Source organism: Zingiber officinale, chromosome 6B (assembly GCF_018446385.1).
Source record: "Zingiber officinale cultivar Zhangliang chromosome 6B, Zo_v1.1, whole genome shotgun sequence".
NCBI classification, from domain to species: domain Eukaryota; kingdom Viridiplantae; phylum Streptophyta; class Magnoliopsida; order Zingiberales; family Zingiberaceae; genus Zingiber; species Zingiber officinale.
The window spans coordinates 16,441,811-16,513,899 of NC_055996.1; the positions used below are offsets into that span (position 1 = coordinate 16,441,811).

General features: G+C 38.0%; 4 protein-coding genes and 1 long non-coding RNA gene across 8 annotated transcripts in view; 1 reads left to right on the plus strand and 4 right to left on the minus strand.

The window, feature by feature from the left end:
* Positions 1–1,394, minus strand: part of LOC121989963 — a 1,718-nt gene extending 324 nt beyond the window's left edge. For 2 of the 4 annotated variants that reach the window (XR_006114379.1, XR_006114378.1), the window contains exons 1-3: positions 1,011–1,290; positions 848–927; positions 630–717 (exon numbers count right to left, since the gene is read on the minus strand). This is a non-coding gene — a long non-coding RNA (uncharacterized LOC121989963). Of the gene's footprint in view, positions 1–629; positions 928–1,010; positions 1,291–1,343 lie in introns of those variants that run through there. The other 2 variants (XR_006114377.1, XR_006114376.1) reach the window with 2 other exon arrangements.
* Positions 1,395–26,866: 25,472 nt separating this feature from the next.
* LOC121992129 (ADP-ribosylation factor-like protein 5) lies at positions 26,867–32,674 on the minus strand. The gene is made up of 3 exons (XM_042546292.1): positions 32,514–32,674; positions 32,126–32,351; positions 26,867–27,327 (listed from the first exon to the last, which is right to left on the minus strand). The coding sequence occupies exons 2-3, from the start codon at positions 32,315–32,317 to the stop codon at positions 26,971–26,973; spliced, it is 549 nt and encodes a 182-aa protein (XP_042402226.1). The 5' UTR covers positions 32,318–32,351; positions 32,514–32,674; the 3' UTR covers positions 26,867–26,970.
* Positions 32,675–33,358: 684 nt separating this feature from the next.
* LOC121992131 (protein transport protein sec31-like) lies at positions 33,359–37,982 on the plus strand. Its single transcript, XM_042546294.1, has 3 exons — positions 33,359–33,801; positions 35,476–35,754; positions 36,664–37,982. The coding sequence occupies exons 1-3, from the start codon at positions 33,511–33,513 to the stop codon at positions 37,744–37,746; spliced, it is 1,653 nt and encodes a 550-aa protein (XP_042402228.1). The 5' UTR covers positions 33,359–33,510; the 3' UTR covers positions 37,747–37,982.
* Positions 37,983–38,055: 73 nt separating this feature from the next.
* On the minus strand, positions 38,056–47,325 carry LOC121992130 (granule-bound starch synthase 2, chloroplastic/amyloplastic-like). Its single transcript, XM_042546293.1, has 9 exons — positions 47,094–47,325; positions 46,237–46,470; positions 42,079–44,062; positions 41,808–41,872; positions 41,520–41,597; positions 41,336–41,446; positions 41,136–41,180; positions 39,947–40,120; positions 38,056–39,328 (listed from the first exon to the last, which is right to left on the minus strand). The coding sequence occupies exons 1-9, from the start codon at positions 47,208–47,210 to the stop codon at positions 38,372–38,374; spliced, it is 3,765 nt and encodes a 1,254-aa protein (XP_042402227.1). The 5' UTR covers positions 47,211–47,325; the 3' UTR covers positions 38,056–38,371.
* A 518-nt stretch (positions 47,326–47,843) lies between these two features.
* On the minus strand, positions 47,844–56,251 carry LOC121992133. The gene is made up of 7 exons (XM_042546295.1): positions 55,760–56,251; positions 54,856–54,957; positions 54,601–54,765; positions 49,446–49,607; positions 48,756–48,872; positions 48,576–48,683; positions 47,844–48,478 (listed from the first exon to the last, which is right to left on the minus strand). Exons 1-7 carry the CDS (start codon positions 56,144–56,146, stop codon positions 48,167–48,169), a joined length of 1,353 nt encoding a protein of 450 aa, XP_042402229.1. The 5' UTR covers positions 56,147–56,251; the 3' UTR covers positions 47,844–48,166.
* Between the last annotated feature and the right edge of the window lie 15,838 nt (positions 56,252–72,089).

Sequence of the window (72,089 nt, forward strand, 5' to 3'; positions counted from 1 at the left end):
GAATAACATTATAGCAAGATAAAGATGTTAAAAAGAGCAGTAGATTGAAACTAAAAAAACCACCAAAGAGTCTTTAATATGTACAAAACACCTTTTAGCTTCATATTGAATACAAAGTGAACATAATCGAATGAATCGAGATGCAAATATTGCAAATGTAAGTTAGAAAAAAAACTAAGAAATGATAAAGTAACTGTAATTTAATCTAACTTACGATTTAATTCTAGATTTAGAGAAGTAAGAAGTGTAAGCTTTTCTAGATCACCATGTACAGAAATTGAAATATTAATAGGGTCATTACTTGTCAACACATGATGTTCCTAAGAGGAAGAAATGGACTTTAGAAATAAGACCAAAGAACAAATACATTAACTGCAAGCATAGAATATGCGTGGGTGATTACATCAAAGGTAGACTATAAACATTTTTAATTAAGAAAATGAGGAAGGAAATGAATGAGATTTTCTACTTAGATGTCGATGAAGAGGCAGCACTACAGATATTGCAATACAACAAAAAGTAAATTCTTTTTTCTAAAACTAGTAAAGGAAAATAAAAGGACTAATGATCTATAAGTGTGAAGGTCTAATATGAGATTTAATGTTCACATATTGCAACAATAACTTCACCTTGCTTGGTAGCTGAGGAGGGAAAGGAGTATATGGTTTCTTCTCCTTAGCCTTTACTTTCCTTTGAACATTCTTCCTTGATAGTGATCTTCAAAATTATATTAATTGTCAAGATGCATGCTATAAAACTGTTCAAACAATCACTTAGATAAAGTATACTGATATAATTTCAAGCATTCTCCTTTTCCTCATTCATTAGATCCTTTGACATCTCTTACCATTGATTGAAATTCTTTCCAGGTAAGGATGATGCGGTGAACGAGATAAATGATGTTTAGGAAATGCCAATGACCTTCAACTGTGCATATACCAAGTGAAAACAAAAGGTCAGCACAATCTATAGCAATGGAAGGGTTTAATGGTTGGGTTTTATTTACTTACTATATTGTTCTCAGGCTCCCTCAAGTAGAATCCTTGGGCAAATAAAGGGAAGATGTTGCAACCTAATAGAATGTAGACCATCAATGCATGCATCCCTAGCCATTCCATGACCAAGGTTGGCTTCCTGTAGCCATAGATGTCAACCAGCACATAAACCCCAGTGAACATGACCCCAGCAGTCCCAGCAGTGATGCAGGTATAACTTGGTGTGTATAAAGCCTTGTTCATATGCATGCCTACACCAAGGATTACCAACTCCAATTGGTTGGGAATATCTGAGCAACAAAAAAAATCAAATCGACACAATAGGAAGAAAGACAATGTCGTGGGTACCGTAGAAGTCTAATGAAAAAGCTAATGCTAATAGACAAAAGGAAGCAATCATTCACTGCACAATCCTCTCCTTGTGATCCTGTAGTTTCCTCAACAGTGTGACGTATGCAAACAACACTAGTGGCAAATTAAAGATCCAAGTTCCTGTACTTTACCTTAAAGTGTATGATGACGTGCCTGAATTGCAATCCAATCAAGCAGGTAACAATTGCCATCATAGAACTGCAACGCCAACTAGTTTACATTTAGCTTCACACACATGGTAAATATCACAGAGATACATATGTAACTTGTTAATTTTTGGATGTATTTTAGAGATTTGGGGATATTAATCTAACAATATGTATTTACTGTTTGGTTGTTTGGTAGTTCCCACTTGCTCATAGACTTGACTCATTTCATGAATGGTTATGTTATTTGTGGCATTGTTATTTTGTTATTGCCATTAAGATGTTAAATAGGTCAAGTATAATATATACTTGTTTAAAGGAGACAATAAATTTTATAGTGTAGTTTGGGGATTTTAATTGATTAGAGTAAAAGTAATTCATTGCGGTTGAAGATAAAAGAAAACTTCAGTCATTAATTTGGAAATTACTTGGCTTAGAGGGCAATAGAGGGATAAGGGTCATATGATCAACTCCAAATAGTTGAGATGGTCATCACTATGCTGATGGAAATCATTGAAAATCAACGATAATATAAACAAAGGAGTTGAAAAAACTAGCAATAATAAGAACAGATTGATCAATGCAACAGTTGTAAATGTAAAAATTAGGGCTGGTTGCTTACCTTCGAACCCCTAAGGCAACCTCACGTCGACGATCGGATGGCTCTAGCTTGATCCCACGGCACCAGAACAAAAATTAGGGCACGGCTATACCTCAGACGTCGGCGACGATCCAGGGGAAATCGGAGCTCAGGGAACCTACACACTCCCTCGATCAACGGCGTTGTCGATCTGTCCTCAAGCCAAGGCGATGACGGCTTTGCGAAGGAAGGGAGAGCTCGGCAGTGTCGGCGTCGCGCGAGAGAGGAGAGGGAGGACTCAGCGACGGAAAAACCTAGGGCTCGGGTGGAAAGAGTTGAGAAGAAGAAGAGATCAGGATGATCCGGGCTTCGATCTCTAGCAAGCTCCGGCGACATGCTACCAGTCGACGTCGACGATCATCGTAGGTAGAACTCTGTTGCCCGTCGCCTTAGTGTTGCCCGCGAGAAAGAACAGAAAGAACAGAGGAAGAAGGGAAGAAAGGAAAAGGCTCGGGAGAGGTGAGGAACTCAGGTCGGGATCAGCGTTAGGGAGAAATAATAAGAAAAGGAATATAAATAATTAAACATTTCCGTATTTAAATGGGTATCCCAAACAGGCCTTATCCGTACCTGTAATTTTGTCCCCTCAAAACACGTCGCATGAGCTCCGAAAAATTCCCAGAAAATTTCTAAAAATTTTGAAAAAAATTCTATAAGGCTATTAATTAAATAATCCTATTTAATTAATTTTCCGATATCTCACAGATGAGCTCGACGTCGGCAAGATCGGGAGAGGGGAAACTAGGGCACGGGAGAGGGGAAAGGGCGGCGGTGCGACTGCAATAGGAAACTAGGGCACGGGGAGAGGGGAAAGGGTGGCGGTGATTGAGAGTAATCGGCAGCACCCTCGACGGCTGGCGATGGCTGTGTCTTCGGGAATGTGAGGGCAGCGCCGGCTGCGTCGGAGGTCAGCAATGAAGAGGAGATCGCGGTGACGGTGAGATCGGCAGGAGAAGAGGAGGAATGGGGAAAAAATGAGATTGTTTAGATTTATATATGTAGGTTATTAAATAAATAAACTCCCACTTTATTGGTACTCGAAATAGGCTTTCTCTAAGTTTAATCAATTTACCCTATTAAATGTGTCATACCGACTCCGTTTATATTCTAAAAAATTTCTAAAAATTTTCAAAAAATTCTACCTCCCAAGGAAGCGCTGAAAAGTCGATGCGTTAACACTTTAAAGGCAAAGCAGCGAGAGCGACGAGGAGCGTCTTTCGCGGAGGAGTCGCGAAGGAGGAGTCGGAGATAGGTTTTTGTTCGTTGAAGAGTCACATAGAAGTGGGTTTTAGGTTTTTTTTCATGAAGTTAAAAAAATTATTATGTTTTTAGAATTTAACAACATTCAATAGACAACAGTTTAATAAAACTGTTGTATATTATCACATAAGCAACACTAAAAGACAATAGTTTTTTAAAACTGTTGTCTTTGACACACATTAGACAACAGTTTTTTGAAAAACTGTTGTTATTTAAAAAATATTATGGTGAACAACAATATTTTTCAATAAAACTGTTATTAAATGGAAAAAAGACAACAATTTCTTGAAAAACTGTTGTCTATTAGGTGTGGTTAAATCCAAAATTTCTTGTAGTGCATGGTTATTTCATTGTCAGTCGTCTTGTGCATCCGCTTGTGATTAATCAATTAAGAGAATCATCCATTTGAGTGGAATATTGTAAAGAGAGAGAGAATCAGATAAGAAATGTTTGGGTTTAGAAGTATAAAATAACTTAAACAGTGTAAAAAAACCCTCAAAGAGTCCTTGTGACGAGTTAAAATGATATCAACTGGTTCTAACAGTTATACTGATCCATAAAATTGGTATAGTTAGCACAATTTGGTTTATGCCAATGTTAGTTCAGATCTTATTATAGGTTTGTAAAGGTTATATGAAAATGATCCACATGGTATAGGCCATCAACTGGCTGGTAAAATCAGTCTTGTTCAAAGTTTTGGACCATGGTCACTCTGGCTTGTTATGCCCAAAGAGAGTAGCACAAACAACACCACTAAATTAGAAGTTGAAGCTTAACTGAATATACCAAACTTGATTTCCTCTTGTTAGAGTCAAGTTTATTATGTTCTAGTGTACAATTTTGTTCATACCACTGTGGCTTTAGTTTTGCTGATAGTTTCATGCTATGTGATGACCTTATTTCAGTCACAATTGAATGAGGCTATTTTAAGAGAGGATTATGGAGAAGCTGCAAAGCTGAAGTTGGCCATAACTAGTGCTACAAAAAAGGATATTGTTGGAGCAGCATTGACTATTATGAATGTATGAAACTCGTCTTATGCACTTATTGTATTTAATTTATATTCTAAGCACTTTTGTTGCCACATAGAGCTATAGAGGAAGAGCGATACAGCGATGCAGCTTTCATTCGTGATCATGTTGGGGCAGGACTGGTCAGTTTATTGGAATTAACTTGTTGCCAATTCTTACATCATCTTCATTAAGCTATGCTTGTCCCAATTTTTTGGTTTCAGCTACATGAAGCTATTCACTCCATTGAGCTTTATTCATTTTGCTATATGCAAGGCTATAACAATGGCTGCCAATTCTTATATACTGATTGAAAAAGAATCAGCAAGTGAGAAAAAAGAGTTCAATGAAATCCTACAAGTTGAAGATTGTGATGAGACTTGTTCATTAGTTGGCTATTGTCCATTAGTTATAAATGGAACTTATTTGTTTATTTGTATTGAGATAAATTTTATTTAAACATGAGACATGTTTCTTCTTTTGTAATTGTAATTCTTATATAAGTAACATTCTGAATGACATTGATGTGGGGAATATTCTTTCTCTTGTAATTATAATTCTTTATTATATATTTATATTGAAATATAATATATTGGTATTAAAAGATAATAATTTAAAAGACAACGGTTTAAAATCGTTGTTGTTGTCTATCACCTTCAAAGACAACGGTTAAAAACCGTTGTCGTAGCCCCAAAAATGATTGTAACGAGCAATGTTATTAAAAGAATACTCTAAACAACAACAGTTTTAAACCGTTGTCTTTTCATTCAAAGACAACGGTTTTAAACCGTTGCAAAACTGTTATCTTTTCAGTCAAAGACAACGGTTTAAAACTATTGTCGTAGCCCCCCCCCCCCCCCCCCCACTTTTAACAACACTGCCAATTACAACGGTTTTAAAGGGCCTACGACAACGGTTTTTAACCGTTGTCTTTTAATGTTTTTGTTGTAGTGCGAGGAAACGCGTTTAGAGTGTACCTGATCAAATCGCGATTCTCCATTTGGTGGTCTATCGCGTGAAGTCCATTGAGGATGTCTTTGATCCTCATGTGGAGCTGACTTGCTGTTTCTCCTTCCTATATTTTAATATTAAATAATCTATTTAGAAAAAGATCACGTTTAGTTACATTGGCGTCGCTCATTCCTTCGTGGAGTTCGACGAGCTTGTCCCATAGTTCCTTCGCATTTTGGTGTGGGCCCACACAGTTCAGCTCTTCCTTTGTCAATCCACATTACACAGGCTGAGTGATTTGAAATTCGGGTGAGCTTTCTTCTTCATGTCCGGATTCCACGGTTCCGAGTCCAGTGGATTTCTGGAGTTGTCGACCGACGCCTTGTATCCTCTGGTGACGCTAAACCACTGGCCGAAGTCAGTCTTCAGATAGACCTCCATTCACTTCTTCCAGTAGGGGAAATCGTCACCGTTGAATAGAGGGGGCGGACTGTGCTGAAACCTTCGATTTGAGACATTTTATCTTGCACACAAAAAAAAACAAGAAAAAAGAAATCCCAAGACTTGGTCTTGGATTAGCAATGTGGGAGAAAGAAATAAATTTTAAGACTGAATTGGTGTTGCACCAATTCAGTTTAACTTGCTACGAAAAAAATATCCAAAAAGGCAACAATACTAGTTTGGATTGTTTTGAAAAACTTAAAGCCGAAAAAAAACTTAAAAAGAAATTCATCTCTTTTGTCTTATTGGTGGTTGCACCAAATCAGAGCGGTACCAGCTCTGATACCACTTGTTAGATCATAGAGCTCGCTAGAGGGGGGGTGAATAGCGATCGAAAAAATATCGTAGCGAAATTAAGTCGAGTACGCGGCGGAAAAATAAAAGACACAATGCTAACAACACCAATTTTACTTGGTTCGGAGCCTTCGTTGACTCCTACTCCAAGGCCTGCACTCGTCGAGTGTTTTCGTTGGGCAATCACTAATAATTCGTAATAAATATAAAAAATTGTAAAAAGAGATTACCGATAATAATAAAATAAAGACTTAAATCGTTGGTTGTCGAAGAAGCTTCGCAGCATAGCAAGAGCGTCTTGGAAGCAGTGCGTACGAGAGTAGTTGTAACAGAAGTTCTTGTTCTCAGCTCTGTGGAGGCCTTCTTTTATAGAAGTGCTCCGGGCACCTGGATCCCTTCTGGGCGCTTGGGCCATGACATAGGCCCGGCCAATCAGCACGCTCCTCGTTGCGACAGGATAGAGTTTTGCCTTCCTGGCGCTCGGACTTATTCCGATCGCTCGGACCAACTCCGAGAGCCCGGATCCCTTCCAGGCGCCCGGATCACCATCTTCCAAAAAGTCCTTCTCCTGCAAGAAAATATTAGTCCGAGGCAAAATAAAAGTTATACTACCCTGCAAGATAGAAGTTAGCATAATTATAATAAAAGAGTAGTAATTAGATTCCATCTCACCGAGATCGGAATCTAGTCACGATCTCAACTTAGATTCCTGAAATGGTTCTAAGTTGGATCGACGTCTATTGTTCCCTCAAACGGGGAACGCATCCTCACCAAGTCACTCTCCTCCAGTGACTTACCTTAACTTACCTCCCAGACGTCTGGTCAGCCCGTCGACCCGTCTGGACTTCGTGTCAGTTATCAGGTTAGCCCATCGACCTAGCTGGACTTCATGCTAGCTATCAAGTCAGCCCGTCGACCTAGTTGAACTTCGTGCCAGCTATCAGGTCAGTCCGTCGACCTAGCTGATCTTCGTGCTAGCTATTAGGTCAGCTCATCGACCTAGTTGGACTTCGAGCCAACTATCAGGTCAGCCCGTCGACTTAGCTGGACTTCTCCTGCACACTTATTCAAAGTATTAGATCACAACGAGACTAATTTAACCTACTTTATCCTTCATCAAAACCTGAGTTAGACCGTTAGTGCTAACCATACCAACATTTTCTAGTATTTTTTGTGATGATGATGTAGTTGTACAGATTTCTGATTCTACTGGTATTATTACTATAGATGTTGTGAATGATACAAGAACTGAACATTCAGATATTGATGATTTAAGTGTAGGGGATTGCTTACTGGAAGCAATACCTCAAGAATCATCTGAACCAGAGTTTGAACTATTACTTGATGATGATGAGGTCACAAACACCATTTTAGAACCCACAGGTACCTTTTAATATTACAAGGTTAGTGTTTCTTGTGATTTTTCAGAAAATTTCTTTAAGGTACTGGTTTTTAAATTTATAGAATGTGATGCTCATTTTGATACATTTAGTTTAAAGATTAATTGTGTTTCACTATTCTCTTATCATGAAAGTGCTCAGAAAGGGGTTGTTTTTATTTGCTTTTGTAGGACACAGCAGATGTTTAAAATGGTTACTTAATCTGAACTGCCTCCGACCTCCTGAAAGAATTTTTAAGGTAAAAATGATAGATGAAAATGATTTGATTGTAACCACAATTACTCCACTACCGGGGTGACTTCTTCTTCTAAATCTTCTTCAACCATCGAGAATAAAGGGGAGTTGGTTCCAATTTGATTTTTTTTTTTTTGCATTTTAATTCATGCTTTTTGTTTAGTCTTTTCTTTAATAAATTCCTTGTGTGCAAATGCTGATTTTGGTTTTGAGAAATTAATTCTTTGCTATAGATAGATTTCTTTTTGCATTTAGTTTTGATTTTGAATAAGAAAATGGTACCCTTAAACATTTTCCTATAATATGTTAGAAGTAGAGAATGTGAGCTAGATTTGAGTATCTTATTTTGGGCTTAATGTCATAAATGGACTTTTAATTTTTTCAAGGTTCCTACTTAATGATGGACACTTGATTAGTAAATTGAATTGATACATTTATGCCTAGTGAGGATGAGCCTTAATTGAGTGATGCACTTATGTTATTGTTACTCTAGAACTTGCTTTGACTCTTTCAAACCACAATTCAATGGATTGAATCATGTTTGTGAGGTTAAATCAATTTGCTTAATTCTCTTCCACACAATATCTTCCTATACTTTTTGTTAATCATCATATCTTTTATCATATCTTAATTCTTATTCTTTTGATCTTATACACATTTTGGATGTGGATACATTAAGTGTTATGTGATGAATGTTCTAGCGGGGACATACAAAAGTTAAAGTGTGGGGGAAGAATGGAAAATGCTTTGAGTTTAGTTTGTATCTATGAGATTGATTTCAATTTTTGATATTGGCAAACTTCTTTGAATGTGATTTGTTGAATCAATTATATAGTGTTGATTGGAGAATTGAAGAGGTTTGGAAATTTGTACAAGACTCTTTGTGAGATACGATAATTGAATAAAATAAAAGTTAATTAAGATATTATCTTAGAAAATTTTTGGGGATTTTAAGAAATATTTTGGTTTTTTGTTATGAATTATTTTACACTATTGGGGATAAAAGGGTAAAGAAAAGCCTGTTTTGTGAACCTATATAAAGGAGGAAATGTTAATTTTCTAAAAACATTTTCCTTTCTTTTGCCTAAACCTAAACCCTGTTGCCCCTATTTCTCTCGTGTGATTCCTTCTCGTGGCCTCACCGCGCTGCTCGACCGGCCGATATAACTATTGGATCACTGGCTAGCTTGGCGACACTATCACTGTCGGATCACCTGAGGGCGTTGTCTCCTCTTCATCAGTTGTCATCTAGTCATCGTGGCACCCATTGTCGTGCCTATCCAGCAACGTTGTCGTCCCCCTCCCATCTTTGGATCGTCGTGAACACCGACACCGTTGCCCCTTCGTCAGCGCCATGTGCAGCCAGTCATCGCTACCTCTCCTCTACCTGGCCCACCATCGTAGCAATCACCGCGAGGCCTCTCCAGCAGCCATCATCACAGCTGCCCTCAACAATGGCCAAGAGCCCATCGCCGTCGTCTGTAGCAAAGTCCGACCACCATCGTCGCCACTATGAACTGTCGTCGGGAGCTCACCACTAGATCAAATCTACAAATTAGGGGTAACGGTGATTAAACCATTGCCTTGATTAAAAATCTATTATTAGGTATTAATGATTAGATTTATGGATTAATTGATGAAAGAATGATTAATTAAGAGGATTAAGGTTCCATCAAGTTAACTAAAATTGAAATAGGATTGCTCAATGAATTGATTTAAAATATAGGGTATGTTAAATTGATTAGGGGATGATGCATTATTGGGATTGGTTAATCGAAGGAGTTAGTAATAGATTGACTAATCATTTATTATCTCTTACCCCCTTGATAAAAGAATTAATAGGATAAGTAACTAATGGACAAGTTAAGACAAGTATGAATTATAATTGGAGAGTGGCAGAGGGAGGTACCCCAGTCTGCGAGATTGATTTCTGTTCACTGCCGCATTCCATATTAAGGGAGGTTCCTGATCTGCAATTTTCGCCATACAACGGAGCTTGAAGGGAGGTACCCCAGGAGTTTCCGATCTTCAGTCCGCAGTGATACTAGACCGATTTGATCAATCGATCTGGTTAAGTGATTCACATAATTCATCCTCTGTTCTTCAAATGATGAGATTGCCAGCTAATTGTGAGCTTGAAGGGAGGTACCCAAGAGCTGTGAACATCGTCTAATAATAGTTGGGAGCTTGGATATTCTTCGTTGGATGCTTTAAGGGAGGTACTCAGGAGCATTTTTGTGTCACGACATATTGAATGGAATTTAATCTCAGGTTTGGGATGTGGAATTGTTTTGTTTTTATTTACCTTTAATTTCTAATACCCTTGCTCAGATCTGATGATCTGATAGCATAGTTTATAATTTACTTTCTATTTTGAACTTTCCCTTTTCATTTACTGCAAAATTGCTTAGTTTCGGTTATTGAGTTAGCAAACCACTGTTCTATTCAATTGAGCTTTTGTGACTATGAATGAGCTTAAATGTTGAATGTTACTTGAGCTGTTAATTGTTTACTTTTGTTATATGTTGTTGATTGTGATTTGATGATATGTTAATTGTTTTACTTGATTTAATGATGTATTAAAATCTGAACTTTATTATTACTAATCTGATGAGATGATAGTGAATCATGAGAGCTATTGCTCAAGTTTTGTGGATAGAGAGATAGGGTTCCGGATTTATTCTGTTTGATTTGTAAGATTAATTCAAAGTTGATAAGAAAACCCAAAAATAGATTTGAATCTAGAATTCACACACATGTAATAGTTATTCCTGGAAAAAAATATGACTTTGGACTCCTTACTACAACTCTTCTTTTGAGTTTAATGAGTTTTCAATCTTTATTAATTTTGAAGTACCACGTGACATGCAATATGGATAACATCACACGCCTTCAAGGTTTTTCAAATAGTCCTATCCATTGAACTGAATAACAAAACTTTAGTCTAACCAGCTAGGATTGGTAGGGGGTAGTTTCAGTTAGTTCCACTAAGTCAAATGCACCAAGTCAAAGTCATATCTTCCTAGACATGCATAGATATAGTTTCCCTAACCTACTATCATCCAAAACTTCTCTAGTGCTCCCTGTTTAACCTAATCATAATTATCCAACCAGATAAACTATTATATTGGAGTTGTCAACTAATTTGGAGCCTCCCCTGAATTATTGAACTTTTAGTTTTATATGGATTTAATTTGGTTCTACTGGCCTGGTTAGACATGCTTTAAAAACCCTTTCTTTAATTTGTTAAGTTCAATTAAATTTTAGTTAAAGTTTAATTAATTATAGTTTAGGTTGAATTTACATTTTTTATTTTAAATTAATTAAATTAGTTAAATTGTCATTATTTAAAAGAGTGTACTTAATATTTAAATTTTCTTTCAATTTTAGTTTTATTAAGTCAATTGAATTATCTCTCTTTAAGAGATTATTTTTAATGCTTAAGTTTTTATTAATTTTTAATTTTGAATTGGTTAAATTGTTTGAATTATATTTCTTTAAAGGTTTATCTTTAATGTTTAATTTTTTTATTAATTGTTAATTTTGAATTTGCTAGATTATCTTTGTTAAAGATGTTATCTTTAATATTTAATTTTGAATTTGTTAAATTTGGTTTTGATTTTATCAAAGTGTTTGATTTTATCTATATATTTTCTTTATTACTTAAGTTTATATTATTAGTTGAATTTGTTAGATTAGTTTTATCTATGTACTTATCTTTAAAATTTAAATTTTTGTTAATTAAATTATTTTAATTTTGGATAGAATTTTCTAAATTGATATTATCTAAATTATTAAATAATTTATTAAGATATTTATTGATTTTATCTAAATCTATTTTCTCATTTTTTAAGTTTTGAATTTACCTTAATATTTGAATCAATTATTTCTAAATTTTTATTTAATTTTAAGTTTTTTGAATTAATTAATTTACTTAAATTCATTTGGTCAATGTTCTATTTGATCAAGTCAATATTAATGTCGATTTGATCAAAATCTTTATTAACTTGATTAGAATCTAGATTATTTTATAGTTCTAAATTTGAATCATGTAAATCTAGATTATCATGGACCATATCTGGGATAATTTTATATTTATCTAACTTATCATGCACATTATTTAAACTACTATTGATATGGGTATTTTGGTAAATTATACTAACCTTAAGTTCATCCCCTAATTCAGTAAGTTTCTCTGTTGGATTTGACTCAAGTCTGGATTCACTTTTGACTTGATCCTCTAGCTCTATCAGCTTCTCGTGAAGCTTGGTCAGCCGAGTCCAGAACTCATAGACATTTTGGTGTTCTCCAATTATGCATGTAATTTCATTATGTAATAATTTTATAATTAAATTTATTATCTTTCTATTAGCTTCTATGTTTTGAGTTAATTGCCTCAGTGTCATGCCACCATTGAAGTCGTTCATAAGGATGAAGCATTCCATCTGTATCCTCCATAGATTGAATTCGTGCCTCTTATACATCTCCTATGGTGGTAGTTCATGGATGCTCCATCCTTCTTGATGAGACATTGGTATACTTGTAAAAAATATAAACGAGAAGCAATTTCCAAGACTTTGTCTTGGGGTAAGTAGTGTGGGAGATAAACAAATAAGGTCGTTTCACAAATTTCAAAAATAATTATAATAAAAAAAATATATATTATGACAAATTTTGTTAAACGAGTTATTTCACCAATTCTAACTAATATTGAAAAAATAAAAGTGAATTTAAAAAAATAGAGGGAAAAAATGATATATAATTTTTTTCTTTTAAAAGGAACCCCTTTGCCTGATTGGTGATTGCACCAATTCAGAGCGGTACCTACTTTGATACCACTTGTTGGATCAGAAATTCATTAGAAGGGGGGTGAGTAGCGATCGTCGAAAAACTCGATTTAAACTTTAAGTTATGCAGCGGAAAATGGAATCAAAAGAAAGCAATGCTAATACAAGTTGGTTTTACTTGATACGGAGCCTTCGACGACTCCTACTCCAAGGTCTGCACTCGTCGAGTGCTTTCATTAGGCAATCCACTAATAGTTCGAAAGGTTACAAATTAAGTACAGGAACTATATATAAAAATCACTGACAATAAGAAACTAAGTAAAGCTGAAGTCCGGTGTCGGTGGGGCGTAGCAGCGTTACAAGAGCCTTTTTGGAGCACTGAGCAAGAAGGAAACTTGTAGTAGTTGTTGTTCTGAAGCTCTGAGTTAAAGGCCTTTAAATAGATCCATTCCGGGCTCCTAGAACCCCTCCAGACGCTTGGACCACGTGGCTGGGTCAATCGACGCACTCTATGTCAGCTTGTGGATGATTTTTCAAGTTCGGGCGCTTGGAGAGAGTCCGGGCGCCCAGACCGCTTGGGCGTCCACGGTCCCGTCTGGGCAACCTTAGTTTGGGCGCCCGAACCCCTTTTCTTCAGCTTCTCCTCCTACAAGAAGAGATTAGTCCAAGCAATCGAAAAAAATATTTTATCCTGTAAAACAGAGTTAGCACAACATAATAAAATATGAGTATTAATTAGATCTTGTCTTCACAAGACCAGGACCTAGTCAAGATCTCAACTTACGTTTCCCAAATGGACCTAAGTTGGATCGACACTAATAGTTCCCTCAAAGGGGAACATGTTCTCACTGAATTTCTCCTCTAGTTGCTTACCTTCACTTACCACTTGTAGTCACTTGACTTGCCTCTTACCCACTAGATTTTTTCGCCAGTTGTCAGGTCCGCAGACCCAACTAGACTTCGATTGGTTGTTAGGTCTCATGGACTCAACCAAACTTCCCGCCAGATATCAGGCCCTACGGACCTATCTGAACTTCCCACGCGCTATCGGTCCTCGCGGACCTAGCTATATTTCAGTCTGGTGTCAAGTTCCTCACACCAGTCAACTCCTGCACACTTAGTAAAGTAGTTAAACAAACAACACATCTAACTTTAACCTATTTATCATACATCAAAACTAGATTCTTAGTACAACCTGCACAAACAGGATGGGCATCTACGAGCACTTATCGATTTATCCTAGTGACCGGTGGAAAACTTCAGTCGGGTCAAATTGGTCGCCTCTAGGATTAGTCATTTCGAAGAGCTGAATACCTGGATTACTAAAAAAAGAAGAAGATAAAGCTAATTTGTATCCCTTGGGGATGTTGGATTGAGACACATGTGAGAGGGCGGAGGTGAATCACATGGTTTTGGAAAACTTATCTTTTCTTTTTAAAACTAAGATCAAAGTACGTAGTGGAAAACTAAGTTAGACAGCGAAGCAGAAAAGACACAAAAGGAAGTACGCAAACACAGTTGATTTACTTGGTTCCAAGCCTACAATGACTCCTATTCCAAGACTCAGGTCCTGTGAATCTATCGATGGGTAATCCACTAAACACCTCTTTTGGTAGCCCCCCCCCCCCCTCGGAAGAGGTTATCAAATACAAAATGAAAATAGGACAGTGTAACAACCTATACTTCCTTTTTGCAAGTATGACAGGTAAACAATAAATAAAAAATTTGTTACCAACACTTTAGAAGATATGAATCTGAACAGGCTTGTGTGTTGGTGTTGGTCTACCAACAGCGGTCGGATATCGCGGGATAGTAGTGCAGCAGCGGCAGATTGTAATCTAAGTAGTAGAAGAATTGTAGAAGCTCAGTATCAAGTTCTATTTTTTTCCGTGCCTTCGAAATGTTGGTCGAAACCCTTCCTTTATATAGCCGAGCTAGACATGATCCAGATCTACTTATCTTGGGGTTAGGGTTTGACTCGACGTTGATCGGTCGACCGATCCAGCTGTTCGGTAGACCAATCCTTCCTGATTCGGTCCGTCTTCCCATTCAGATTCTACTTTGGATTAATTTTCGTTAGGTCGACTGATACCTCCGTTCGGTCAACCGATCCCGCTATACTCGCTAGCTTACCTGGTCTGATCCGATCAATCTGGCCTGATCTCGGTCACCGCATATCCACTATTCGATCGACCAATCCCGAGGTTCATTCAACCGATCCCTTGGTTGAGCCTTAGCCACAAGCTGATCTGATCTCTGGGGTTCGATCGACTGATCCGGACGTTTGGTTGACCGATCCTAGTAAAATTCTAACCTGCACAAATGTTAGTTTTCCTATAAAATAGAGTTAGAATAACAAATAATAAAACATGTAAAGAAATTTTTTGACAGCCTTCGGACTATCCAGTGTTGACTTTGAGTTTCGTTGAAATTCTAGATCGGATCGATGCCTACTGTTCCCTCTTCGGGGAACGCGTCCTCACCTAATCACTCTTCTTCAACAACCTACCTTTACTTACCAATTTGTTGTTGGTTGACTAGTCTCTTGACCCACCAGGTCTTCATGCCAATTATCCGATCTCGCGAACCCAATTGGGCTTCTGCCGGTTGTCCAGTCTCACAGACCCAACCAGACTTCCTGCCAGATATCCGGTCGGCCCGTTGACCTATTTGGTTTTCGCACCAGCTATTCGGTCCCTCGAACCTAGCTGGATTTCAACCTGGTGTCCAGTCCTTTGGACTCATCAATTTATGCACACTTGGTAAAGCAATTAGATCACAAAACATCTAACTTAACTCACTTATCATTTATCAAAATCTGAGTTAGACCGTTAGTGTAAACTACACCAACAGGGGCAATGGTGCAATGGCAGAGTGTCTTCTCAGTTTCCCATGTATCTAAGGATCGAGTCTTAGTTTTGATGGATTAACGAATAAATTTTTCTTAATGGATAGTTGACCTAAGAACACTGGGTTAATGGGTCACCCACTTCCCAATTTACCTTGATGGCTGATGAGAAACTTCTATGGGGTTAGGTCGGTCTCCCTCATAATTAGTTAGTGCAAATTGGATGTTGGGTGCAAAATTAAAAAAAACTAGAGACTTGAAAGTGAGAAGTTCGAGTAGGGCCAGATACTTGACGGTTGGTGAAAAGACTTAGCGGGGCTAAGTAATGGAAGTCATAGTTGGGGACTAGGTAGTGGAAGTTTCAGCGGGGATAACCAATGGAAGTCCTAGTTGGGAACCAAGTAGTGTGTTGGATCTATCGCACGTGAGAGGGGGTTAATTACATGGTTTTCAAAACTTTTCTTTTTGGTTTTAAAAAACCAGAGTAAAGTACACAGTGAAAAATTAAAACAAAAAGCCAACACCAGAAAACGCAAGCGGTTTACTTAATTCAGAGCCTTCAATGACTCCTACTCTAAGACTCAAGTCTCGCGGACCTATCGATGACTAATCCACTAAAGACCTCTTCCGGTAGCCCCGGAAGAGGGAATCAGATACAGAGAATAATTCGGATAAGTGTAACAGGCTACACTTTCCATTTGCAGAAAGTAAGTATAATAGTAAAGTTTGTTACCGACACTTAGAGTTTGAATGTGGAAGCGTTCATGTGTCAATGTCGGTCTACCGACCGCGATTGGAAATCCTCGGAATAGTCGTCGGGCACAGTAGCTTTGTAGCAGAGTCATAGCAGAAGCCTAGAGCAATCAGAAGCTTAAATGAATGCGCAGCAGCTCGTATATCGGTTATTGATGAAGCTTTGGGCGAGCAGGTTTATAAAGAGCATGGAAGGTGCCTTCCATAGGTGTTGAAGGTGCCTCCAATGGGATAAAATTTATCTTGTAAATTCCATGTGTTATCTGCTCCGAATGTCAAACATCATCCCTAGGAATGCGCCTTCCATGAACAGTACGAAGGCGCCTTCACTGCTTGAAGGCACCTTCGGACATTGTTCATCCAAAGGCTTTTACTCCTTTTTGCCCTACAAAATGTGTTAGTCTAAAATATCTACCCTACATAACAAAGTTAACACAATAATAATAAGTAGTAATTAGTTTCTGTCCTCCCAGGACTAGAAACTAGTCAAAGTCTCAGATTAGGTATCCAAAATGGAACTAATCTGAACTGATGCCTACTGTCCCCTCAACCGGGACGCGTCCTCACAAGGTCATGTTGGAACCCCAAGGTTGTTTTGGTGTGATCAACAAGTTAAGTTAGGTCCTGTGTGTTTTTAACCTTATGTCTAAGTGTGCAGGAGCTTAGGAGCACAGGTAGTTGAGTGGAAGACGCAGCTAGCGAGAAGGATGGCACGCGGTGCGTTCGAGGGATGAGGCGCTGCGGAAGAGTACACCGGCGGACGAGAAGGAAGCGTGCAGTGGTTCTGAGGGACGAGAAGTCGGAGCGGAAGATTGCTCGAGGAGCAAGAGACGCAGCTAGCGAGAAGGTCGGCACGGAGTGCGACCGAGGGATGAAGACTACGGATGAGTACGCTGGCGGATGAGAAGGAAGCACGCGGCGATTCCGAGGGACGAGAAGCCGAAGCGGAAGCCTGCTCGAGAAGACCGGAAGTTGGGTTCGAGTGAGCCCTATTCCAGATGGCAGAGATCACCCAAGCGAGCGAAAGACTCGGTCTGAGGCGAACGGAGCCGGAGCAGAAGACCCGCGCTGAAAAAGTCAATGGGGTTGACTTTCCCAACCGGGCGCCCGGAACTGTCCAAGGCGTCCGGAACAGTCCGAGGCGCCCGGACCCCTCCGGGGCACCCGGAACCCTTCCGGGTGCCCAGAGTTGACTTTTTGACCAGATCGTGTCAATCGCGATCTGAACGTTGGGGGATAAAGTTTTATCCCCCCAGGGCGTCCCGACCAAGGCTATAAGACCATCTCCAATCCATATCACCAAATTTGGTGCAATTTTCACACCAAAATGGTGCTATTTCAACACCAAACACTATTTCAACTCCAACCCATCATCACCATATCACACCAAAAAGGAATATTCTTTAGAATATTCTATAATTCTTATTAATTTTTTTATATGATAATTAATATATTTAAAATTAATACTTTTTAATATTTAATATTTTAAATTTTTAAAATTCAGTATCCAACTAATATATATATATATATATATATAAATTTTATTTTTATTATTTAATTACTCAGGCATAAATATATTTTAAAAATATTATAAAATCACACACAATTAGGATAACATATTTTACTATTTTATATTTAAAACAAACAAGGATACTTAATTGAAAATACAATATTACAAGACGTTAACTTTCAGAATTACTATATTGTTCCCATAAATGCTCAATTAATGCATTTCGAAGGGTAATATGAGCTTCTTTGTCTTTATTTTAAGTTTATGTGTGATTTATTAGTATCGTTTGTACCATGTACTTGTTTGTTAAGCTTAGTTAATTATGTTTTTAAATTTATATTAGTAATATTTTAATTTAATGTCATTACTATCTTTATTTTGTATGCCAATGTAATGGTAATGTATTGTATATTTATGCATATAAAAAATTTTAATATTTTATTGTATTATGTTTATGAAATTAGTGATAATTTATAAATGTAATTATAATTAAAATATATTAAATAAAATTAAAATAATAATTTTAATAAATTAAATATTTACAAATATACATAATAAAATTTATATATTCTATTAAATGCACTTAATTTAAATATATAATAAATAATAATTACATTTAATTATACTATAAATAAAGATAAATAAAATAATAATTAGTAATTAATTACATTTGATTTTATAATAATATAATAAAAATAAAAATAAAAAATCTCTCCATCACCAAATATGGTGATGTGAATAGTGCAACACCAAATATGGTGTTGCACTATTCACATCACCATATTTGGGATGGGTTTTGGTATATGAGTTGGAGTAATTTGGTGTCAAATTGACACCAAATTTGGTGTTTTGGTGATGGATTGGAGATGCCCTAAATACAGTCTTGGTCCAGAAGCTTTCAATCAATTCAGAAACTGTAATTCCAACACTTGTACACTCAATTTCTAGATTAGCTTCTTTCTTTTTGTGCTCTCATTGTTGTAAGAGACTTCTCTATCTGAATGAGATATTCTAGTGCATTCCATTCCTTGGATTAACAACCTCTCCAGTTGTAACCAAGTAAACATCTGGTGCCTCTTCTTTTTCTGTTTTAATTTATTGCTTTTCGATTTTATGCAAGTGTTAGTTTAAGAAAGTTCGAGAAAGGTTGTGCTTTTTATATTCAGGCTATTCAACCCCCCTTCTAGCCGGCCGCCGCGATCCAACAAGTGGTATCAGAGTCAAGGCACTTCAGAATGACTAACCGCCAAACGAAGCAACGAGATAATGGTCGGACCAAGCATCTACCCGTCGAAATTCGAAGGGGAATTCTCTAGCTGGAAAAAGCGAATGCAGGTATTCTTTAAAACTGATTTTGATTTAATATTAATTAGCGCCGGAAGGTAAGGAGAAATACCACTGGACAAAAAAGGAGCAAACCGACTACATGGCAAACGACAAAGCTGAGTACCATCTACTAACCATTCTTCCGCCACAAGAAGTCAACCGGATCGGCAACTACGACTCCGCGAAGGAACTTTGAGAGAACTTCCTTGAACTGCACGAAGGAATGTCCGAAGCAAAGCTCGCAAAATGGGATTTACTCCGCAACCAGCTCACCAGCCTACGACTTAGGGAAGATGAGACAGTTGCGCATCTGCACTCAAGGACAAAGGAAATCATCACCGGACTATCAAATCTCGGAGAAAAGGTAAGTAACCAAGATTCGCTAAGGTATGCGTTAAATTCTTTTCCGAGAAATTCAAAATGGGTGTCACTAGTAGATGTCTTTTATATTTCAAAAGACTTAGAAAACATTTCATTAGAAGAATTCTTTTCTACATTTGAAGTGCACGAATCAAGATCTGCAGGTACGAAGGAGCCCAAGAACAACGTCGCCCTCAAAGCATCGAGAGACGAACCTGAGTCGGAGTTTTCTCTCGATGACGAGGAAATGGTAATGATGGTAAGACGGTTTAAAAAACTTTGTAAATCTAGAACCTCTAACCATCCGCATGGTAAAAAGAAAAGGACCATCCGCTGCTACCACAGCGACGAAGAAGGGCACGTCAAGGACAATTGTCCCAAGCTAAAGAACAAGAACAAGGATAAAGGTAAGAAGCCTGTCCAAAAGCGCAAGGCCCTAAAGGCGACGTGGGACGATACGTCGTCCGAATCGGAAGTTGAGGCATTCTCTAGGCTTGCATTAATGGCGATTCATCAAGACGACGACTATGATTCAAGCTCTTCCGAAATGAGCATTGAGAGCATCAATGAAGGAGGAGCTACGTCGGAAGAAAGCAACACTTCAAGGGGAGACACGGACAATGAGATCGACAAGGTAAGTCAGGTACGATCTCTTCCTCCCAATAAATTCTTTAAATTCATTAAATTATTAACAAAAGATTGCTGCAAATTAGAAAATGAAAATAAAAATTTAAAAGTAATATTAGCTAAATCTTGCCCTCTAAAAGATTTAGACAAATCAAAATTAGAAAATGAAAAATTGAAATCAGAAAATAATAATTTGAAAATATAAATAGATAGTCTAAAAAATCATGCATATTCAAATAAAACATATTTTAGAAAATACAACAATTTAAATTGGTATTTTCGATATCATAAGGGACAGATTAGAAATATTTCAAAGAAAAATGCCTCTAAGAAATTCCTAGTCAATCTAGTAGGCTGGAACCTATATTGGGTTCCAAAGTCCTGTCTGACTTGAACTTGAACTAATTAGATTTAGAACTTTCAGCGAGAAAATTAGACTTTAAAATTTCTTTATGAGGCTTTGTCTAAGGAAGTGGTTGTTGCTCCAATAACCAAGAAGACCTAGTGTCTCGCCACGACCTGGAAGCTAAAATATTGAAATAAAAATATTTAATTAACTTTCTGATAAAAGCATTAAGGTGGAAATTTAATAATGCTTTAAAAAACTTTTTAAACATTTTTTAAAGTTTTTAAATTTTTTTAGAATTTTCTTTTTGCGTAAAACTAAAAAGTGCCTAAGTTAAAAGGTCATCTGAAATTAGAAATTTATGCTTAAATGTTTACTTAGAAAAATTTTCAAAAATATTTTTGTAAAATTTCTTAAGTCAGAATTTTTTAAAAATTCTCTTACTTAAAGTTTTTTTACTTAGAACATTTTTGCTGAAAATTATTGCAAATTCTCTAACTTAGAATTTATTTAACTTAGGTTATCAAAGGGGGAGAAGGAAAAGTATAAGTCTTGGGGGAGGTAAACTAAAATTTAAATTTTCTATCTTTTTGCACTTTATTGTAAAATTAGTTAGTTTATTTTTTATGTCTATTTACCCTATCTTAACTTAGGTTGCTCACGTCAAAAAGGGGGAGATTGTTGAAACCCCAAGGTTGTTTTGGTGTGATCAACAAGTTAAGTTAGGTCCTGTGTGTTTTTAACCTTGTGTCTAAGTGTGCAGGAACTTAGGAGTTAGGAGCACAGATAGTCGAGCGGAAGACGCAGCTAGCGGGAAGGACGGCACCCGGTGCGTCCGAGGGACGAGGAGTTGCGGAAGAGTACACCGGTGGACGAGAAGGAAGCGTGCGGTGGTTCTGAAGGACGAGAAGCCGGAGCGGAAGACTGCTCAAGGAGCAAGAGACGTAGCTAGCGAGAAGGTCGGCACGGGGTGCGACTGAGGGACGAAGACTGCGGATGAGTACACTGGCGGACGAGAAGGAAGCACGCGATGATTCCGAGGGACGAGAAACTGGAGCGGAAGCCTGCTCGAGGAGACCGGAAGTTTAGTTCGGGTGAGCCCTATTCTGGATGGCAGAGATCACCCAAGCGAGCGGAAGACTCGGTCTGAGGCGAACAGAACCGGAGCAGAAGACCTGGGCTGAAAAAAGTCAATGGAGTTGACTTTCCCAACTGGGGCGCCTGGAACTGTCTGGGGCGCTCGGACCCCTCCGGGGTGCCTGGAACCCTTCCGGGCGCCCGGAGTTGACTTTTTGACCAGATCATGTCAATCGCGATCTAAACGTTGTGGGATAAAGTTTTATCCCCCGGGCGCCCGGAACCCCTTCGGGGCGCCCTGATCAAGGCTATAAATACAGCCTTGGTCCAGAAGCTTTCAATCAATTCAGAAATTGTAATTCCAACACTTGTACGCTCAATTTCTAGATTAGCTTCTTTCTTTTTGCACTCTCATTGTTGTAAGAGGCTTCTCCGCCTGAAGGAGATATTCTAGTGCATTCCATTCCTTGGATTAACAACCTCCCCGGTTGTAACCAAGTAAACATCTGGTGTCTCTTCTTTTTCTGTTTTAATTTATTGCTTTTCGATTTTATGCAAGTGTTAGTTTAAGAAAGTTCGATAAAGGTTGTGCTTTTTATTTTCAGGCTATTCAACCCCCCTTCTAGCCGGCCGTCGCGATCCAATAGGTTACTTTCCTCCAGTGACTTACCTTAACTTACTACTTTGCTAGTTCACAGACCCTGGTCGGCTTGTTGACCTATCTGGACTCCCTCAGACCTGTCAACTCCTGCACACTGGGTTAGTACAATAGATAAAATAGTAAAATAAAATAGTGTCAACATATTTCAGGATTCACGCGGTCGACTGGAAACCAGTCGGTCACACATTACCTAGGGTTACCTCCCTATGGTTGCCTAGCTTCACTCACTAGGACTTCCATTGCCTTATTCCACTCACCAGGACTTCCTTCACCTAGCTTCACTTAATAGGGTCCGACTTCACTCACTAGGACTTCCATTATCTAGCTTCACTCACTAGGGTCCGACTTCACTCACTAGGACTTCCACCGCCTAGCTTCACTCACTAGGGTCCGGCTTCACTTACCAAGACTTCCACCACCTAGCTTCACTTACTAGGGTCCAGCTTCACTCATCAAGACTTCCACTTGCCTAACCTCTAGTTAGAACTTCTCACTTGCCTATCCTTCGGTTAGGACTTATACTTGTTAGTTATCTAATCCTAACTAGACTACTCTCTTCCAAACATTAAATCCTATTTAGATTAACCCTTGATTAAACTGATCAGACTTAGATACATTATCAAACATCAAAATCTTAAAAATCAATTACACTAATTCAGTACAAATCTTAATAGAGTTAATCAGTGTAAGTCCTAATAAAATTAGATAGAAAAAGATCTAATTAGAAATTAGGTAAATTTTATTAGGAAAAGACAGGCTACTCGACAAGTAATCTCATAACTTTCTACTCCTTTTTCTTTTCTTCATCTTTCCCTGGGGATATGATTTGAGTGCCGAAGAGGTTACCTTAGCTCATTCTAACAACTTCCTTAAGTCTTTACATACCTTTACGAAAGATTTCCTCTTTATTCAACAACTCAAGTGTTGGTATTCACTCAGTCAAAAATACTCGATCGTGGTTATTTTACTGAGTGATCATATCCCTTGATCTCGAATTGGGTCATATATTAATAAGTTTTTTAAGTTTTTAGTATACCAATAAAATTTTGTTTTTAGGATTTAGAGGTTAGGATATAGTATTAAATAAAAAAATCAAATTAATTTTTTTTTTTTGAATTTACAGGAGGTACGTGACATAAGGTATATATAATTTCATTGTATAATAAATTATATTGTTTGGAAAATTTATAATTAGATATATTGTATAAATTAAATAGTTTATGATAGTGTAAGAGAGTTAGATTAATAAATTAATGAGTTAAAAATATAATAATCTCATATTAAAATTATACCATTAATATTAATAAAATATTATTAAATAATTTAAAATTAAATTAACTTAAATTAACTTAACTATTAATAAATAGATGATTAGACGGTTGAATCAATATTAGCATGACCTTTAATTGGTCCGTCTAAATTAAGATAGACTGATTATGAGTTAGACCTGGAATCGATCATGGATAACTGATCGTTGATCCGATTTACATTCGAGTCTTGGTCCGGTAGGTCTAGCGTGATGTAGTATAGATACACTTGTTCTTTCAAGTGTGTAATTTCTTTTAAAAAATATCTTGTCAAACTGTTGTAGATTATCACTGAAGGTGTCTTTTTAAAAAATATTTTTGTTGAAATATACTTTTCATTGACTAGTTTATTGTCATTGCAACTCGTTAATGAATTTCCAAGATTTATGAAACAAGTTTTCTCAATTTATATTGATACGGTGGTTAGGTGGATCCCATCAAGATAGTCTAAAGTCTAGGAGACCGATTAATATGGTTAAAGTTAAGAGACAATCAATATTTTGAGTCAAGATTTACCTTCATTCAGACTGGGAGCTTACTCAATCGGACCCTCTGGTCGGTCGGGCCTCGAGCTTTGATCTCCTAAGCATTGATGGGCCTTGAAGTCAAATATTAGCTACCCTAATCGATTGCTCCGGTCGAGCCGATATAGGGTCCGATCGGACATATTTGATGCTTGGTTCACCCGAGTTCTCCATCCAAGTGAAGAGGTCGAGTGATGGCAAAGTCGCCGACTGCATTCATCAAAGCTGACCTGGTGGCTTCTATGAGTGACGGTCTGTCGGACTACATTAGATACTCAGTCTAATGACCAAGGAAGTCTATGGTGGGCCCCATAGCCCAACGGTCCCATACTCCTTTTTGTCATCATATGTCACAGATGATAGAGAATATTCTGTATGTAAGCTATACATTCGAAGCTTCCACCCTGTCAATCGCAGAAATTACGGGTCCATTTTGAAAAAGGTGTCATAGTCTCTTTATAGTTTGTCCTTTTTTAGAAATACTTTGATATTCGTGCATAGATACAACAATAATTCTATAAAAAGATGTCTCCATCTACAGGCGTAGGTACACAACACTATGTAATTTTACATATCCATTGCTACTATTCTTTCCACTATTCCTTTCCAGAAATCGAGTACTTACTTGAACATCAGAAGACCTACGTCGGGGACGTTTTCCTTGACCCGATTGCTAACACTCTTTGTGACATGTAGGATAGTGAGGAGTCTTCGTTTAGTCAACATTTGACACATGTCCCAGCCAGCCATTTTCTCCACTTTTGAATAGGATCATATTTGATGTTGTCTATGAGAACTTTTTCTGCATCTGAAATATGAAGATGGACGAGATTGGAAGACTCGCCACGATAACCTTAACGCAAGAAGAACTAGAACTATTTATAGTCTCCCAAGCGACTAAAATGGTACAACAACAATAGATAGCAACTAAGGGCCGCTTGTCGAACGACCCCGCCGTATCTTCGACCGGCCCCTCGACAGAGCGTGGAACTTGAATGGAAGGCCCGACTGTGTTCCCACCAATCCAACCTCCCCCGATTGCCTTCCCTCAGGCATTCATGCCGCTGGCTAACCTACCGCCTGTGCCCCTTCACCGACTGCATATCACAGGGCGTTGTTCTGAACACCCCCTTGACGACATAGGTCGAGCGGAGAGGCCTCAAGGATCGTCTTATGAAAACGCACTCATCCAAGACCTTCGTAAAGGCAACGCCCCAATGAATAATAGCTCTCCCGAGCATGTGAGTATGTCTTTCTCCTAAGAGATCTTGGAAGATAAACTACCAGTTCATTTCCAACCATTGACGATGGAGAATATGGAGGAGCGAGCGACCTCGAGGATCATTTGCTCAAGTTTGAAAATACGACTATCCTCCACCAATACATGAACAGGGTTAAATGTCGAGTGTTCCTCACCACTCTCTCTGGCTCGGCACAGAGGTGGTTCAACCGACTCCCGACCAAGTCATATGTTGTTTCAAAGATTTTCACCAGACGTTCCTGTTGGAGCAATCCTAATGGTCCGGTGTGACCATATTTTGATGTTTGGGCAAAGAGTTTAAGTTAGGATTACCCTCGTTATTTGATATGTGTATGTGAGTGTGCAGGTTTGCAGGATACACATACGACTCAGCTTGATGGCTTCGGGTCTGATGAAGGATGGAGCATCCGAGGGACCATAGACAAGGCGACAAGGATAAGAGCCGAGGGAAGCGCACTTCGAGGTATACGCGAAGGATGACATTGGGACGAGCCACAGGCTTGGATGCATCCGAGGGACGAAAGCCAAAGGAAGTAGACTTGAAGGCAAGAGGTCAAGGCTGCAAAGAAGAGTCAAGTGAGTCGTGAGGGTACGAATGCATGAGAGATTATATTCAGGGAAAAAACCCAGGGGGCACTGCAGTCAACAGGGACACTGTAGCAGTCAATGATACTGTAGCAGTTATTATAACAGTCGACTGGTGCACTGTAGTAATCGACTGGTGCACTGTAGTAGTCGACTAGTACACTGTAGCAGTTGACTGGTAGAGAGTCATTGAGAGAGTCGTTGGCTAGGCACCAGTCGACTGGTAATGATAAAACAGCAGGGCTATTTTCTTCCAAGCTCTATAAGAAGGAGTTTGGGATGACCGGTCAACGTGACGAAATTAGACTTGGTTAAAACCTAATTAGTAGTCAACAAAGTGCTGAAGGTTCTATTGTGTTTAAGTGTTCTTGGTTGGTGTTGTAGTGAGGTTTCTCTACCAACAAGGAGTTGCTTGAGTAGTCGGAGTTTGCCGAGGGCTAATCCACCGAAGGATCGGAATCGTCCACCACAAGGACAGCCGTGGAGTAGGAACCCTAATCTTCGAACCATGTTACATCAACGTGCATTAATTTGTTTGTTCTTTCTCATTGTCTTTAGCTTTTGTATTCATATTAGTATTTATATTTCCGCATGCGCACTAATGAATACGTAGGAATCGATAATTTAGAATCAACGTCTATTCAACGTCCTTCTAACCGGCTGCAAGATCCCCAACAATTTCTTCATCATTTTGCAAGACAATGCTAAATTTATTTTCACTCAAGCAAAGGCCCAAGGAGCTATTATAGACCTACATCAAAAAATTTAATCAAGTGATCATAAACCTCCCCTCAGTCACCCAACAAATTTTAATAAATCCCTTCTTCTAGGAACTCACTCTCACTGACAGTTAGTACTAAATTAAATATCTAACCAACTAAAAAAATTAAAAGAATAAAAAAAAAAGGCTGATTTGCAATTTTATCTCAAACTGGTATGCAAAAACAAAAAAGAAAAAAAGAAGAAAAAAAGAAGAAAAGGCAACTTCTATTCTTAACGAATTCAAGTGAATTAATTATTCGAACATTTTGGCCAGCTTGCATGGTTTATAAACAATAACTTGGTGTATGTTTGACTAGGAAAGAACGTGATACTACGAATGTAGGGAAAACATATCTTAAAGCGTCAAGCGTCAAACAAACAATGTCTTCTTTCGAAGAGAATACAGAGACGATGCATGTAAAGGATGTTTACTTCAGGTCGCTGGCTTGCCAACTCGCTCAGCTATCCATCCCAACCCATCATACAACCCCTCGCCTGTAAGGGCACAGCAAGCCTGGATATGCCAGTCATGGTTCTTGATGCTATGTAGCGAGAGGGCTTCAGTTACCTCAGCAGGGGACATGGCATCTTTCAGATCCTGCTTGTTGGCAAATACGAGTACCACAGTGTGCTCAAGATCACCATGTTGAAGGAGCCTGAAAAGTTCATCCTTCATGATACTGATCCGAGCTCGGTCAGTACTGTCTATTACAGCAATAACAGCATGAGTTCCACGATAGTATGTCGCCCATGATGTTCTCAGCCTTTCTTGTCCTCCTAGATCCCACACCTGCTCATGATGTAAGAGTAGCTCAGAGTGACATTATTAGCTGTTATGGGATGTAATTTCTCAGATACCAAGAACAAAATCAAATACTATATATTTAAAGCAAAACATGTAAATGAAAAAAGATGTTGTAAGCATCACAGAGTAGAGGAATGTATATATGCTTTCAATTGCACAAATCATAGAGGAGAAAAATAAGTGTTTGTAGTTACTTTCTGATAAATCCAAGCAGAAAACAAAATATGTGGGTAGTATCTATTTCAAAACTTCCATTCATTTGCAGACGTAGCATGAGATTCTTAGTGAGCTCAAGCCAAGCTTCAACGTTCTTGAGCTCAGCTTGGACTGTTAAGAGAAAGAAATGAAAGGCTAGGTAGGCAGATATACATGCAGGCACGGGAGAGAGAGATAGGGTGGGGAGAATAAGTGAGAAGAGAATGCATACATTAAGAGCTCAAAAGAGAAGAAAACTAGAAAGATCAAGAAGAAAAATAATGGCAGAGTGAAACTGACGATAGAGGAAAAGGTCTTCAAATCATTATCATCATTTTTTTTAGCCATCAGGGGAGAGCGATCACCAAAAGATAGTAACTCAATAATCAGAAGGGTTGTGGTACTAAACAAATAGATGTACACGGCAATCAACTCTTTAGATATTCTTCTAGACTAATTCATTCACATTTGAGGTTGTTAGCCATAGTAGTATTTAATGGGAAAACTAATTCATTATTTTAATGCAAGTCGATTAGATAAAGTATTTCTGATGATTCTAAACCATATATTTTGATTATGTCACAAGATTTTAAAATTTGGGTTTTGGGACCTCTTCATAATACTAGTCCACGTAGAGAGTTTCACAATTTTAATTCCAGGAATTATCACAAAGCTAGTAACATTTACAATGTGATTCAAGATAGATCTTAACTAAACTTGTTCACAACAAATAGATATTTTAAAGCAATCAACTCTTTTCATATTCTTCAAGACTAATTCCGTTCAGGTTCGTGGCTATCAGCCATAGTATTTAATGACAAACTTATTCATTGTTTTTAATGCATATTTGCATTAGATAAAATATTTGTTTAAGTGATTCTCAACCAATCATTTTGATTAGGTCACATAATTTTAAGATTTGAATTCATAGGCCTCTTTATGATCCTAGTTCCGTAGAGAGTTTTAAAATTTTAACTGCAAGCATAGAAATTTGGCTACCAATTATTAAGGGTGGCTACCTGTTGTGTTAAAGGATGTTCACATATCTCCACAATGACATGATATTGTCCACTTTGAGCCTAGGCCCTCATGGCTTTGCTCTTGGGTTCTCCCCAAAAGGCCTTATGCCAATGGAGATATCCTACATCCTTTCAAACCCATGATCTTTATCAAATCTTTTCAATGTGGGACTTTGATTGAACCCCAACAATCCTCCTCTCAAACGAAGGACCACGATTACTCTCATGCTTCCCGCGAGCATCCGGTCACCTGACCTGCTCCGGGCTTCCCCGCGAGCATCCGCATCCGGTCACCCTGACCTACTCCGGACCTCCCCATCTAGACCTCCCCATCCGCATCCGGTCACCCTAACCTGCTCTGGACCTCCCCTCAAGCATCCGATCACCCTGACCTGCTTGGTCACTCATAACTTGTTTCGGGTCTCCCCGTGAGCATCCGGTCACCTTGACCTACTCGCCCCCCCCCCTGCATGTATCTGGTCACTCTAACCTGCTCTAAGCCCCACACGAGCATCTGGTCACCTTGACCTGCTCCGGACCTCCCCACGAGCATCCGGTCACTCATGACCAGCTCCGGGCCTACCCTCAACTTTGTTCAAGGCCACCCCACATGACATCTGGTTTGGACCATGGCTCTGATACCATTTGTTGTGAAAAACGATGCCCACATATCTCCACAATGGCATGATATTGTCCATTTTATGCCTAGGCCCTCATGGCTTTGCTCTTGAACTCTCGCAAAAGGCCTCATGCCAATGGAGATATCCTATATCCTTTTAAACCTATGATCTTTACCAAATCTTTTTAATGTGGGACTTTAATTGAACCCCAACACTGCCAATTATTAAGAGAAAATATAAACCTTATAAGCATTGATGGTGTGAATGAAAGAGACAAATGAAGAGGCAATATATTTTCAATTGTCGTGGCTATATGTACCATCAAGAAAGAGAGAGAGAGAAAAACCATAAGCAATTGATGACTCACCACAATGACAAACAAATAAAATATATTAAAGAAAAAAAATATAGTAGTTTCTAGATTCCAAATAGAATAATTAACTTAAAATAGAAAATATATGATTGCATTGCAAATATAGTAAATAGATTGAATTAGGTACCTTAAAGGAGCTCAAAAACATAATCACATATGAACTGTAAAGGGTCACAAGCTGTTTTAGCAATCTAAATTAACGAATTATCAGAGGAAACCAATACTCTCTTTTACCTTATACCATTGATGGGCTTATACTTTTTTGTATTTAATGTGGCAGAATAGTCTAATAAGACCAGATCATTCACCAATTCGCTGCTTTTTTATTCTTATCAGCCGCCAATTCGGATTCTTATCAGAAAAGAGCATTAAACATCAAGCTAAATCACGCTTTGAATTTGTAGATAATCCTTAGCAAGTTGATAAACATTGTTTGCAGCTTGTTCGTGATCAGAGAAGCTTTATCAAGAAGCTCACAAACAAGCACATTAGTGCAGTTAAATATAAACTTTAGCTAGCTGATAAACTACTTTGTCTAAAATCCCTATATAGAAACAAGACAACAGAAAGGCTCAGCTAATCTTAAAAATAAGCAAAAACAAATTGTTGAAGCTTGTTATTTATCATAACAATAAAGTTATTAAAAGTAACTTGTTTATAACATTAGATGCCCTAAGACCAAGCCATCATACATTGGCATACATTTGAGATTATGAGAAACCAAGCACAGATAACTCTGTAAATTAAGGCAATAAGTTGCCTTGTTACCCATTGACAGAATATTATCTATTGCTTCACTAAAATGTTAAATACCCAGCCTAACCTGTTCAAACCCCTCATTTAATTTGTAATCATATTATAACATTGTGACATGAATATACAAAGGTATATCAGACAACATTTGGAAGGAATCCTCAAGTTAGAAGAATATCTCCCTTCCAAGAAGCAACCACAATGTTTTCTCTAAGAAATCCAAACCGTTTATGAAGCAAAATACTTATATTGAATATATAGGCAAAATACTTATATTATGATTGCTTGCTAAACTCAGTAGTGCCAACTGGAATTGTGAGTCGTTTTGTCAACTTGTAAGCTGATTATACTAAAAACATTGATAGAACTCATTTTAAAGGAAAAAAGGGAATGCTTCAAGTTAACCAAGGAAAATATCTAACACACACCCTATGTCAGATGTCATATCAATGTGCAGAATTGTATTCTCATTTGATTTTTCATAACATCTTATTGCACCTACAAATATAATGCCAAAATAAAATTTCTGGCAGTACAGGTATGCACATTGATACCTTATATTATGTAACATTGCACATAAACTTGTACAAATCCTTGATTTTGCCTAATCAACATGACTAGACAAAATATAGTTTGCATTTCCTCCGATTCATGTTTGCCCTCTTAAATCAGGGATTATGTCCAGTTTTTGGTTGATTTAAATAGTGTTCTAAAGAAATTGAACAGAGTGTAAAAAAAAAAAAGAAGGAATATTCAGTTAGGAACCTAGGGGTATAAACACATTAACCACAAAGCCTGCCAACTATAAACCAAGGAGTATCAACATGCTGTAGGAAGTAAAAGGCACTAAAAAACGAATTAATCCTATTATGATATTTGTTTTAATCCCCCTTAAAAGAAAGAGAGATTTGCTCTAAACATCATAGCAACATCAGACTTCCATTATTGTGTTTATTGACTGATGTTAAAAAGGAAAGGCTCCCTGAAAAAGTAAATAAAAAAAATTAAACAATAATACTTCTTATGAGTTAGGACAATATCAAGTATTCATAATCCACATGCTTGTTTGCAATTTTGCCTTTTCTAAATGGAAATTTACAGAAAAACTATACCAGAGGGAAAATAAAAAAATGGAAATGAGACAAAAGACAAGAAATTTTAACAGAGACAATGTCATTGTTGGATCAAGTGAGAAAAATTTTGTAATAAAAGAGGAAAGACTTGAAAAAAGGAGGATGGAAAGTCTAATTGGGTAGAAGAACAGGAGAAAAAAGTATCATGTAAAAACATACAACAGTACTAAAATGAAACTAAGTCTCTCAAGCATAGAGAGATTATCTCCAAGTATATCATCAGATCTGATGTAGATGAAACAGCAAAACAATTAGAATGCTGAAGCCAATTAGAATGATGCCCAAGATTCCAATGATCAACCATGCTGTCACATGCATCTTATCCGAATACTCAGTAGTTATAGTGCAAGTGAATACTATGATAAATATGGACTGATTCTTTCTAAAGGGTCAAAAATGTTTTTTTTAACGATAGGGAAGAAATAGCTGAAATTAGTAGGTTCATAAACTATTGTACCATTTCTCTTACATAAACAAGTTACAAGAAAGTGCACACTCCTATAAAAGTTCCTGATCGTATATACTTGTATGCCAGACGCTGCCAAATGAGATAATCTACCCATGTCGTTCAACGAATTCATCAGGCAGCCTGCTTCTTTGCGTAATCGAGTTTAAAAAAAATTAAGTTTGCATGACTAACAACACAGAAGAAATATACAAAACACCAAAAGAAAAATAATAATCACGAACCTCAAATCGTATGTTCTTATAGACGACCTCCTCCACGTTGCTGCCGACCGTGGGACTGGTGTTCACGACCTCCCCCAGGTGCAGTTTGTACAGCGTCGTAGTCTTTCCGGCATTGTCCAACCCAATGACCACGATCTTGTACTCCTTCGCGGGAAACATCAAGAACCAGAACCTAGAAAAGAACACCCCCATCTCCTCCCCGATCTAACCTAGCCACCAACGAAATCTGGCAAAAAAAAAAAAAATCAGAGCCATTAAACACTCACGTCGAAAACCCTAATCCATGAAATCTCGAGAATTTCACAAATAGGAGCCAGAACGGATCGAGAAACCAAACAGAAATCAAAAGGCAATTAAAAAAAATCCCGAATTGGCAACGAATTTCCACCTATCGATCGCCGGAACTGGGATCTGGACTTCCGATCGGGAGCTTCTCCCTCGCCTGGAAATCGAGAGATCGGAGGAGGAAAGGAAATGGGATGAGATATATTCCCAACTTATGAGGTAAAATTCCTTTTATATTGTTCCACCATTGTTCCACCAAAGGGCAAAGGGCAAAGGGTAAAGGGTAAAGGAAGAGGAGGCGAAACCGACGTCATGCCACGTCTGCCAACACAAGTGGGCCCACCAAACACCGCGACGACCTACAGGCTCGCTCGATCAACTAATTCACTTCTCTTAAAACCAACTCTATGCTCGGGCTTAAATAATTAGCAACTAATTTAATAAACATAATAATTAACAACTAAGTTTACTCTCTATTAGTCTCAAAATCTAATATTAAATTAAAGAGATTTTTCTTCCTTTTATTTTTATTTTAAATAAAAGATCGGTTAAATTGAATTAACATAATCAAAATTAAAAGATCCATTAATTAGAAAATTTATTTTTTAAAAAAATATTAATTATTTCAGTTAAATTAATTTGATTTCTATTTTAAAATTTTAAATTTAATTAAATCAAATCAAATTTAGCTACGTTGAAATCAGAATTGAGAATTTAAAATCTTTAATTACTCCTCTCTCTCGAGCCTAATTTAATTAAAAAATTCTATTTATTAAATTCCGATTTAAATAATTCGGTTATCAGCTATTTATGATCTTTTTCTTCATGCCATTCAAAATAAACCGGTTCGGTCGCACGCATGTCTGTCCCGAGCACGCATGTCTTGGTGAGCCGTATGGTTCGGAACCGACTGTTTGGAATTCTATAAATGTTTATCGTTTCTGGAAACATCTCTTCTCAGTTCTCACGCCAAATCTGAGATCTAGTGCAATCTCTCGCCTCTCGCCTCTCGCCGATCGCCGATCGCCGACCGGAGAAGAGAACCCTAGAATTGTGATCGCCACTTAGCTCATCTCGCTCTGATCCGCAATTTCGATCCCATGAACGCTTCCAAGTTCATGGACAAGCAAATCATGGAGCTCTCAGGATCTTCGCAGCCGCCCGACAAGTTCTTCGACCTCATCAACCCCCAGGAGGAGCATCCTATCAGCACCGCCGCCGGAGGAGACGTGAAAAAAGAGCAACAGCATCAGGAGCCTGAGATCCTTCCGAGCTATGATTTTCATCCCATCGGATCCTTCTCGCCCCCAACCAGCAGCGGCGGTGGAATCGGTGGTGCTTGGCCCACCTGGGGTTCCGTCGACTCTAAACTGGCTTCTTTAAATCTCAAAGTATGCAAGTTTCTTTGGATTTTTATGATGTTTTGTTGATCGGGCTATAATATATTATCATGAATTTTAATTGGATTTTGGTAGATCTGATGTGTTCCTCACTGTGAAACGATCCTAGTTCCTGTTCTCTCGTTGTGAGCTGGTGTAGAAATTCTGATCCTAGCATGAAAATGGACCCCCAAAAAATTGACAATCTGTTCTGCATTTGGGATGGGCCATTTGTAGATTTATTGTTTTGGAACATAACTCCCGAAGCTAGTGGTATGACTTGGTGCTCAGATCTGTACGACTTGCTGTGATAAGAAAAGAGAACGTTTAATAGAGGTAGTAGTGGCTTAGAGCCGTCAAAGTAGCAGAGTGGCCCCTATTAGCTTTGTGTTGATCTAGGAAAAAATAGGATTAGGATTGTAATAAACTGATAGAAGAGCCTTTCCAAGGAAATCAACCAAAATGTATACAAGTATATAAATAAGATGGTTAATAGAGATATATCATAGTCTTTTATTCTACTTTTTTCAGTGGCTGGATTTTGTTTTGCATTTCTATGTCCATTCTTAGGTTGGGAAATTCAACGGTACTCATAAAGGGGGTGCATGTTGCTTATATAAACTAAGGGACCATTTTGGTCATAGTCAAAAATAATTTTACCACCTGATCTCCAATCAGGAGCTAATGATGCCCGATTGCCTCTAGCTGTGTAATCTTTGTGTAGACAGTAACTAACTATTTTTTAATCCTAACATCTCTAGTATGTAATTATCTAGTGTTGGCAGCAACTAGCCCAAATGGTAATTACCTAGTGTGTATGGGCTTTCTCATGCATGGTTAATGCAAATGGTTATTTGAGACTATTGCACAAATTTCATTGAAATTGTTATGATCATTTCATTTGGGGATCACCATACTTTGATACTTTAACCTCATGGAGCTGAATGCATAGTTTTCATAAAACTTATGATAACTCCTAGTATAGGGAGCTGAGGTTGGTCAAGGTGTAAGCAACTTGGTTGAAGTGAACAAAGGTGGGGTTAACTTGGATTTTTGATTATGGGATCTATTATATGGTTTGAAACTTGAGGTTCAATGGGAAATTGAGGTGAGGAAGAGCAGAGGCCAATTATGCTGGAGTGGAGATAACTAGGAAAACAGGAATGTGGTGATGGCGACAAGTTGTCATCTGAAAATCTTTGGAGTCCTTTGCCTTTGTAGTTGACCTGCAAAGACTTCTTTACATATTGCCCTTGATTCACTTTTATAGGTGCCAAGTTAATTCTCATCTAATGGTGGATCTCCTTGTGACCAAAGCATCGACCAAATTGACCAGACACATGCCCTATCCTTATTGGTTTTAACTAGGTCACACAGATTGAGCCTTGTTGACGTTCATCACCATGATGCATGGGATTAGTGAGTAATATTATCCACGACAAAAGTAGGTCATAATCTACTGGGTTTTGAAGGGTGCTTCGTGTTATTAATTTTATTATATTCAATTTAGATAACAATCTATTCAATTCAATTTATCTACAACATGCTTGGCTTATTTTTTTCATGCAATATTTTAGAACATTTTAATTACTGTATCTTGTTATTACCATGAATAAGCTTGTATAATACTTCTTTTTTTTCAACGATGATCTTGAACATGACTTTTTTTTCTTGATGTTTTTGCAGAATGCTGGTACCCCAGAGCCTCATGGATTTGCACAAGTTGGCCATGAGAAAGAAAAGAGTTCATATGATAATGTAATTGGATCTGACATTGATTACATAGTGAAAAAACATACTGATAGGCTGATGGATGCTATGGAAGGTATAAGTTCAAAGCTATTACAACTTGACAACAGGACTCATCACCTTGAAAATTCTTTATCTGAGATTAAAATGACCATCGCAAATAATAATGGAAGTACAGATGGAAGGCTAAGTCAACTCGAGAATATTCTGAGAGAGGTATTTTATTTATTGTTATATTTTACTTATTTGCATGTATATCATGTGAAAGTTCAGTTTATTTCAACTTCCTTTCATTTAATTTATCTCATACTGTTAGCATCCCTTCTTGTTTAATGTAATGGTGCGCATAGGATAACCTAAATTTGACAAAAATAGAGGAATTAACTTAGAGAGTAGTTTGCATGTATCACACAATTGTGAAGAAGTGCAAGTCATGAATCTCATGTGATTAATTCCTTTTATAGTTTTTTTGCCACTGCTTTATATGTTCTTATTGAATTATATGATGCCATCCAATTCTTGCATTGCCTCCTTGTTGAGTTAGTTTTTTCTTGTGATTCCTTGATCAAACCTCTTTCATGTCTCTTAATTGGTTAACTCCTATCTGGATCAACCATTTTGGATCGCTATCAACCTTCTTATCTTTATAGCAAAGAACAATCCCAAAATTCATTTACTGAGTTTCATCTTCACATAATAACCTAAGCTTTGTTGAGCACTTAGTTAGCTGACATTTTTAGGATCCATTCTGGATAAATTAGGCTAAATGGTAGCTAGCGTTTCCATTATTCTACAATTTTTTTTTGCCTCTCAAAGTGCTTACTATATTCTGATCAATACCCTCTGCATATATTTCCTTTTTTTTTGGTAAAATAAAAAAATTGTCTGACATATTTGTTCTTTGAGCTACGCAATAAATTTAACCTGAATGGATGTTCATAGAGGATCTAATTATTCTAATATATCCATATACAGTTGTATAGGTCAACCTTGTTCCCCTGTACTGATAAATGCAACAAATGAACTAAAATTGAATTGGTCAAATGTCCTCCAGTTCAGTTGTATGTTGGCAAGAGAGCCTATTATTCCATGTTTGGTCATTGAGCTTTTAATGTACTCTTGCAGGTACATGCTGGGGTGCAAGTTCTGCAGGATAAGCAAGATGTCGTGGAGGCACAGCTGCATCTTACACAATTGAATGCTCCTAAGGGAGAGCTGCAGTATTCTGAAAGTTCAAAAACTGAGCAGCCTGAATCACAGCAACAGATACCTCCACCACAACAGCTCATCCAGCAATCCTATCAACACACTGTCCCATTAACTCAGCCAATAATGCTTCCTTCTGCGTCTGTACCAAATGCTTCATTACCTGTACAACCCAATTCACCACTCCCGATCCCTCCACTACCTCAATCACAGGTTCCTTCAGTGCCATCTTTTCCACGAGATCCTTACTTTCCTTCGGCAGCTTCACAAGTAGAAGACCCATCAAAACCATTTCAAGTCACAGCTCAGCAGCAGCAGCAAGCAACGGCACCTCCCCCACCTCTGCCACAAACCTACCAGTCCTCTCAGCTTCCACAGTATCTCCAGCCACCACCATCACACCAACTTGTACATCCGTCGCCGCAGTCACTTACCATATCCCCTCACTCTGAAGAATCTGTACATGTGCCTCTGCCTCAGAATTATCCTCCGAGCATCAGGCAACCTGTTCCTTTTCCACAGCATCCCTCCTCTCAACAGTTTTATGGTCCCAATTCCAGCACGTATGAACCACCTACAAGCAAGCAGAGTCCTGGGTTGCCATCATTTTCCTCTAGCTACGGGCCACCTGGTCCTAATTACTCAGATTCATATGTTCATACTGGGTTTGCTTCAAGCCAAAGTAACTCTGCCGGGAAACCCTTGCCCTTTGCTTCCTCTGTGCCACCTGGTGGAAGCAGCAATTATCCACGTCTGCCGGTGGCCCGTGTCCTACCACAAGCTGCAGCAACTGGGTCTGGTTCAAGTGGTTCTCCAGGAGCCAGAGTACCAATTGATGATGTGATAGAGAAAGTTACGACTATGGGGTTCTCAAAGGACCAAGTCAGGGCAACTGTAAGGAAACTGACTGAGAATGGACAATCGGTTGATCTGAATGTGGTTCTTGACAAATTGATGAATGACGGGGAGATCCAACCGCAGAAGGGTTGGTTTGGTCGGTGACGAATGCAGAAATTTTACGAGTGTATAAAACTCCTATTACTGGATTGACTGATTTGAGTTACATCTTGTGGTAGTGTTGTGCCTTCCGAGCACAATGCATGAACGTGTTTGTTTGCTGTTGCCTCGATCAGTGTTTTCCATAAATGCTCCAAATTCATGGCCAGTTTAAGGTTATTCCTTAAATGACAAATGGATGGATAAATATGGTTGTTCAATAGCACTTTACCATTTTGATCCGAGAAAGTCAAATAATGTGAATGCTGTTAAGGATTTACATTAATGTTCTGCAGACTTTAGTAACATGTCAGCTGGACGAGCCTTTCAGGGATTGGGTTACTTGCCACATGCACTTGCTGTAGGAGAGTGAAGGCCCCGGCTTGCCGTAGAGAATTTTCTTATTAGACTAAGTAGTATACATTTGGGATGACATTAGCAAAGAGATCAAACATGTTCCTCACCAAAATGCTAAAAAAATTTCACACAAGTTCTGAGATAGGCAACGGAAATAGCATCTAAATTGCAAGTTACAACCCCGTAAAATACATGGCTGGACAAGTTTTTATATTTATCTTAGAATCATCAAAGTCATCTGCTAGTAAAAAAAAAACTTGTAATGCGAAGGTGATTACCATTGGTACTTAGCAGCAACCAGGACTTGTTCATAAAGCTGAGCAGCATTATCCCAAGTAAAGTCTTGCACCATCCCTCTCATCTGCAGCTCCTTCCAACACTCCTTGTAGTTTCGATATGTGTTCAAACAATGTGCTATCGCATCTATCATCCTGTTTGCCTCCGCCTTCTCAAACGTCCAACCCAGCCCTGTATCACGGAATGGATCGAACTGCTTTACTGTATCTCTAAGACCGCCAACGGCATGCACCACCGGGACAGTTCCATACATCATTGCATAAAGTTGGTTCAGGCCACAAGGCTCAAATTTTGATGGCATCAGCAGCACGTCTGCACCGGCGGTGATTCGGTGTGCCATCTTATCGGAAAACCCAACCCACCCCCTGACTTTGTTGGGGTACTGAGCTTGGAACCTTCGAAGCATATCTTCCAGATCTCTTCTTCCAGTGCCTAGCATGACTAACTGTAAATCCTGACCGACGAGCCATGGCATGGCGTCTTCTATCAGATCGATGCCTTTTTGACCATCTAACCTCCCAATGAAAGCAAAGATAGGAGCATCATCCCGCACTGGAAGACCAAGCTCGCGTTGTAGAGCGGCCTTGCACTGTGGCTTTCCAACTCGAAGAGTTTCCAAATTATAGTTGGTATAACCATCTGATGTTAGGAACACATCAAAGTTAGGATTCCAAGTTTGGGTGTTGATCCCGTTGACAATGCCCCTGAATTTCCAGCCGATCTCGTTAATGATCCCGTGTAAGCCCCATCCACCTTCAGATGTTTTTAGCTCCCAAGAGTAACCATGGCTAACAGTGACCACCTGGTCAGCACATTTCAGACCAGCAGCAAAGATATTAAGATGTTCTCCTCCGACAGGGTCATAGAGTTCGAAGAGGTCCATGTAGTGTCCTGGCAAATCTAGACGGGCGAAGTCGTCTAGTGGACAACGACCCTGCAAGGGGAGAGGAACTTTATTTAATTTAATGAAATCGATGAGAGAAATAAAATTGACCTCATCTATGCTATGTGGATTGATAATTAGGGCACTAGTGCATATAAAAGATTATTATCATGACCATAGTTATCATAATCATAGTATCATACCATCCACAAAGAAACGCCATGTTGTCCATTTCAATAATGAAATAGATAAACATTATGGTCAACTGATAAAGGCGAAAATTATTAACGTACTTTATTGTGACCATGATCAGCGTGTCTCTTTAATGAGGTTATCTTATTAAATATGCCATTTTGCTAATTTTTATCTATTTTAGGATCTAAAAACCATCTTTCTTAAATCTATTACAGTTTTGTTTAACTGAATTCACAATTCCAATACATGATATGCCATATGCCTTTTGTTTAGGATCTATTTAAGGATCTAAAAACCTATCTTTTTAATCTCAAACTACACATGATATGCCTTTTGTTCAGCTCAGGTAAGAGAATGATATCCACTTGCCTACCTTCAATAATCAACCAAATATTGCAATATATTGGAAGAATAGATCTATAACAATTGATTGCATGATGATAACAATGCCGATAAAATTTTTATGATATATACCTGGTGGGCTATGTTGTGAATCACCAAAACACATCTGGTGTATATCATCAATCCGTTGTTACGATAATATGCTTTCAGATAAACAGGAAGCAGGGCTGTATGCCAGTCATTGGCGATGAAAACTAAGTTCCCATCTCCATAGCAGGAGCCACCACATGGAACATACCAGGGAACCTGAAAGGCTAAAACATCTTAGTTTACATTGTTCCATGTAAATGGAAGTATCGATTAAATAAATGTTGAGAACATATCTTTGCTTACTGAAACATAATACAAGTTATTAGGTAGAATACCAATAGATCAAGTTCAATCCCTGAGTACCAAGCATCAAGTAGGATGATAAGCAAATTAAAGAATACTGCCACAAGTGCTTTAGTTATTCTAATTCTATTTTTGGAAGTTTTTAAAAAATAAACAATGATCGCAAGTATTCAATAACAGTTTTCCTATGTCAATCAATTAAAAAAAAAGTATAGACCCGTTAGCCTGTTTAACCAAAACACAGTAACCCATAACCGAGGTTTAAAATGTCAAATTGTGAGAATGATACATTTTCTGTGGCATATCATGTTTTACCAATATAGTTTAATTAACATTTTATTGGAATTGATTGTTTGCTTAATAATTATTAAATTAAATTTGTTCTTCTATTTATGTTTGTTGATTAATTTGACCACATCAATATCTTGTATTATTAAATTATATTTAAATTACAACCAATTAATTATTATTTTTATTTAGTCTCTTGTAAAGAAAAGAAAACGTTGGAATGATCAACAAGAAAAGAAAATGAGCCTCTCTGTAGTCCTTTGTAAATTAGGGCATTCTTGCTTTTGGCAATATTTGAGAAATTTCCAATTTAAAAACCGGAAAAACTTTTATTATTGAGTATAAAAGTTTATTTGAAATGGTTTATTTTTATATGTTTATGTAATTGTATATGAAATTTATTCATGAGCATTTGATAAAAATTTTAAACATTAAATATCACTTTATTTCTTATATATTGTCAGATAAAATCAAAATAAAACACCCATTGCAGTCAAATACTACAAAATTTTATGAGTTGATTTTAATTTGGTTCGTTTCATCCATATAACAATAATAATACTTGGTTTATCCTTGTGGTCATGAATCACACTGTCATATTGATTGATCATGGACAGCACCAAAATGCTCAAGAAAGTACCTCAACTGCCGCCTTGCAGAACAAAATCATCCTTTTCAGTATATCCTACATGAACACCAGAAGAAACATTTTTTGGCATAAGATTTTATTAATATTTATAGTCATAAAACAAAGATGCAAAGTTCAATTTAGAGATCATGGAAACAATAGGTTATACTCATTAAAGTTTAGTTATGAAGACAAGTAAACACAAGGATTACCTGCCAGTGTCCTCCATAAATATCATTTCCAATGTGGCGGAAAACAGGGCTATCAATAAAGACGAAATCAACAAAGTCAATGTAGGCATGATGATAAGTAACTTCCAGATCCTGTAAACAGAATACAAAGACTTCTATAATGTATCTGTTATATTTTATGTGGTCATGTTTAACAGATAAATACCTGTCCGTCAGCCTTATACCTTCTCAGGACACCTAATTCTTTGAGTTCAGAATAATTGCCATACTTTGGAACCACTACCTATTTAATCAACAGATTAACTTGTAAGTGTGAACCATGCAATTTGGCTAATACTTCAATTCTAAGCAAAAATGAGGCCAGCAAAACTCATTGGTTCTGATGAAAGGGGAGATAAATTAGTAGTTATGCCCAATTGCTGTTTACATTCCTATTTTATTTTTTTCACTTTAGGTTGACTAACAGAAAGAGGATAATCATAATACTAATTACCATTACTCGGTGTCCCCTCCTGGCCAATGCCTTAGGTAAATCTCCAACAACATCTCCAAGCCCACCTATACAAAATCATCAAGAAGTGTAAATACTAGGCAACAAATATAATGACATTTTTTGTAACAGTTAAAAGTAGAATAAATTCCTTCACTCAAAAGGAAAAAACGATTTTGGAATTGAAGAATAGGACATAATAAAAAAAAATGTCAGGAATGATGAGGATTTTTATCAGACAGATTAGTTTCAAAGTTAAAGTGGATGTAAATGCCTGTTTTAGACCATGGAGTACATTCTGCTGCAACCACTATGACATTCATGACATTTGGGCCAGCCAAAGGAAGAGAGTCTAAGTTTCCTTCCTCAGGTGGTACATCTTGTTGCTCATCTGAAATCGGGAGATCTGTTTCTCCAGTGAACTCAAGATTGTAATCTACCACAGCATCAGAAATGAATGGATCAGGGAGGGCTGGAAGTATAATTTGAGGCTGGGATTGCTCGACATTGGTTTCTTGAAGTTGTTGAAGATCATGTGATGTGGAATTCTCAATTTCTAAGTGATTTCTGGGTTCATCATCATCACTGACACCAACTTCATTTGACTGAACAAAATTGTCAAAGGAAGAAGAAAAGTCATGTGACCTTTCAAGCTCATAGATATCCGTATCAAGTTTTGACTGAGAATCTTGACTCTCACTGTAAGAAACTGCTGCAGCTTCTTCTGGAATCATATATTGCTCAGGCAGCCCTACGATGTCCATTACACTTGAGCTAGTCAAAGGAGAGGAGCTTATGTTCCCTTCTTCGGATGGAACCTCTTGTTGTCCATCAGAACCATCCATATTGGTTTTTGTGTCAAGGTTATTATCTATCATAAGAACAGAATTATGCATGCCAGGTAGAACTGGAAGCATAATGTGCGGTTGAGATTGCAGATGATCAGTTTGATTTAGCTGTCCATGAGCATCTTCCATGAATTTTCCAATAACGAAGTCATTTGTGAGTTCATCATGATCACCTACACCAGCTTTAGATGACTGAGCAGAACTAGAGTAAGACAAAAGGTCATATGTTGTTTCAGTCTCTTCATTATCCATACCAAGTTTTGTCAAAGAATCTTGACCCTGGTTGTAGGAAACTGGTTCATCTTGTTCTGTGGTAATATGTTGCTCAGGTGGAAATATGACATTTGCGACACTTGTGCCAGCTAAAGGAGGGTGGCTCAAGTTTCCTACCTCAGGTAGCACCTGTTGTTGCTTATCTGAATCATGAATATTGAATTTTGCAGTGATATGAACGTTCTCATCTATTACATCAGAACTAGACATGTCAGAAGGAAATGGAAGTGTAGTTTGATACTGAGATTGCTGATAATCAGCTTGCTTCATTTGAATAAGATCATCATCTATACTAGCTTCAGTAGATTGAGCAAAACTTTCAGAGGAAAACAAAAAATCATGTGGCTTTTCAAGCCCTCCATCAATATCCATATCATGTTTTGGCATAGAATCTTGACTCTGATTGTAAGAAACTGGTTCATTTTTTTCTGAAATAATAAATTGTTCCACGTTTCTTTGTTTTTGTTCTCCAACAACTTCTGCCGTGGACTTTTCAGCTTCTAAGCCTTTCATGAGCTTTTCACCATCATCAACATCAGCATGAGTTGACAGAGCATAGTTGTCAGAGGATGTCCAAGAAGCACTTTTTCTAGATAGTTCTCTAGTGTCGCCCATAACAAGGAACGGAATAAACTTACTCTGATCATGAGAGTCTAGTTCCTCTTCTAAGGTATATGGCTCCAAGCTCTTCTGTTTTAGTTGCGCAAGATGGTCATCTTCTAAGCTATTTGTAAGACCCTTGTCATTGTTGATTGTGACGGTTTCAGTTGACTGACCAAAGCTGTCAGACGAAGTCAAACTATGTGTGCTATCAAGTTGACCATTTTTCCCAGTATCAAAGTTCAAGAGAAAATTCTGACTTTGGTTGTAGGACTCTAGTTCATGTTCTTCTGCAGTTATCCTATAATCCAAGTTGGTTTCTTTTAGTAGTCCAAGAGCATGTTCCTTGGATTGTTCAACTTCCTGTGCATTTTTCAGTTGGTCATCATCAACTACGCCAACTTCAGTTTTTTGAGCAACACTGTTAGCAGTGTCAGGGTTTGAGAGAGATCCAGGATTCTGATTGCCAACAGTGGATTCGTTTTCCTTTGTAATAATATCCTTCATGGATGTCAAGTCCTCTCTCCTCTCAACAATCTTCCAAAAAAAGAAAATATTTAGTATCAGATCCAAATTTAACATGGAAAATTAAAATAAAAATTAAAAAATATATTTATTAACTCAAATCATTATAATCCAAGCTTATAGGTGCCAACCACCTATACTAGCTTGATACTCAATTAGGGAAGTTGGATAGAGCTGAAAAAAGGTAAGAGTAGATCAACTAACGTTTGAACTCAAGTTGTGTTAACTCGGCAGAATTACAGCTCAAAGTTAATTTTATTCAGTTGAGGTGAAATAGTCTAGGTTGGTATTAATATTGGTTCTGGGCATCAAGAATGTATCCTGAAGGGGAAGGGCTGAGAGTTGGTTTGCCAAGCAAGGATGATGTGGAGATAGCAAGTCATTACTAGAAGATCACCTAAAGCTAGTGGTGACAACTGTTGTAGGTAGCCAGAGGCCCCCCTTCACCTTGTATTTGGCTCCTTTTTATTGGCTTCAGAGTGATTGAATTATAGAACTCCATATTGACAAGGATGTCCAGATGAGTCTAATCTGTCCTTATAATGCTCTTCAACTGTTGACCAAGTTAACTAGACAAATGTCCTCACCCCTTTGATTATATCTGGGGCACCTGGATTAAGCTATGTTCTCACTTTGATCATTACAGTGGACACATATCATCGTCTCAAAGATGTAGGGATTAGTTGAAAATTTATCCACATTAGTTACTGCCTTTCATGTCAAGTTTTATGAAGCTTTTTTCTTCCTTGATTTTCATATCATTACCAACCTTAGGTTTTCACCCGCTCATTGCCACTCCTCTTTCATAATAAGTTTCATCTATAAGTAATGGTAGTTGAATTTAAAAGTTTCATCAAGTTATTGTATTCTTTTGGGAGGTAAATTGATTTCTTGAAAGCTCAAGAAGTCAAGTGCGTAGCCAAGTCGAGTATAGAGGTGCAATACATGGCTATGGCTCTATCACATATGAAGTTATTTAGATCAAACAGTCAATGACCGAGTTGAGACATGTTCCTAAAGAACCTGTGAAGTTACATTATGTCAATCAAGCTTCTATGAACATACCCTTCAATTCAGTATTATACGAAAGGATAAAACAAATAGATGGATATACTGGCAACCAAATTAATAAACTTGTCCACTCCAATGATTAATTAACTCATTTTCTAACTGAATTTTCATGAAATCATAGAATTGAATTTGTTTGTAAAAAGTTAGATTTCTAAAATATGTATAAACCAAATTATAGGGTCCTAAATATAAATACCACATACTATAGGGTGTCTAAGTTACAATAATGAATATAGATAGAGGTAAAGAGGACTACCTAGGATAAGGAAAACCTAACAATTTTTCTCATTGCTCCTAACATATCTTAAAGTTACTATTTAATGAAATGTTAATGAAGTTGTTATTAATAGGATAATGATTAAAGAATTGAAATAGAGAGGAACTTATGGAATTGTCTTGTGCCGGTTAGGCTAGAAGAAATAACTTATAAAAATGTGATACAACCATACCTTAAGAAAAGTTTTATAAATTGAGATGCAACCACATACCTTTGGGAACAGTGTTAGGTTGTTAGGGAATTAAAGTTTAAAAAATTTAATAGTGAATCTTTGAACAGTAAGATGGATTTGCAGAGTTAATAAAAAAGATAGATCAAATGTAATAATTGTAGTCTAACAGACACTCTTGAGTTTTCTCCTTGGTGCAATGCCTAGAATATAGCGTGAAGCCTCTGTCAGTGAAGAATGCCCTTGTTGTGGTGGATCTACAAGTCCGTGTTTTGATACGGTGGATTCTAGCAAGGTGTGCTAAAGTAGTCTCCAATCCTAATCCCATTTAGTGTCATTAGACATCCAAACACTAGAGAGTTGTACTGGCAAACTCATTTATTAATGCTAAAATTTTCTTATAAACTTGATCATAAGGAAGCTAATTTTATCTTAATTCTCTTAATGAGCACTTCTAATTATCAGCGTGATATGCACATGTACTGTCAAAGACTTTGTTGTGACTCATCCTTCTCGTGAAGAATAGGGTTGTCACAAAAACAAGGAACTAACAAAAAAGTGCTCACCCAGTAACTATGAAGACATCAAACAAGAAAAGGTATAATATACAATCGAATATGAGGCATATTGTGACACATGATTGAATCTTTTAATGAAATATTATTTTACCAGATCCCTCTCCATTGACAAATTACTATTGCTCCGTTTCATGACAGACACAGGTGGTTCATGAATGGTATCCTCGTAATTGGCATCAATATCCTCTTGCCCCTCAGTACTATTGCTTCTTCCAACTTCTCTGGAAGGTCTTCCATGTGTTCGGCCAATTGGAAGTAGATACACAAACGGTCCATGGTAGACTACATGAAGGAATTTCTTGGTGCAAGCGGTTCCATTTTGGCTCTGAAGGAAATGGAATGTTATTCTTAGAAATTTGAAGATACAAAAAACAAACAGTATGTTGAAAATGGCTAACTCCTTAACCTGAAAAGCTAAGCTATGAGCTTATGAGGAACAAACAAAATTACTCGCGAGGGGAACAAACAGATGAAATAGTCGCTTTTTTCTTCCAGGATCAACATGTAAGAAAGTCCGGTTGGACTGATTAAAGAAGAAACTTAAATTAATATTACACAGACCACGTCTTGTTGATTCCCATCAAGAAATAAAATCAGAAACACACAGAGTACTGAAAATGCTAGTGTATTTTTATAATAGTAACAATAAAAATAAAATAAAAAAACATTGCTCGTAACACAAAATCATCAATACTTCCTCCACAAACATATTTAAATGATGAGGAGCAGATCGTTTTGTGTTCATCAAAAGTTGACGAACGGATCAACGCATCCGTTACCCAAGGAACAATCTGGAAGGCAACTTCCTTTTTTTACTTCTTTTTGAGCTATTCTCCCGAAGAAAAGAATTCAAAACTTTTGTAGCTTCATGTTATGATACGATTGAATGTCGTAGTACTGGACCAAGTAGAATGAGCAAGCACACAGAGAGGGAAGGGGGAAACTCACAGTCGAGAGCGAGGAAGATCGCCGATGCCGGACCCCATTGCGAGAAAGGCCGCTGGCGACGGCCTCGCGCGGTCGCAGAGACGGGATTCGAAGAGAGAAGTCGAGGCAGGAGAGCATTGTTGCCTCAGCGATCGCTCCGACCCGCTTCCGGAAACTACACTTCCCCTCACGATGATCGACTGCGGTAGCGCTGCAAGCTTTTTCGCTCCATTAGGAGAATATTTAATTTAACCCTCCCAATTATAGCAGTACACACTTAGCTGGGAAATACGGCATTACAGACGTTTTAAAAAATGGCCCTTGAAGTTTAATTACTATTAAAATATCGGATAGTGTTTCTATTTTGAGGATGCTTAAGCAAGTGAAGTTTGAGAGTGTATTTGCAGAAAGAGACAAAAATAAATATGTATAAAAAACATAAAAGAATGGCTTGCTGTTGCCGCACCCTTTTACTCTCTTCTTTTTACTCTCTCTCTCTCCTCTTTAAGCTTGCTGGTGGGTGAAACCGTCACTTTAACGGTTCAAAAGCGGTTCAGAAGGATGCTTCTCGCTCTTTGAAACAGAAGAAATCATGAGAGTTCACTCAACACTCAACCTAATGCAGTGGAAACGTGTAATCTGCATTCTCTTTGCAAATTTGATATTATTTTACTTATAGCAGCTTATTAAGCATTGTATTCTTACAAATGCAAGATATTGTTAGGTGCAATTGGATGTAAATAGACGGCCTTTCCCCATAAACAATCGATATTCTACAAACTATAAATATTTTGAAAGAGATACCAGATTTGTGAGAGGTCTACAGCTTCACTCAGGAAGTTTCAAACAAGCTTCAAGTAAGTTTTGGATAATTCACTGGTCTTAACTTTGTGACATTAGAGGAAACAAGGAATTAGGAACATCTTCTGGGTGCATGCGCACATCATTGAATAGCATGTTACAACTGATCGCAGTGCAGCACTGAAGGCGTACATGTGACGTAAACAACGGCCACAACGCCCTCAGGTGTCAAATTGAAAATTGCCGATCTTTTAATGCTGCGAACTCTCGATCATATGTCCTTGAGTTCCAGTTTACAACCATTCCTTCCAACCATGGGAACCCGAAGAATGCCCACCAACGCCTGATAAATAATTTTTCCTTACCCTTTTCACAGTTGTCCTGGGAGATGCATATTTGGTTGCTCCGAATCTCCTTCTAGGAAGATCGCCTGGATCATCGACGATCCAACCGCCCTTTATCTTAGTCTTTGTGGGCGTCCTCCATCTTTCTTCATACACCCAATCCCGTTTAGGCCTTTTGCCAAAGTCGTGTGGTACAGATTTAGAGCCCCTGAACCACCTTTTATCCTTATCTGATGTCCGAGGGGTTGATAACTCGCCCAGCTATTTAGCAGATTGAATAAAAAGTTTTGAAAAAATTACAAACAATGAGGGTTTACACACACACACAACAAAAAAGTAGGTCAAAAGTTTCTTTAACCTTAGTCTTCTTCGTACAGCCCCGAGCGAAATGTCCTTCTTGATTACAAATATAGCATGTAGGTGGTGATGCATCCGTCGTTCCATATCCTCGTGATTTTGCACACCCCTAAATGAATTTCCAAGGAAAATCTTATCACACTCAATTGTTACAACTACATTATTAAATGATTGGGCTTACCAAGCCAGTGTGACCAGTTTGGGCACAGTTGTAACAAAAGACTTCTCTTGGACTAGTATCCATTAAGTTAGCGCAGCAAAGATGACCATACTTTTTGCAAACATAACATTGTATCTCCTGATATATAAAAAAAAAGAGACAATGTAAAAGTCATCATTATCATTATCATTAACCCGTGCTTTTCTTAACTATTTAGAGACTACTGAATTTCATCCCTTCTTGAGTTATATACAAGGTTGTATCACTAGAAATATTTAAATAATCAACCACAACTAGGATTCCCCAAGCAATCACATTCAGGACAGGTTGAGTATTACACCATACTAAAATTTAAATTCATCATTCATGATCCCGATCGATCAATATAAGTCCCAACCTCAGTAGCCAAAATTTACTTAGGGCTAAACAAACTTGAAGACCGAGAAATTTCAGAGCTAAGGAAACTTAATCACTAAGAAATTACAAGCTCAGGCCTTGTTACATATTTAATAACCAAATATTTTTAAAGCCTTCATGATGGGGATTTTTTCCTCTCTTGTAATATTTTCAATATCTTCTTGCATCAAATAATGGCATAAAACAACTAATAAAATAATCTATAGCATGAAAATATTAGCTTCATTCTCTGCCGTGGTATGATGCATGCTGGAAAACAAGAGCAGAATAAGAAAGTGGAGAAGCATTATTGACCTTCAGATCATCAGGTGAATAATCATTTCTACATGATGATATAGTATGTGTGGTCCCTCCACATCGTAAACATATTTCAGATGCCTGAGCAATCTTTTTATTCTTGTCTGGGCAGACTTTAGCAAGATGACCTCTTCTTTTGCAAATATAACAATCTTGACCCTGCATATATCAATCAACAAAATGGCAGTCTTAGAGCAAAAAATGTGCGAGCAGAAAATCAATGGATAAACAGACATTACACATGCTAAAGATAAAAATATGCAAGACCATTAATAACTTCAGTTTAAGGAATACACTTAAATTGCAGAACTTCAATTCACTAAGAGATCCCATATCAAATTATTACCAAAGAAAATCACAACCCATACGTAACCTATAAGCCTAATTTTTAGAATATGGGAATGAGATTAAGATTAATATTCCTATTATTTCTAACAATCCCATCGACTAAAATTATAGATTTATTTTAATAGCCATACTGCTGTGCCAAAATAATCAAAGAAAAAATTATGGTCAAATGATTAACTGTAACATCCTTGCTTGAGTAGACAAAAGGATTGCGGAGGTAGACCATGTTGCAAATGCCAATAAATGAAAAGAGACAATTTGGATGCTCATTAAAAGGAAAAACCGAATGACTCTACAACTATAAAGATTGATTGGAGAAATTTGCAAGTATCCCAATGGCTTTAATTTAAATAGACAGGCAAAATGAATGTTGTGGAGTTGTATCTTACACTAGAATGCTATATGCAAGTAAGTCTTAAGATCCAATAGTTGTTCCTAAGAGGTAAAATACTGAGATTGTTTACACCAATCTTTAAAGTCTCATCCCATGTTGACATTTTGGTGTCCGGCCAAAATGAGACAGGTATTGTTATTTGCAAGGATGCTGAATGTTGATATGAGGTTGTGCGCATTGGCACCAATCAAGAAGAGAAATAAGTAGTAGAAGATGAGAAGGAAAAAGAAGACAGATCAGGATGGCATTAAATCCAACCAACCAAAACAGTATGATATTAAAACCTTGGTTTAGTAAGATGGCATTACCATCTTGGTTTAGTCTGCATAAATCCTCTGCATTAAGGTATAGGTTAAAAGACCTTAAAAGCATTTGACATACAACGCTATAATTGTTTTGCTGATTTTTAACTTCCACAATTCTCAAGCTCATATGTATACATTAAACAAAATTGATCAGATTTACAAACTCAAATGCATGATCATTGCTCAATGAATTCTTAGGTTCAGGATACTTGCAACATAGATTATATTTCTCCGTGAAAGATTTAAAAAGTTCACCAACTAGGTGTGTCTTCACAGAATTCTAGCAGAAAAAGAAAACAGAAACTAATATATGACCTGTAACAAACATAAGAATGTACCTATAACAGCACTACTGTAATATCTTAATCACACAAGGAAGCCAAGACCTTTACAAGTTTGTATTCACATGAAAGCAACACTCAAGTATCTAAATAACCTCAGTAAATTACAACAATAACAATCAAGTCTTATCCCACAAAATGAGGTCGGTTATATGGATCCTTTTATATCATTAAGCTCTATCTCCTAATATATGATCATCTATACTTAAATAAATTTTATTTTGTTTATTGTTGCTAACCAAGTCTTTTTGATATTCCTCTTCCTCACTTGATATGTGTGTTTGTTTTCACATCACCTAACTTGAACATTTATTGGTCGTCTAAGTACATGATTGTACTATCTTAAACGTGTCTATCAGAGTTTTCCATCAATAGATGCAACTTCGACTCTCTCTAATACTCTCATTTCTTATTTTGTCCATCCTTGTATGTCTACACATCCACCTTAACATCCTCATCTCTGCAATTCTCAGCTTATGCTCATGTACTCGAGTCATAACCCAACATTTAGCTTCATATAACATAGCAGGTCTAACTGCGATTTTGTAAAACTTTCCTTTAAATTATAGAGGTATTTTACGATCACATAAAACACCCATCGCTCTCCTTCATTTCAATCATCTTACTTGTATTTTATGTAAGAGCATCCACAATAAGAGAGGATATTTTTCCCAAATATTTGTTGTCCCCACTTCGATTTCACTCTTCAAATATCTCACTCTTCAAATATCCCAAATCTCACAATCAAATATTTCACCAATTAAATATTTATGGGTCCCACCCATTAAATATTCCATTCAAATATCCTCAATTTCACAATCAAATATCTTACTAACTAAATATTTATGGATCCCATAATCATTTTATTAATTTATATCTAATTTTCTATTTAATAAAATTAATTATATTTTTCAATTTTTTAATTTAATATATTTCATCTATTATTTATCTATAAATATTTTTATATTTTATTAAATATGATATAATAATTATTTAATATAATTATTTTAATATTAATATTTTATTAAAAAAGAAGCAATAGAAGACATTGATTGAATTTTTCAAAAAACATTGATTGAATTTTTCAAAAAATAAAATAAAAGCAACGTTTATTTTTTTATTTTTCCAAAACATTGATTGATTGCAAAGTGGTTGAATTTTAAAAAAAAACTTACCTTTACCCACCAAAAGGTGGACCTGATTGCATGCCACAAAAGAGAAAATCACTGACACAAATTTGTACACGGTGATTTCCAATGCCTTTCAAATATCCCCCAGCAATGGGAGATATTTGAGAGGGAGATATTTGGAGAAATATTCTCTCCAAAGTGTTTGAATTTAAAAAAGAAAAAACTTACCTTTGCCCACCAAAAGGTGGGCCCGATTGCATGCCACAAAAGAGAATGATAATTTCTAATACCTTTCAAATATTCCCCAGCAGTGGGGGATATTTGAGAGGGGGGATATTCGGAGAAATATTCTTTCCAAATATCCCCTATTGTGGATACTCCAAGACATCTCTCTCAATCCGTCAATTGTTTTATAAAAATGATCCTAAATATTTGAAACTTTAGGCTTCGGGCAATTCATTATCTGCTATCTTAATAATTGTCTCATTACGTCTAATATTGCTAAACTTAAATTCCATATATTCTGTCTTTATTCAACTAAGTCTAAAACCTTGCCCTTCTAGTGTTTCCCTCCAAAATTCTAATTTAGTATTTACTTCTTATGTGTTTCATCTATCAAAACAATCTGCAAACAACATGCACCACAGTACTATGTCTTGAATGTGTGTAGTGAGTTCATCCATAATTAGAATAAAAAATAAGGACTTAAAGATGATCCTTAATGTAACTCTATCTTTACAGGAAATGCTCAAGTTACCCCGCCTAAGTCTTTACTCTGGTCGTTACATCCTTGTACATATCTTTAATTAATTCAATATATATTATGCTAACACCTCTCTTTTCTAGAATTCTTCATATAATTTCTCTTAGGACTCTATCATAAGTTTTTTTTAGTCAATGAATACCATGTGTAGATCTTTTTTTTTTTGCTCCCGATATTTTTCAATTAGTAGATGTATAACTTCTATTGTCGATCTTCCAAGCATGAACTCAAATTGATTTTTGATCGTCGTGGTCTCATTCCTTAATCTTTTTTCTATTACTTTTCCCAAAATTTCATAGTATGACTCATTAGTTTAATACCCCTATAGTTTGCACAATTTTGTATGTCTCACTTATTCTTATATAAGGTTATTATTCTTATATAAGAGAACTAGAGTACTTATACTCCATTAATCAGACATTTTTTTCATTTTCAATATCATGTTAAATAATTTTATAAGTCATTTAGTACATTATTTCCCTAGACACTTCCATACCTCTATCAGAATATCATCTAGTCCCAACAGTTTTTCCATTGTGCATCCTATTTAAAGTTTGTTCTACTTCTGAAGTTTGAATTGCATGATAAAAATTTAAATTTCTATACTCATTTGACTTACTTAAATTACCTAAATTAAGTTAGTCACCTAAACCTTCATTAAAAAGTGATGAAAATACCTCTTTCACCGCTCTTTTATTTCTCCCTCGTTTACTAATACCCTATTACATTCATCTTTAATACATTTTATTTAAATAAAAACTCTTATCTTCCTATCTCTCACTTTAATTATTCTATAAATGTCTTTTTCCTCTTCTTTTATATCTAATTTTTGATATAATCGTTCAAAAGTTTCATTCTTTGCTTCATTCACTACTTTCTTAGCTATTATATATATTTTTAAGTTTTCCTCCTTCCTACAAATATATAATTCCTAATAAGTTGTCTGTTTTTCTTTTACTTTCTCTTATACTTTCTCATTCCACCACCAAAATTTCTTACTTAGTGGTGCATGTACCTTTGACTCACCGAATACACTTTTAGCTGTTATTTTCAACTTTGATATAATCTTATCCCATGTCATATTAGAGTCACCATATATTTCACCTAATACTTGTACTCCTACCTTCTTTAGAAATCGTATATATTTTCTTTCCCATCCTTTAACTTCTACCACTTAATTTTAGAAGTCGTATATATTTTCTTTCTACTGATACTATGCTCGAGACGTATACCCAACACTACTAACGTATATTGGATAGTTAAGCTTTCTACGAGGTTGCAATCTTTACAGATCTTTCTATCCTTTTTCCTAACCATAAGAAAGTCAATTTGCGATTTATTATTCTCAGTTTTTAATGTGACTAAGTGTTCTTTTCTTTTATTAAAAAATGTATTAACTAATATAAGGTCATATGCTATCGTGAAATTTAATATAGTTTTCCATTCTTCATTTCTTATTCCAAACATCAGTAAATGTACTAAGGCTTAATAATGACTACATTCTTATTTTATTACTCATGAATATATAGCATAAAAATTGTTTTATTCATCAACCCACGCATGAAGAATGTGACAGCTTAGAGCTTATATCATCATGTCAATTCCTAAATAACTAAAATTTTGATGGATTGCAACAGTAGAAAAAACATAACTCAAATTTGTTCATTCATGAGCAACAAAAAGTGCCAGTGCACAAAGCTTTAAACTATTGAACTTGTTATATAAAGAACTTTGTAATAATGAACAAATAAGAATCTTTCTTGCCTAAAACAAGTTCTAGGCAGACACTATGATTCATATAAGAAGACAAAAGAATATTTCTATGTAAATTATAATTTATTTGGGCACAATTACAATAATCTGATCATTACCTGCGAACACTGCTTTGAATTGTGATCAAAAAGACCACAAAAAAAGCAAGGTTTCCTCCGCCTTTCCAACATGCAATCTGCAGCTACATGTCCCTCCTCGCCACAATTGAAGCAAGTGGGAGTCACCCATTTGTTCTCCTCAGGATCAAAATATCTTGGCCCACGCTTATCAAAACCACCAAAGAATCAAGATCTAGACTTCTCATCTCACAAAAAAAAAACAGAATTAAATTGAAGAAAAATAATTTGGCTTACTAGCAGCTTCCTAAAAACTAAATTGTCAGATGTGTTGTTTGCCTCATTGATCACTTCTTCGTCCCTTATTGATGGTTTCTCTTCAGAAACTATAACACCCACCTGCAGCTCAAAAGAATTCCAATCAGAAGGCATCCTATAAAATAAAATTGATGTCACAAATCTAAGACATCTAGAAATGAGTATATCCTAGTAAAATCTTACCTTCTTTGGAAACATAAAAATATAGAATTGAAATCATATTCATAGTATTTTTAAAACTTGGATTTTACAATCCCATCAAAAATCATAGATACATGTTGAGAATTAATGATAATCATTGGGATCCGCCATCATAGATTGACCAATAAAACCCTGCCTAAAATGTTAGCAAAATAGAGAGGTATTCATGTGGAGTCTATTTTTATATGATTGCTAAATTTTGAGAAGAAAAAATGGAAAAGAATAGGAGTTCTCATGTACTCTAACCCATTTTCATAATTTGTTATTTTGTTCTATTTGATATAAAGTACATGAATGAGACTCTAAGGAGGCTCAAAATGTTTTTTATATTTCTAATGACACTGCAGATGTTTGGATTTTGACTATTCAACACTATACAGCAATCCAAAGACATAAAAATGTCATAGAACAGAAGTTTAAATTCGTATCTATTGAGCATAATTTTTAAAATAGATGAAATTAAGTCATAACTATTGAATATAAGGTTAAATTTACTTCTATCTAATGGCAAACATAAGAAAACGAAGTTCTTCCTGTCCGTTTTTTACTCAAATCCAAACAAGAAATTACAGTTTCTGATTTGGAAAGAGCATTCTCTTTTTATTCGAAATATTTTAACGAAGCCGAGCCAGAAATATAGATAAGCAACATGAAAAAGGAACCATTGAAGCATAAAACATACCAATTCCTGTTCTTTATCCTCTTCAACCTGTTGTTGCTTCTTCTTCGACTTCTTCTTCCTAGTCATGCTCTTTCCATCCACAGGCGACAGAAGACCTCCGACAGAAGATCCAGTGTCCCGACCAGACATAAATTCCGCCTCACCGGAAGATGGCGACGCGGAAGAAATATCCAGAACTATTGCCGGCGGGGAGGCGGGTACTGGGGCAGGGAAGGGGGCATCAACGGCCTTGTTCCGCTTCGCCTGCCGCTGTCGCGCTTTCTCGACGATGGCAATGCTTAGATCTGCGTTAGCCTCGTCGTCGCTGCTGAAGAGGATGATGGGCTGCGCCGGCTGGTCCTCGTCGTCCGGGACGGGCTTTCGCTTGGATCTGGACCTACGGCTCATTGCAGGGTAAAGTGCTAACCCTAAATCATAGATGAAGGATTTAATAATGATGCCGAAACCCTAAAATACTAAATATGACTTACCTGATTTTTCAAATTGTTCTAGATTCACCTAAATTGGTATAGCAACCGCTTAAACAATCCTATTTTATATTTTTTTTATTTATTTTATGGAGTTATATAAATTATAAAAATATTATATATTTTTTAAAAGAAAAAAATAGTTAAATCGAATAAACAGATAAAATCAATGAATATAAAAATTTAATTCGATTAATTTAGTATTTCAATTTTTTTTCTTAAAAATTAATTTTTTTAACTAATATAGAAAAATGGATTCTAATCATACTTTGCCATCTAAAAATGAATTATTATATTTATTGATTGATTTGAATAGACATATATATTTAACAGGTGGATTTCATCCAAATCAATCAACCAACTTTATGATCCATTTTTTTTCGACAATTTACTAAATCACGCACTTAAATATCTTAATTGACCAAAAGGCGTATGTTACTTTGGTTTTTACCAAAGGGCGCATTTTTTCAAGTGCACTTCCCTTTTTATCCTTCTGACAAATTAAACCTTTTTTTTGTCGTTTTCCTTTTCTCTCTCTTCTCTTTCCTATTACCTCTTTCATCAACGACATGTAAGATTTAGTTATTTTTTTTATAATATTTTAATATATTTAGAGAAGCTAAAATAAACAATGGATAGCATAGTTAAACTCCTTGCAACATCAGGAATCCATAGGAACTGAAATGGGTGTAATCTGAGGTCTTTAGGTCCATCAGTGAGTTTCGACTGAAACTCATTTCAGTTCAGTTGAAACTCACTGATGGACCTAGAGACCTCAGATTACACTCATTTCAGTTCATATGGATTCCTGATGTTGCAAGGAGTTTAACTATGCTATCCATTGTTTATTTTGACTTTTAAAAGGTGTTAAAATAGCAGAAGAAAAAATTAGCAAAAAGGCTCCAAATCAGGCCCACGTTGGGCCTGATATGAAATCATATCAGGCCCACGTTGGGCCTGATATGGAACCATATTAGGCCTAACGTGGAGCCTTTTTACTGATTTTTTCTTCTGCTATTTTAACACCTTTTAAAAGTCAAAATAAACAATGAATAGCATAGTTAAACTCCTTGCAACATCAGGAATCCACAGGAACTGAAATGGGTGTAATCTGAGGTCTCTAGGTCCATCAGTGGGTTTCGATCAAAACCCACTGATGGATCTAGAGAGCTCCGATTGCACCCATTTCAGTTTCTATGGATTCCTGGTGTTGCAAGGAGTTCAAATATGCTATCCATTGTTTATTTTGACTTTTAAAATATGTTAAAATAGCAGAAGAAAAAATCAGCAAAAAGGCTCCACGTTAAGCCTGATATGGAACCATATCAGGCCCAATGTGGACCTGATATGATTTTTCCTTGAGCTTCATACAATGTAGAGAAATTAATTTGATGATAGAAAACCAAGAGTTCTGTTAGTCCTATGATTTAATTGTCTTTTTCTCAAGCATGTTGTGCAAATTGATTCTCTGTTCCTCTGAACATTGTTTTATCAGTATATTGCTGATAGGTTCATCTTTGGATCTTGTTTGGTCAGCAACTCTTGATGAATTTCTTGATGGATCTAGTAGGGTTGTGGCTTGAATTTGTGCCTAATTCTTTGTGTTTGTTTTCCCTTGTCACCCCATAATTGTGTAATGCCAATGGAAATGGTGTGATTGCCATAACCCACAGTCATTTTTTTTTACTTTAAAAAAAAAGATTGCATCTTCAGCAATAACTTACTGCTTCCAATAATGCTTTGGCATCTGAATCAACAACCTGGTGTCCGAGCTTGCACAAACCATACTTTAACTCATCAAAATTTATCTGCCCTTTTTTGTTGATATCCATATTCTCAAACATTTCCTTTATGTCGGCAATCTCCTCCACAGACAAGTGTTCAGCTATCACCTGCATTAACACAGTTTTAGAATGAACATAATAATACTAGGTGTGTCTTGGAATAATCAGCTGGACAAATGTCAAGCATTCACACAGAAAGAAATCATGAAAGAAAATATTCTCACCCTAAGAGCTTTCTTTTTAAATTTATTCATCACTAAAAATTGCTGGAGTCTTGCTCGAACAGTTTCACCAAGATTTACATTGGGTGCCTTATTGGCATTCTGCAGCCAAGGATGATCTGTAATGTGAATCATGAGGGTAATATTGAGAATACAGAAGATATGATGCAGTATTAAGGCAAAGGTATTAGCAGATATTGCAATATATTGATAAAACAATGTTCAGAGGAACAGAGAATCAATTTGCACAACATGCTTGAGAAAAAGACAATTAAATCATAGGACTAACAGAACTCTTGGTTTTGTATCATCAAATTAATTTCTCTACATTGTATGAAGCTCAAGGAAAAATCATATCAGGTCCACATTGGGCCTGATATGGTTCCATATCAGGCCCACGGTGGGCCTGATATGGGGCCTGATATGGAACCATATCAGGCCCAACGTGGGCCTGATATGATTCCATATCAGGCCTAACGTGGAGCCTTTTTGCTGATTTTTTCTTCTGCTATTTTAACATCTTTTAAAAGTCAAAATAAACAATGGATAGCATATTTGAACTCTTTGCAACACCAGGATTCCATAGAAACTGAAATGGGTGCAATCAGAGCTCTCTAGGTCCATCAGTGGATTTTGACCGAAACCCACTGATGGACCAAGAGACCTCAGATTACACCCATTTCAGTTCCTGTGGATTCCTGATGTTGCAAGGAGTTTAACTATGCTATCCATTGTTTATTTTGACTTTTAAAAGGTGTTAAAATAGCAGAAGAAAAAATCAACAAAAAGGCTCCACGTTAGGCTGATATGGAATCATATTAGGCCCACGTTGGGCCTGATATGGTTCCATATCAGGCCCACGTTGGGCCTGATATGGTTCCATATCAAGCCCACGTTGGGCCTAATATGGTTCCATATCAGGCCCAACGTGGGCCTGATATGATTTCATATCAGGCCCAACGTGGGCCTGATTTGGAGTCTTTTTGCTGATTTTTTCTTCTGCTATTTTAACACATTTTAAAAGTCAAAATAAACAATGGATAGCATAGTTAAACTCCTTGCAACATCAGGAATTCACATGAACTGAAATGGGTGTAATCTAAGGTCTCTAGGTCCATCAGTGGGTTTCGGTCAAAACCCACTGATGGACCTAGAGACCTCAGATTACACCCATTTCAGTTCCTGTGGATTCCTGATGTTGCAAGGAGTTTAACTATCCTATCCATTGTTTATTTTAGCTTCTCTAAATGTATTAAAATGTTATCAAAAAAATAACTAAATCTTACATTTCGTTGATGAAAGAGGTAATAGGAAAGAGAAGAGAGATAAAAGGAAAACGACAAAAAAAAGGTTTAATTTGTTAGAAGGATAAAAAGGGAAATGCACTTGAAAAAATGCGCCCTTTGGTAAAAACTAAAGTAACATTGCGTGATTTGATAAATTGCCGATTTTTTTTTTATGCAAAGTGTCATTACAAAATCTCATATGTAAATTCGGTTCAATTTTGATTTTAAATTTTTTTATTTAATTAAATTGAATTAATTAAAATAAAAAATGTTAATGGATAAATCTCATTTGTTAAAAGAATTCGGTTTCAATTTTTATTAACTCTCTTATTATTTTAAAAATATAATTAATTTAATTTTCGGTTAAATTAATCGATATTTTATTATTTTATTTATTTAATTTTTATTAAAAATTTTGATAAATTCAATTAGTTTGAAATTTTTGATTAATTTAATTTCAGTTAATTAAATTTGGTTCATTTGATTTTAATACTCACCCCTAAAAGGTGATACGATTCTTAAAATCTGTGAGAAACTATGTAAAATATTTAGACATTATGAATTTAAAACAATTAATTTTTTAAAAATAATAATTATTAAAGTGATATAAATTTTATAAGTTGAGGATAAATTAACGTTTTTTTCTTATGTAAATAAAAAATTAACAATTTTGGTTCAAATTATATCATGGTTATTTTAAAATTATTTTATTTATAATCTTGATCAAAATTATTATACAAGTAATCATAGTATATATTAATCATGCAAAATTATGCTTCACGCTTTGCTTAGATCTGCATTAGTAACGGGCTCCGCCGCCTCATCCTCGTCGTTCGGGACAGGCTTTCGCTTGGATCTGGAGTCTGGACCTCCAGCTCATCGGGTGAAGTGCTAATCCTAAACCTAATATGAAGCATCCAATAATAATGTCGGAAACACTAAGAGGATGTTTAGTTTTTTTTTAAAAATAAGAATCGGAATGAGAATCATTGTACTATGAAATGGAAATGAGTATAAGCATGAATATCATTCTTAAAAATAATGTTTGGTTAATTGCATATTTTCTATCGGAATAAATCAAAATTTCCTTTTTTACCCTTAAAGGAAAATAAGAGAAAAAATTAGAAGTAAGAGAAAGATGAATGTGAGAGAAAAATATGATGAAAGATAATGATGAGAGAGAAAGTATCATGAAAAAGAAAGTGTGAAGAGAAAGAATAAAGAGAGAAAAAGTGTAATAAGAGAAAATGAGAAAAGAGAGTGTGATAGGAGAGAGCACGAAGAGAGAGAAAATATGATGTGAGAGAAAGTACAATAGGAGATGATGAAGAGAGAGAAAATGTAATGAGAAAAAAAATGAGGAGAGAGAGTGTGATGAGAGAGAAAGTATGATGAGAAAAAAAGAGAATAGTGAGTGTGATGGGAGAGATTGAGGAGAGAGAAAGTATGATGAGGAGAAAGTGTGTTGAGGGAAAAAAAGGAGGAAGACAAGAGAGATTGAGGAGAGAGAAAGTGTGATGAAAGCGAAAGTGTGATGAGAAGAAAAGAGAGTGTGATGGGAGAAATTGAGAGAGAAAGTATGATGAGAAAAAAAAAAAAAAGAGAGTGCGATGGAAGAGATTTAAGAGAGAGAAAGTGTAATGAAAGAGAAAGTGTAATGAGAAAAAAAAGAGAAAAGAGAGTGTGATAGAAAAGATTAAAGAGAGAGAAAGTGTGTGATAAAATGATAAGAGAGAAAATATGATGAGAGAGAACAAGGAAAGAGAAGTGATATGAAAGAAAAAATAAATAAATATATTTTGATATTTGATATTAAGAGAGAAAATTTTAGTTTTAGGTCAAGGGTATTTTTGGAATAAGGGAATATTTTGATTGATGAAAATAGGGAATGACTCATTGAATGGGAGGTACATGGAAATGAGTTATTGTCCAATTTTAAAGATCCATTCCCTTATTTATATTTCTATTCATATAATTCAAACATTAACAATGACAATCAATGATTCTCATTACTATTCCCTACTCATATTCCCCTAAATCAAACGCCCCCTAAAACACTAAATGCTAAAAATAGTCTTACCTGATTTTTTAATGGAATTTAATGTTCTAAATTCACCTAAATGGGTATAGCACCAGCCTAAATAAACTCATCTAATAGTTTATTAAATCTATTTTGTGGAGTTATATAAGTTCTAAAAAATTATAAATTCTTTAAAAAAAATCAGTTAAAATCAAGAGGATGATGAGCTGTGCAGGGGTGAAGCTCTACTATAAATGAGATTTTAGTCTCACATTGGGAGTTTCTTGGTATATTAGTTGATTTATATTGATTCACATGCATTAAGGATGTGAACAAATACATGGGGAGAGGTTCTCTCTCATACGTGGGTGCGTAGGAGGTGTAAATTTAGGGTCTAGATTGCATTGAATCATGTTGACTCGTGTGCGAACACAATTTACGCATACCGAATATCGGACCAGTCGGGATAAAATTTTTGTTGTTATGTAACGGGTGCATTAAATTTGAGATTAATGCAGAATCAAAAATAACGAGTAAACGGTGAGCATTTCATTGCTCGACAAATAAAGATCATTACGACTATTAATGCAGTTATTAATGCGAGCACAACTTACGCATGCCGAATATCGGACCGGTCGGGACAAAATTTTTGTTGCTATGTCACGGGTGCATTAAATTCGATATTAATGTAGAATAAAAAATGACGAGTGAAACGGTGAGTGTTTCACTACTCGGTGAATAATGATCATTACGACCATTAATGCAGTTATTAATGCAAGCACAACTTACGCATGCCGAATATCGAACTGGTCGAGACAAAATTTTTGTTGCTATGTAACGGGTGCATTAAATTCGAGATTAATGCAGAATAAAAAATGATGAGTGAAACGGTGAGCGTTTCACTGCTCGATGAATAATGATCATTACGACCATTAATGCAATTGTTGATCTGAGCTCCTATATAAGGAGGCTCAGAAGCTCTCCGCCTGTGTTCCTCTTTCTCTGTCGTGCAACTCCTGCTCGGCGGAGTGGCCATGATAGCAGTCGGGTACCACTCAGTTCGCAGTGACCACCAATGCTTGGTGGAATCATGGTTAACCATTGTATCATGGGAAACAGACGACCCGAGTAAACCTCGAAGCACTGTCTGAGGTGGGGTAAATCTATTTCAAGAAAATTGTGTCAATCGCAGGCCTCAGTCAGCTCACCCGGTCTCTTCGTCCGCCAGGTCAGCTCTCTTCACTTGACCGACTTCTCCACTCTCCCGGTCGGCCTCTTCGCTCGACTGGCCTCTCACTCGCCCGGTCGGTCTCGTCCACCCGACCAGCCTCTCTAACCACTCAGCCTGTTTGTTCTCTCACTCGATTTGTCTGCTTCGCTCGGTCTGTCTGTCCGACCGACCTCTCTTTCGGCCTGTCTGCTTCACTCGCTCGGCCTGTCTACTTGCCCAACCAGCCTCTCGCTCGACCTATCTTCTCGCCCGACCGACCTCTAGCCCAGTCTGCTCTCTGTCTGGCCAAACTTGCTCGGCCTTACTGTCCGGTCGACCAATCTACTGCTTGCCCGCTCACCCATTAAGTGCGCTCGGACTTTGCTGCTCGGACTCGAAGTTTGGTCTGCCGTCAACAATTAGCAGAAATCAACCCATGCTGGCAGCCTAAGATTATCCGCTCAGGTCATCTCAACTATAAGTTAAATTTAATGTAATGTAATTTAAATTCAACTAATACCCTATAAATATTAGACAACAAATTATTTCTTACAATAGAGCTAATCCTAAACCAAAGATGAAGTATCGAATAATAATTCCTTAAATCCTAAAATACTAAGATGATGTTTGATTTAGAGATTTGAGAATAAGAGAATGGATTCATTCCCCCAAATCCTAAATGACTTGTCTGATTTTTTAAAATCAAATTTAGTGTTCTAAATTCACCTAAATCGGTAAAGCACCTGCCTAAATAAACTCATCTAGTAGTTTTATTAAATCTATTTTGAGAATTATATAAGCTCTAGAAAACTGTAATTTTTTTAAAAGAAAAATAATAGAGAAAAAAAAGTGAGGGCCAAAATAAAAAAAACATCATGATGCGGTGATAAGGAAGGGCCCACCTATCACAGGTCAAATGATACGGTGTTAGTCAAAGTTAAGGTAGTCAACGTCGAGCTTACAGTTATCCTAGTCGGCAAAGGAGTGGCCAAGCGGACATCACCCGGCCGGGCAGGACATCATGGGCCGGTCGACAGGAAAACAAGCCACTCGGACCGACTGTTCGACACAATGAATGACATTACATAGGAGGAGATAATAAAACAAAAGAAAATACGCCGTCTATCATTAAATATGAAGAAACCAAGATAAAGAAGAACACTACATTTATCATCAATGCACATAAGTCAAGACAAAAAAGTCTTCCTCTAGCAATTAATATCATTAAATAAAGACAGATGAATGATCACAGAAAAAAAGTATAAAAGGATATGCCAGGTATGAAAAATGTAAGATTTATCATTTTCTTGATTACTCATTCTCTTCCTGATTTTGACTTGAGCGTCGGAGGGTCAACGCTAGGGACCCCTTCCCTGGTTTGGTTTTGTTTTACAGGATCGAAGTCTTCATCCCGTCAGCGGTCACCCCATCCCCGGCTTTCCAGCTTCCTTCATTTAGACAGGATCAATTTGGTGTCATTTGTGGGAACATAGCCTGCATCAGAATAAGAAGATGGAAGACGCTAAACGACTCACAATAGTGACGCTGACGCAAGAGGATCTCGATGCACTGATACAAGCTCGAGTGACGAAGATATTGGAGCAATAGTAACAAGCATTGGCTAATCGACCAACATATGAGCCTGCTACCTCTGTAGCAGATCGACAGACTGAAAGAGGAGATCGAGCAGATCAATTTTCCGCTTGGGAGACAAATAAAAAACCGATCGGGTCCTATGGGGACGCCAATAATATGTTAATCCCCTTTAACCGAGCGCTACCATGGACTCCCCGAGAAGAAAAGGGCCGAGCGGATAGAGGCCGGGGATCTTCCTCGGATGAGATGTCCGTACGGGATGCACGAAAGGGAAAAGCGCCGAGGGAAGACAACTCGCCCGAGCAGGTCAATCAACATTTTTCGGAGGGGAACCTAAATGACCCTCTGCCAAAGCATTACACCCCGCTGACGATCGGGGAGTACAATGGAACAACCGATCCCGATGATCATTTAGTCAAGTTTGACAACGCGACCACCCTTCACCAGTACACGAAGGGGTGAAATACCGAGTATTCCTTACTACTCTGTCTGGATCGGCGCAACGGTGGTTCAAATGGTTGCCGAACAGCTCGATCTACAGCTTCAAGGACTTCCGAGCGGCATTCTTACACCACTTTTCTAGTAGTTGCTGTTACCAGAAGACTAGTGTGAATCTCTTCTCGATGAAGTAAGGGCCCCGAGAGGCCCTGAGGACCTATATCCATCGTTTCAATCAGGTGGTGATGGACATTCCAGCAGTCTCCTCAGATGTGTTGGTAAATGCCTTTACCCAAGGGCTCACCGAAGGAGAGTTTTTCCAATCGCTCATTCGGCGGTCGCCGAAGGACTTTGGTCATCTCTAAAAGAAGGCCAATGAGTATATTAATGTGGAAGAAGCCCAGGCGGCAAGGAAGTAAGAGACGGCCACCGAGCTCGTAATAGCATCCAAGCGGCGTCAATCGAGCAGTCATCAACCTCCTAAAGGACCTCGGTCAAGAGCCCCTTCACACCAGGAGACTAAGTCATATGTCGTACAGCAGGTGGCGGCCGCTCATCCAAGAGGCAAGAGGTGGGCACCAATGTTTTGCACTTTCCATCAATCAACAATGCACAACACTAGGGACTGCTACGACTTGACAGCTAGTAGGTCGGTTTTGCGCGGATACCACCACCATTTGCCACTTCCAGATCGGAATCACAGAAGTTGATCTGCAGAACAAAGGAAGGAGGAGAGGACAACCAAGCCACGTCACCACCATAGAGATCGAATCCCTGCCCAAGCCTCTTCCGAATGGACCAAACCGTCGCAAGGGAAGAAGAGAACCGGAATAATGCCGCTCGAGGGGGAGATAGGAATGATCGTCGGAGGACCGACCGACAAAGATTCTAATCGAGCAAGGAAGTTGTATATTCAGCGGCTCGAGATACATGTTGTTGGCTGCAGCAAGGAAAAAGCTGAGGGACCCGAGATTAACTTCGGGCTTAAGGATTTGGAAGGAGTGGAGGTCCCCCACGACAATGCCTTAATCATTCGAGTGATAATTGCCAATTATACAGTCTATCAAATTTCTATTGATACAGGGAGCTCGGTAAATATCATATACCGGAAGGCATTCGACCAATTACAAATTGATTGGAATGAACTGCTGCCAATGACAACTCTACTCTACGGCTTTATGGGCAACAAAGTGTTGGCGATCGACCAGATCAAGTTGGCCATCTCACTCGGAGAAGGCCCCCTAAAGCGGATAAAGACCACAAATTTCATAGTGGTAGACGCGCCCTCGACCTACAATGTTATTTTGGGCCGACCGGTACTCAATGAGTTTCGAACGGTGGTGTCCACCTGCTGCCAGAAAATCAAGTTCTCTGTGAGGGACAAGGTGGGTGAGGTCAAAGGAGATCAGCTGGCTGCTTGGCGTTGTTACGTCGAGATGGTCAAACGGAAGCACAAGCCGCTCGGAAGACACCTCGCCTGGAGGTGAACGCATCACTGAAAACCCCCCTACACTTGTCTACGAAGAGAAAGAAGAAGTTCAGATCCATCCTAACCGCTCAGAAGCAACTACTTTCATCACTGTTGATCTAGAGGGTGAGAAAAAGACAGAGCTGATAGTCTGCCTCAGACAGAATCATGATATGTTCGCTTGGTTGACACATGAGCTTTCTGGTATTTCGCCAAGTGTGGCTCAGCACGAGTTACACATCCGACCAGACGCTCGGTCAGTAAAACAAAAGAAAAGGGACTTCAGCACGGAACATCACTTGGTCATCCGAGCGGAGATAGAGAAATTACTGGAGGTCGGCCACATACGGGAGGTATAATTTCCGAGCTGGCTTACTAACATCGTACTGGTCCCCAAGCTGAGCGACAAATGGAGGGTCTGCATAGACTTCCGCGACCTGAATAAGGCATACCCGAAGAATTCTATTTATTGCTTGGATAGACCATATGGTGGATTCTACGGTTAGTTACGAGCTGATCTGCATGCTTGACGCATATCAAGGTTATCACCAAGTGTCGCTCACCCGAGAAGATCAAGAAAAGGTCAACTTTATCATGACCGATGAAACATTCTGATACAACGTCATGTCGTTCGGACTAAAGAATGCAAGCACCACCTATCAGAGGCTCATGAACAAGGTATTCTGGAGGCAGATCGGCTGCAATATAGAGGTATATATCAACGATATATTAATAAAATCTCCAAGAACTATTGATCTTTGCACAAACATCAAGGAAACTTGTCAAACTCTGAGGGCTTATGGAATAAAGATGAACCCGAACAAGTGCCTATTCAGTGCTAAAAGCGCCCAATTCCTAGGATACATCGTCACCAAGCGGGGATCGAGGCAAATCCAAGCAAGGTCAAGGCTCTACAAGATATGCCGCCACCACGCAACTTGAAGGAAGCCCAACGGCTAACCGGAGCCTGTCCAGATTCATATCCAAATCATCCAACCGGAGCCTACCGTTCTTCAAGGTGCTACGTCAGGCAACAAAATTCCTATGGGACGCGGAGTGCGAATAGGCGTTTGAAGAGCTTAAAGATCATCTCAACTCCTTGCCTATATTAGCTAAGCCGAGCGTAGGAGAGCCACTCTGGATCTATCTATCGTCCACCGAGAATGCGGTCGGCTCGACATTAGTTAAGAAAAATGGGCAAGAGCAATAACCCGTGTATTTTTTAAGTCATATATTAAAAGACGAATCCTGCTACACTGGTCTGGAAAAGTTAACTTATGCTTTGTTACTAGCCGCTCGGAGACTCCGCCCGTACTTCCTCTCCCATCCAATCATCGTGATAACCAACAGTACCTTGGGCAGAGTCCTCCTTAACCCAGAAGCATCCGGTCAGCTAATCAAGTGAACAACTGAGCTAAGTGAGTTCGACATCCAATACCAGTCCTGAACGACGATAAAAGCTCAAGCCTTGGCTGATTTCGTCACAGAAATCCAGAGCGACAAGTTAGAAGCCACTTGGAGAATATATGTGGATCGCTCTTTCACCCGACAAGGCAGCAGGATTGACATCCTGCTCATTTCCCCAAGGGAAGACCGAATGCAACTTTTCGTTCGGTTGGATTATTGCGCCACCAATAATGAGACCGGGTATGAAGCCTTAATAGCCGGCTTGCAAGCAGGGAGATATGTCAGAGCCATAAAGGTCCTCATTCACTCGGACTCCCAGTTGGCCACCCAGAAAATGGCGAGGGCGTCCGAGATTAGCAACCCCCGACTCAAGTTATATGCAGAAGCCTTCGAGAAGTTAAAGACAAATTTTCAAAAAGTCACTATACAGAAGATTCCTCGATTGGACAATCAAGCAGCAGATAAACTGGCTAAGTTAGCTAGTTCATTATCAACGGTCATGATCAATCGGTCGATTAAACAGGTTTCACTGGTGGCACACATCGATCAGATGGAGGGAGTTATCTTTCCGAGTGACTAGAGAACACCATTAATTGAATTTCTCCGATCGGGAAGTACATCAACCGATTAGGAAGCGACACGTCTATTAAAGAAGAGGATCGGACGGTTCACCTTGGTCAGAGATTAGCTGTACAAAAGAGACTTCTCTAGACCCTTGCTTAAGTGTGTTGGACCAAAGAACGCATCATACATCTTGCAAGAAGTGCACCACGACTCCTGTGGAAGCCATCCGGGCGGTTGTTCACTAGCTCGAAAGATTCTCCTGACTGGATACTTCTGGCCAACTCTCCAAGATGATGTTGCTCGGACGACAGCCACATGCCTGTCCTGCCAAAAGTATCACAATATTTTGCATCGACAGACCGAAGAGATAAAGTCATCCATGGCATCTTACCCGTTCGTCCAATGAGGCATGGACATCGTGGGGTCATTTCCCATGGTAACAAGTCAACGAAGGTTCATACTTGTTGTTGTGGACTATTTTTCAAAATGGGTGGAGGTTGAGCGTCTGGCGAAGATAAGTGAACAGAACATCCTCTATCGGTTCGACATCCCCCGTCGTCGTAACACCATTCCAGCTGGTGTATGGAGGAGAAGCGGTGGTTCCTGTAGAAGTTGGAGTAGAATCCGACCGAGTGCGACTCTACGATGAAGGGAATGGTGAGCGAATGCTAATGGAGCTCGACTTGGTGGATGAAACATGGGATAAAGCGATCGTTCGGCTAATGGCTTACCGATAGCGGATGAGGCAGAACTACAACAAGAGGGTAATCCCAAGGTCCTTCCAGGTCAGTGATCTAGTGTGGAAGAAAATCAAGTTGGTCGATGACATCACCAAACTTGAAGCTCGATGGGTGGGACCTTATAAGGTCGTATAGAAACTCCACTCAGGGGCCTATTACTTGGAAGACGAAAATGGGAAACGACTCGAGCAGTCGTGGAGTGCGAATCATCTTCAATCCTACAAACCTGGGTGAGAGGTGCGCGAGCAAATATAAAGATACTTGTGTATATGCCTTCTGAATACAAGGCCAACATGAATAAAAACTAAAGTTTTCCAGACTCTTGGGCCAATCAAGCCAAGTTAAAAGTCGAGTGACACCTATAAACCCTTGTCTCCATCAATGGTCGAGTGGTGACCTTAAACCCCTGTCGTCATTAACAGTCGAGCGACGACCTTAAACCCCTGTCCTCATCAATGGTCGAGCGGCGACCTTAAACCCCTATCATCATTAATGGTCGAGCTGCGACCTTAAACCCCTGTCTCTATCAACGATCGAGCGACGACCTTAAACACTTATCTCCGTCAACGGTCAAGTGGCAACCTTAAACCCCTGTCTTCATCAGCGGTCGAGCGATGACCTTAAACCCCTGTCTTCGTCAGGGGTCGAGCGACGACCTTAAATCCCTGTCTTCGTCAGCGATCGACCGACGACCTTAAACCCATGTTTACGCTAAAACAGTCAAGCGAAAACTTTAAAAACGAAATGGATCGACCGGCTAAGTAGATAATTCGTTGCCGATCGGAAGAAACACGAGGCTACACGAGTTTACGCGACACTTGAAAATCGAGTTGAAAATTAAAATACTAAGAAGAAAATAAAGGGAAGAGAATAAAGGTTAGTCGGGCGGACAAGCATTCATTGAAACTTCAAAATTTTTACAGGGGCAAAATGCTCAAACTGGCTCACTCTAGATAATCTAAGACTGTTAGGACCAAAAGTAGCTAGAGGGGGGGTGAATAGCTCGTCGCGTGCTCGTCGCTCGGCGTGGCTTGTTTCTTCAAGGATATGCAGCGGAAAATAGCAGAAACAATCACACACGCTAACAAAGTTGGTTTACTTGGTATCCACCTCACAAGAGGTGACTAATCCAAGGATCCACACCAACGCACACACCCTCCACTATGAATAACACTCCTTTATGGTAACTACCAAGGGCGGAGAAGCCCTACAATACTCTCAGTACAAGAAGAAGAAAGGGAAATACAAGTTAAGCAAAAGCTTACAAGATGTGCAGTAAAAACCCTAACCCTAACTTCTTCCTCTTGCAATAGATCCGCCTCTTGACTTGGAAAGCCTCCAAGAACCTTCAAGCATGGCGATCATGTAGAGGCTGTGGAGGAGCTGGAATGAATCGAGAAGAGCTCGTAAAGATGTGTCGAAGACCACGCTCGCCTGCGGCTTTAAACGACGGTCGGATCCCGATCGATTCGAATGTTACGAATCGATCGGGGAGGCTGGATCGATCCACGGATCGATCCAGAGCGCCTCTGAGCAGAAACTCGCTGGATCGATCCACGGATCGATCCGCGCTCATCGGCGGCATCGTCCGATCGATCGGCGATCGATCGGGACCTGATCGATCACGGATCGATCCGAGCTTCTGACCCGGGAAGAATGCGGATCGATCCGATCGATCCACGGCTGAATCGATCACGGATCGATCCAGCGCATGATTTTGCCCAAAACCAAGTCCCAAACCTCTAACCAACATCCGGTCAACCTTGACTGTTGGTACATCATGCCTCGCATCTGGTTACTCCCTTGACCTGCTAGGACTCCCCACCAACTGTCCGGTCAATCCCTTTGACCCGCTTGGACTTTTACTCGTCGTGCCAAGTATCCGGTCACTCCATTGACCTACTTGGACTTCCACCAGATGTCTGGTCACCCTTGACCCATCTGGACTTCCTTCCTTGCCAAGTATCCAGTCAATCCTTTGATCTACTTGGACTTCCCAACACCAGATGTCCGATCATCCTTGATCCATCTGGATTTCCTTCCTTGCCTGGCTTCACTCACCAGGACTTTCACCTAGCTTCACTCACTAGGGTTTTCCATCTGCCTAGCTTCACTCACTAGGACTTTCCATCTGCCTAGCTTCACTCACTAGGACTTTCACCTAGCTTCACTCACTAGGATTTCCTTCTGCCTAGCTTCACTCACTAGGACTTCCTTCTGCCTAACTTGCCAGTTAGGACTTCCCAGTCAAGTATCCGGTCAACTTTGACCTACTTGACTCTTCTTCGATCAATATCTTATTGTCAAACATCTAAACCCAAACCAAGACTCAGCTTGGTTAATCAGGTCAACCTTGACCTGAGGGATGTTGCACCAACAAAGACATCATCAGGCAGCGACTCTGTCAGTTTGTCCCAACTGATGACCTTACTTGATAGAGTAATGGAGAGGTAGCCGTCTTCCCTGAGTTAGTCGAACGTCCCTTCAATCGCCAGGTTGAACAGATGAAGAGCCTGATCAGCAACTTTGTCATTAAAAGCATCCGAGCGGATGTAGACTTGCTTTATAAGATCAAACCTACTTGACTCGGCTCCCTGATAAGTCTTTAGGGCCGCTCGGGAGGCCTCCAGCTCTTCCTTTAACTTTGTCAGCTCTTCATCCTTGGCGTCGAGTTGAGCCTTTGCTACAGTTTGCTTGGTCGATCATCCATCTCGCTCGAACTTCAGCGTGTTGGTGCAACATCCCTCAGGTCAAGGTTGACCTGGTTAACCAAGCTGAGTCTTGGTTTGGGTTTAGATGTTTGACAATAAGATATTGATCGAAGAAGAGTCAAGTAGGTCAAGGTTGACCGGATACTTGACTGGGAAGTCCTAACAGTGAAGCTAGGCAGATGGGAAGTCCTAGTGAGTGAAGCTAGGCAGATGGAAAGTCCTAGTGAGTGAAGCTAGGCAGATGGAAAGTCCTAGTGAGTGAAGCTAGGTGAAAATCCTGGTGAGTGAAGCCAGGTGAAAGTCCTAGTGAGTGAAGCTAGGCAGATTGAAAATCCTGGTGAGTGAAGCCAGGTGAAAGTCCTAGTGAGTGAAGCTAGGCAGATGGAAAACCCTAGTGAGTGAAGCTAGGTGAAAGTCC

What these genes read in the sequence shown, in the direction of transcription:
- LOC121992129 (XM_042546292.1), bottom strand. Translation starts at nt 32,317, where the DNA reads ATGGGGGTGTTCTTTTCTAGGTTCTGGTTCTTGATGTTTCCCGCGAAG. An exon ending in ATAAGAACATACGATTTGAG is followed by an intron (nt 27,328 to 32,125) that starts GTTCGTGATTAT and finishes CATCATGAGCAG; the next exon opens with GTGTGGGATCTAGGAGGACA.
- LOC121992131 (XM_042546294.1), top strand. Translation starts at nt 33,511, where the DNA reads ATGAACGCTTCCAAGTTCATGGACAAGCAAATCATGGAGCTCTCAGGA. An exon ending in TGGCTTCTTTAAATCTCAAA is followed by an intron (nt 33,802 to 35,475) that starts GTATGCAAGTTT and finishes ATGTTTTTGCAG; the next exon opens with AATGCTGGTACCCCAGAGCC. An exon ending in TCGAGAATATTCTGAGAGAG is followed by an intron (nt 35,755 to 36,663) that starts GTATTTTATTTA and finishes GTACTCTTGCAG; the next exon opens with GTACATGCTGGGGTGCAAGT.
- LOC121992130 (XM_042546293.1), bottom strand. Translation starts at nt 47,210, where the DNA reads ATGCTCTCCTGCCTCGACTTCTCTCTTCGAATCCCGTCTCTGCGACCG. An exon ending in GGTATAAGGCTGACGGACAG is followed by an intron (nt 41,447 to 41,519) that starts GTATTTATCTGT and finishes TTCTGTTTACAG; the next exon opens with GATCTGGAAGTTACTTATCA. An exon ending in TTCACAACATAGCCCACCAG is followed by an intron (nt 39,329 to 39,946) that starts GTATATATCATA and finishes CTCCCCTTGCAG; the next exon opens with GGTCGTTGTCCACTAGACGA.
- LOC121992133 (XM_042546295.1), bottom strand. Translation starts at nt 56,146, where the DNA reads ATGAGCCGTAGGTCCAGATCCAAGCGAAAGCCCGTCCCGGACGACGAG. An exon ending in AGGATAAAGAACAGGAATTG is followed by an intron (nt 54,958 to 55,759) that starts GTATGTTTTATG and finishes TTTGAGCTGCAG; the next exon opens with GTGGGTGTTATAGTTTCTGA. An exon ending in ATTCAAAGCAGTGTTCGCAG is followed by an intron (nt 49,608 to 54,600) that starts GTAATGATCAGA and finishes TGATATATGCAG; the next exon opens with GGTCAAGATTGTTATATTTG.